General features: G+C 43.4%; 1 protein-coding gene across 5 annotated transcripts; it reads right to left on the bottom strand.

Moving 5' to 3' along the window:
* Positions 1 to 8,815: 8,815 nt before the first annotated feature.
* Positions 8,816 to 38,988, bottom strand: CSRNP1 (cysteine and serine rich nuclear protein 1). 5 transcript variants are annotated; one of them, XM_039355252.1, is made up of 6 exons: positions 38,938 to 38,988; positions 36,359 to 36,421; positions 19,727 to 19,931; positions 13,684 to 13,943; positions 12,213 to 12,509; positions 8,982 to 9,995 (listed from the first exon to the last, which is right to left on the bottom strand). In XM_039355252.1, exons 3-6 carry the CDS (start codon positions 19,902 to 19,904, stop codon positions 8,982 to 8,984), a joined length of 1,749 nt encoding a protein of 582 aa, XP_039211186.1. In that variant the 5' UTR covers positions 19,905 to 19,931; positions 36,359 to 36,421; positions 38,938 to 38,988. The 5 variants fall into 5 exon arrangements, with proteins under 5 accessions (XP_039211188.1, XP_039211189.1, XP_039211186.1 ...); XM_039355251.1 differs by lacking the exons at positions 36,359 to 36,421; positions 38,938 to 38,988 and adding an exon at positions 32,847 to 33,410; XM_039355253.1 differs by lacking the exons at positions 36,359 to 36,421; positions 38,938 to 38,988 and adding an exon at positions 32,500 to 32,636.
* Positions 38,989 to 64,282: the final 25,294 nt, after the last annotated feature.

Below are 64,282 nucleotides of genomic sequence, written 5' to 3'. Positions count from 1 at the left end.
AAGCTTGCAATAAACCTGTAATCATCTGAACTGCTTTCCTGACTTCTTATGCCTGACACATGGGTTATTGCCTTCTAAGGTACAGTGAACAATCTTGAGGAGATGGAGACAATTCAACCCTGAAAACTCATATTTAGTTTCTTGGGAAGCAAAACAGAGGGCAGGTTGATATAAAAAAAAACATAAAAGTAAATATAACCCAAAAAAGTAAACTAAATTAAAACAAAATAAAGTAAAATAAAACAATAAAATAAAATATAAAACATAATAAAATATCAAAATAACTCAGCATCTTAGCAATAGTAATCCAAAAAAAACCCCACCCAGAATTGCTTTGGATAGTGCAGGGGTAGGCCACCTTGGCTCTTTTATGACTCCTGGATTTCAACTCCCAGAATTCCTGAGCCAGCCATGCTGAGGGGAAAGGGAGAGGTTTCTAAGCTGAGCCATGCTGGCTCAGGAATTCTGGGAGTTGAAGTCCACCAGTCATAAAGCGGCCTAGGCCTAGGCCAGAGGTAGGCCACCTTGGCTCTTTTATGACTCGATGGACTTCAACTCCCAGAATTCCTGAGCCAGCCATGCTGAGGGGAAAGGGAGAGTTTCCAAGCTGAGCCATGCTGGCTCAGGAATTCTGGGAGTTGAAGTCCACCAGTCATAAAAAGGCCAAGGTGGCCTACCCCTGGGATAGTAAGATGGGCAGCATATAAATTTAATAAATAAAAGCTGAAGAATTTGTTTCAGAGCCAACCAGGCAGAGCTGGCAGACATGCCTGTTTCATTTCCTGGAATGACTTTGGGCACAGTGACCAATTGACCACCGCCCTTCCAGGGAGCAGAATCAGGTGGGATCTTTCCTTCTTCACCTTTTGCAGGCTGCCAGATCTGGTTCTGCTTGGCATTCAAAACAACATGTGGGCCGCTGCCTCCCTACGTCGGCTGTGTTCAGTCTGCCTTTGGGAAAATCAGGCTGGAATTTAATTTCAGAAGAAGGGGAGGGAGGCGTCTTTTCCTCCCGCCTTCAGGCTGGGAATAACCTTGAGGAACTCTTTACTTGGCGGGCCACCTACGGGGTTGCTATGTACCATCAATCTCACAAGACCTGAATGCTGCTGTTCTGTGAATTATCTGAAGGCGCCAGGAAGTTTTAGATTTTTTTTTTAAAAAAAGGAAGAACAAGAAGAAGAAAAAGAAAGCTTTGTTGACAGGGGTGCAGGTTGTTCCCAGGCTTGACCACCCAGAATATTTTTTCAGCCCCTGGGTTGCTTTCAAGAAGCATCATCCTTCTTGTCAGAACACTGAGGAAGCAGGAATTGTGTGCAATTCTGAACACTTCCCTCTTTGCCCAAAGCAAATCCATAATAAAACCATCAAATAACACAGCTGTGTCCTTTGAGAACTGAAAAATGATCTTCCAGGCCGAGACGACGTTGCCAAAGGTAATCGCTCTTTTCCCAGATAATTTTAGCATTTACTTTTATGCTTCTCCTAAGGCTGCATTTATTTAAAGGCGATGGCTAATAATTGTTGGCGGGGAGGAGGGGTCTAAAAAAGTGGCCTTGTACTTCATTGGATAAGCCTTTAGGCATAAATGAAGACAACCACATCTACACTGCAAAAACCTCTTGTTTTTCTATATCTTTTTACTGCCATCTTACTATCTCCTGGAACAAGCAAACTCAATGGGGAAGCTTAACAATTGTTACTAACTTAAGAATTGCAGTGATTCACTTAACAGTTGTGGCAAGGTTATAAAATGGGACAAAATTCACCTAATAAATGTTTCATTTAACAGCAGAAATTTTGGGCTCAATTGTGGTCGTAAGTCGAGGACTACCTGCAATAGCTTGTATCAGTAAAATGGAGGATTGGGGTTACTTTGATGGAAACTGAAGTCTTCAGCCACATGGTGTTCATAAGCAGGACTGTATTGCATAGAGGTAGTCCTCAACCTATGACAGTAATTGACTTACAACAGTCACAGTTGTTAAGTAGTGTCTATTATTAAGCGAGTCACAGGTGACCACATCTGATTTTACAATCTTTTTTTCATTAAGTGAATCCATTGTTTGCAAGGGGCATTTATGTGCTGGAAATCAGAAGTAACAGAGTTAGAAGGGAACTTGGAGGTCTTCTGGAGCAGGGCTTTTCAACCAGTGGTATGGGTACCACCTGTGGTACATTGGCACCTGGCAGGTGGTACGCGACCATCCTAGAAAAGTGGTAGCGGGGGAGGGGAATGAGCTGAACCTGTGGCAGCACCACACAAGCCTGAGCAAGAGACAGCTGGAGCTTCAGGGCTGTCAGGGCTCAGCGGGACTCCCAGGATCAGTGCTGCTTTCCAGCTGATCGGCGCTTCTTCGGGGCTGATCCTGGCGTTTCTGTCGAGCCCAGAAGAAGCCCTGATCAGCTGGAATGTTGCAGCATCTCCAGGGTCTTGTGATTTACATTCAGATGCTTGGCAACTGATTCATATTTATGACAAGTCACAGTGTCCCAGGGTCATGTGAAGTGACCAAAACCTACTGCAACCACCCAGCAGACGGGGGGGGGGAATAAAAACCACACACACCCCCCACACCCGCTGCCAATCCTCAACAGAAATGCTCACAACAATTAAAACCTCGGACAGGAGGAAGAGTGCTGCTGGGTGGACAGGCAGGTGTCTTGCTTGGCTGTGGCTTGGGGGGAACTTTTTTCAGTGCCATTGTAACGTCAAACAGTCACTAAGTGAACTATTGTAAGTCGAGGACTACCTGTACTTCATCACTTTTTTCCTTTTTTGGGAGGGGTCATCAAGTTTTTGACACCTTGCTAGGCGACTGGTGGTACTCGGATATTGCCGTATCCTAAAAGTGGTACAATGGGTGAAAAGGTTGAAAAGCCCTGTTCGTGTCGAATCTTCTGCTCAGGCAGAAACCCCTGTAACATTTCAAATGATTCTCCAATCTCTTCTTGAAAGTTGGAGTACCCACAACTTCTGGGAGGGAAGTTGTTACATTGATTAATTGTCCTCACCATCAGGGAATTCCTCCTTAGTTGTAGATTGCTTCTCTCCTTGTTTCCATCCATTGTTTCTTGTCCCGTCTTCAAATGCTTTGGAGAATAGCTTGATCCCCTTATTCTTTTTGGCAGCCCGAGATACTGGAACACTGCTATCATGTCCCCCCTCGTCCTTCTCTTCATTAAACTAGACATACCCAATTCCAGCAACCGTTCCTTATATGTTTTAGCTTCCAGTCCCCTGATCATCTTTGTTGCTCTTCTCTGCACTCTTTCTAGAGTCTCAACATCTTTTTTACATCGTGGTGACCAAAACTGGATGCAGTTAACTTGTAGTTAACCCAGAGCTGAGATGCCGGCATGGAAGCTGTCACCAAGAAGATGATTTCATGGATATGTGCTGTTTTCTTTGCAGCAAAACAGACAAGAAGATGATTTCATGGATATGTGCTGTTTTCTTTGCAGCAAAACAGGGGCCACTGCCTCCTTATGAGATTTATTTATTTACTTTCTAGCACAGTTTCCTGCAAGGTCAGATCCTATTTAGTTTCAGAGCCAGGCAAAGTCCAGTCTCTCTCTGCTGAGGCCACTAGAGCAGTAACAGTTTCATATTAACAAAACAGAGGCACTGCTAAAGGTGGAGGCAAAAATTCAATAATGAGAGTTAAAATCCTACCATGTTTCCCACTCAAGGGGAAATGGCAAATATGAGATCTAGGGACGTGCCTCTCAAACCATCAGAAAACATTTAATTTAGTTAGTGGCTGTGTTCATAGCATATTGAATCACAAGCTCACCTGGTGTACAAACCTAATTTTACAGGTGCTCCATCACTGGAGGTTTTTAAGAAAAGATTGGACAAACCTTTGTCTGAAATGGTCTAGTGCAGGGGTAGGCCACCTTGGCTCTTTTATGACTGGTGGACTTCAACTCCCAGAATTCCTGAGCCAACATGGCTCGGCTTAGAAACCTCTCCCTTTCCTCTCAGCGTGGCTGGCTCAGGAATTCTGGGAGTTGAAGTCGAGTCATAAAAGAGCCAAGATTGTCTACCTCTGGCCTAGGCCTAGGCCGCTTTATGACTGGTGGACTTCAACTCCCAGAATTCCTGAGCCAGCATGGCTCAGCTTGGAAACCTCTCCCTTTCCCCTCAGCATGGCTGGCTCAGGCATTCTGGGAGTTGGAAGTCCATGAGTCATAAAAGAGCCCTATCCCTGGTCTAGGATCTCCTGCTTGAGCAGGAGGTTGGACTAGAAGACCTCCAAGGTCCCTCCCAATTGTTATTCTGTTCATATGATGTGAATGTGCCCACTAAAACCTGTGTTTTTTTCATATCACAGCTTGCTTCATATCATAGCATTTTAAATCCCCCCTATCCCTTCCTCCCTCTCTTTCTTTTCTCTCTCTCATTCTTTCTTTCTTTTTGATAGAGATGGGGAATCCCCCTCCCCCCATGGCAAATTAGAAAAGAAATAGCAACCACTACATGCAAAGCTGAAAGGCATGATTTCTGATCAGCATGCATTTGATATCCCCCCCAACCCAGATACTCCTTTTCAATCTACCATTGAGAAGAACCACAATGCAAAAAAAGTGTATTTTCATTCTTTTTTTTTTAATTGAAAGGATAATAAAAAATTTCTTCATATTGCTTCAACAAAATGAGAGACAGAAACTTGCCGGGGTAATGCTTTTTTTTGTTTGGTTCGGTTTTATACAGCAAATGAAAAGGAAAAATAAAATTTGTACCTTTAAGCAACATGAATCCAACATATACACAGAAAAAAAAAGCCAAAAAACAAAGGCAAAGCGATTTAAACCAAATGATTTCCATCAATACATTGGCGAATCATATATTATGTCAATAAATACCCAGATTTAGCTTAGTTTTTTTTTTAAAGAACAATGGGTCTGAACCAAAAATCTTTTACATAATATGCAGAAAGGGCAAATATGTATTTATTTACAAATCAGTGCATACCAAGGTGAGGATTGATGCCAAAACCAAGTGAATAAATTAAAGCAAGTGGGTGGGAGAAACATGGAGGCAGGACAAAACGCCTGTGTCCATTACCACCCGACATTCATTGGAAAACGAAGCTGTTTTCTAGAAAAATATGCCGAGAAAATAGGAATGTTCTAAATCTGATTGCTTTAGTGCCAAAAAAAAGGTATACATAATCAGTACCCAGAGGGAAAAACTTATAAAGTAATAATTAATATAAATTGGCATGTAAAAAAGAATCCATCAATTAAATAAAAATAGGGAAAACTATAATATTCACAAAATATTTTTTTTTAAAAGCTGCCCAAAGCAGGATTATGCCACACTTCTTCTATAGACATTTTTTTTTCTCCTGCCACCCATATGTTAACGTTTCTTTGCATAGACCAGATGGGGGCCAGCTGTCTTCACAAAGACTTCCAACTAGAAAGAAATTTGGGACCCTTTGTAAATTATTGAAGGTCAAAGAGCAAGGTCGTTCAGTTCAGACAATGAAAACACCAACATGTTTTTTTTTTTCCTGTACCACCACCAAGTTCCCAGATCATAAATGGGCTCTTAAAGCCAAGCACCCTAAACCAGGTCACCCCTAAGGAAGCCAACTCAAATTATTTCCCTGTTCCCTTTTCCTGAAGAGCAACCCTCTCATTTTACAGGGAAGAGAGCAATGCACAAATGTGCAAAACTTTAGCCCCGGTGTGCACCCTAGCCAAACCTGAAAGGGCTTATTGCAGAAGATCTATAGGATATGATCCCCCAAAGTCAAGATGGCGGCCAGGACAGGCGATGCGAAGCTCCATCTGGTTCTTTTGTGGGCCCAAAATTTCAAGATGGTGCCCCCAACAGTGAAATTGAAGCTCTCTGGGTTTTATGGATGCCACCTTAACTTCTGGGGCCCTATCCACATCTCTGAAAGTTGTCCAGATAAAGAAACACTGATCTAGATGGTATTCCTCAGTGTTTCAGCAACAAGCAATGCAATACTTCACTTTCATTCTTAACAATGTCAATTGGGCTTATCATAAAAACTATCTCGTTCTCCTGGCTTGGCCAGTGCAAAAGAAAAAACAGAACAGTGTTTTCTCCACTTCCAACTAATTCTGAACATTAAACTCTGAGCTACTGTGGCTGATTGCTGAATAGGACTGTTTTCATGTTCTTTTAGAAGACTAAAACTATCATCCATCATCAAGTTGCAACAGAACTCCTGAGAACTCAAAATACAGCTCTGTGGCTATTACAATTTATCACCCCAACTCAAACAATGAGAACTACAGCTTCTTGGGAATTTGGTGGACATCTATCTCTTGTAAAAATGGAGTGTCTTTTCCCACAAGAGATATCCAAGATTCCTAAAATCATAACATGTTTCTCTTCTTCATTCTCCTCCCAAGGCTATAAATTGTTCTCTGTTATTTCACCACCTTCAATCCAGGTGGGCCTCCATAATGACAAATAAAGTATTTTTCTATAAAGGTTCCCATGGTCAAATCCTTAGGTAATTAAATAAATAAAAACAATAATTTATAACACAATGTAAACTCTTTTTTGTTAAATAATTCATAGGCTTTGTTCCTCTCTTAATAGTTTGATAATTTGTCCACCACAGAAGAATGGCTATCCTGTTTAACTACCAGTCTTATACAAGTACAAAACTGTAGAAATCAGGGTTTTTTTTTCTCCTTAAATAGGCTCTTCATAATACAATGCATGAACTCTGCAGGTGAAAGGCTGCTCAAAACAGTCACTTTCAGCTGTATTGCAACATTTAAAGCAGTGATTCTCAACCCCAACAACTTCAAATTGTGTAATTTCAATTCCCAGAATTGTGCAGCCAGCCATGCTGGCTGGAGAGTTCTAGAAGCTGAAGTCCACAAGGGTTAAGAAACACTAATTTAGAAGGCCCCCCATTCACGCCTTCCAAGGCTCAAATGCTTTGCTAAGCAATGGCTATGATTCCAAAACAATTGCACAGCAGTTACATCCATCACAAATATTCCAAAATTCTGCTACTCTCCAGTAAAAGACGCTCCTTTTACTGCTTTCTCCAAATATCAGAAGTAGCTACAACAAATAATATACATTTCCAAAATTAGTTCCAAAATTTCTAGATTGCATCTGCATTACAAAGCAAAACATCTTTGGAATCAATTCAATACACTCCGGAAAACAAGGTTAGGAATTGCCAGAAGAAAGATGGAAGGAAGGGAAAGAGACAAAAAGCTTGTGGACAACCTGTTAAACTTTCTTAGACCTTTCCCCTCATCCACCCACGCCAAATTCTTAATTTTTTTCCTTGAGGAATCCAAGATTGTGGGATAGGATTCCAAATCCATAGTGCAGTTTTAGTAAGGGAGGGAAAGAGGGAGGAAGGGATTAAGGTGGGAGGATGGGAGAGAGAGAGGGAAGGAAGGAATCCTCCATCCCTCCCCTTCTTTTCTTTCTTCTGTCCCTTCCTCCTTCCTTCCCTCCCTCCCTAATTCCTGCAGGAATTAAAGAGGGAGGGAGGGAAGGGAAGGAGGGATTAAGGAGCGAGGGAGGAAAGGGAAGGAAGGAAGGAGGGAGGAAAGGAAGAATCTTCTCTCCCTCTTTCCTTAATTCCTGCAAGGAGGGAGGGAAGGAGGGAGGGAGGGAAGGATTAAGGGAAAGGAAGGAAGGAATTAAGGCGGGAGGGAAAAAAGGAAGGATGAAGGGAAGGAGGGAATTATGGAGGGAAGGAAGGAATAATCGAGGGAGGGAAGAAAGAAGAGGGGACAAATTATGGAGGGAGGAAGGAAGGGAGGGAGGGGAAGAAGGGAGGAAGTGAGGGAGGGAGGAGGGAAGGAAGGAGGAAGGGAGGAATTATGGAGGAAGGGAGGGAAGGAGGGAAGGAAGGAGGGAGGGAGGGGAGGAAGGGAGGAATAATCGAGGGAGGGAGGGAACGAAGGAGGAAGGGAGGGAGGGGAGGAAGGGAGGAATTATGGAGGGAGGGAGGAAGGAGGGAAGGAAGGAAGGAGGGAGGGAGGGAAGGAATTATGGAGGGAGGAAGGAGGGAATTATAGAGGGAAGGAATGAATAATCGAGGGAGGAAAGAGGGAAGGGAGGAATTATGGAGAGAGAGGAAGGAGGGAAGGAAGAAATTAGCGAGGGAGGGAGGGAGGAGAAGATGCCCTTAAAATGTAATCATCTTGGTGTTTAATCCAAAAGAGGAGAAGGGGAGAGGAAGTAAGGAGATACCTAATGCAAATAAATCCCCAAGGGCCGGTCTGCCACGTATCTCTTTCCCTTTCAGCACCTTAACTGACCACAGCCTAACCAAGAAGCCTGTGACAAATAAATAATATATATTATGCAAAAAGAAGACGATTGTACATAATGTATGATATAAGCTATAACTAACTTAAATAAAAGTCCCAGGCTTTGTTGAAGCTTCGGCGACTTGTTTAAATCGGTGATCCTTTGCAATAAATAGGGGAGCAAAGAAATAACCCAAATAATATAATTAATTCCCCGGCTGTAAACGTTTTCCCATTTCAGCAATAGCAAATCATTTGCACAATAAATAAACTTCTGTAACTCACAAAAGCAGTTGCAGAAAAATTGTCCGCAAACATTTCGGCATGTTTGCAGAAGGTGCTGGGTGAGTGATCCATACACTTAAAAGGTATACAAGGGATATTCCTTACAAAGTCTCCCCATTCCCCCCCCCCATACAAAATGCAAGAAAATTGTTTGGATTTGCAAAATTCTCCTTCCACCCACCCCCCAAAAATGCCATTAAGAACTCAGAAGGTTTTCACAAATAGTAAAAAACAAAACAAAAAACTTTAGCACTTTTTTTTTCTCCACAAAGTGTCCAAAATAGAACAATATTGATTTATCTGATTAGAGAGATCTTCTTCCCAGCATCTTGCAGAAAGGAATGTTTATTCACCATAGGAAATGAGACACTGTCCGGCCTTTCCTTTTACCAAAAAATAAAAATAAAAAAAATAAAAATTTAAACCTTCATGGTCTCCACTAGAGATGATTTAATGGCATCTTCAAGAAGCTGGCTGTCTGAAAAAGGTGCAGGGATTTCTGGGACAGATTCAGACAACCCAATCAGGGACTCCAGAAAACAGCTGCTCTGATCTGCAGGTTGAGAGAAGCTGGGGAGATTTGGAAACTGCAGCTGCAAAACGGTAAAGTTGTCCACGTTCTCATACTCCTTCAAGGAGTTATAAAGAGGTCCCAGGTTGTAATCCGAAAAGGACTGGAAAAAATCCAAAGAATCGGAGGAGAAGCTCAGATCCATGTAGTTCTTGGAGTCCAGTTCTTCAGAGGAAGATGGAGAAAAGCTGGCGCCCTCTTCATCCTGCTCAATGGAGATCTCCTCAAGGAGATCGCTTGGTCCCTGGTTGGCATTCTCATCCAAGCATTCGGTGATGTTTGATAAATAGCCAAAACCACTGCTGGAGCCCATCTCTCCAGCAGGGTTGGTAGCACACTGGTATTCCACATCCACACTAAAGAAACCAGAAGGGTGGAAAGAACTCAGATTATCCTGGCAGTGGCCAACACCACTGCTGTCTTCTTCTGCATCCGAATCGTTGAAGTGGAGGATCCGGGCCAGGCCATTGTCATCGATATCCAATTGCGACTTCTCAGACGGGTGAGTTCCGTACGACTCTTCCAAATCCTCGCTTTGATTGGATGACACCGACGAGTCGGTTGTGTTGCTACTGCAGCTGTTCTCGCCCACAGTCTCCAAGGTGGTGCTGAACTTGAAGACGGGCATCAGCGAGACGGCCCTTTCCTCGTAGCAGGCCTTCTTGACCGGATAGACAAATGGGTGAAGATGGTCTCTGAAGGGTAGCTCAGACTCGCTGTTTTGCTGGTTCTCTTCCAACTCCAACCTCCTGAGGGTGTGGAGGAAGTGGGTCTGCACCCGAGCTTGGTTGAACTCAATTCTCCCCTCTGTGTTCCCACAACCATCTCTGGTGCAACCACAAGGAAAAGAGGTGTAATCCATCTGTTGGAAGAGAGATCAAAGATTTAGAATAGTTTAAGGAAGAGAAGGACAAGGATAGCAATGCTCCAATATCTCAGGGGCTGCTCCAGAGAAGAGGGAGTCAAGCTATTCTCCAAAGTGCCTGAAGGCAGGACAAGAAGCAACAGATGGAAACTAATCAAGGAGAGAAGCAACCTAGAACTAAGGAGAAACTTCCTGACAGTTAGAACAATTAACCAGTGGAACAACCTGCCTCCAGAAGCGTGAATGCTCCAACACAGGAGGTTTTTAAGAAGAGACTGGACAGCCATTTGTCTGAAATGGTATAGGGTTTTCTGCCTGAGCAGGGGGTTGGACTAGATGACTTCCAAGGTCCCTTCCAACTTTGTTTGTTCTGTTCTGTTCTACTCTACTCTACTCTACGATTATTCCTATTCCATTCTAGAAGAGACACTTTATATCAGATCTCACAATGTTTCCATTCTGTTTGATCTTAGGACATAAACATCTGGATGTTATTAACTGCATTATTTGCACTAAGCCTCTTAAGCCCTCTCCCCAAGGACTGTGTCATACACTGCATGAACACACAGTTGTAATAGCTAATCGGCTGAAGAGAGCATGAAGGAATCTGAGCTATGATCGGTTGCTGTGAGAATGAAGGGAGAGTTTCCTGGTTTCCAGCCTTTCCCCCCCCTCTGTGTGTGCCTTGTATGCTCTCTATAATTTACCCAGTGATGTTCCTGCTGTTTTCATTTACCTGACTATGCTCCCGTTTGCCTCTTATTTACTGTAAATATATTTATTTATATAAAACCACAAGTCCTTTGAGAGCAGGCAAGAGAACTTCATTTTTAATGGGTGCCAATGTGCTCACAGTAAAAAAAAAAAAGGATAATAAAGGTTATCTTAATCTTATCAGCTTCTTTGACTCCATTTGGACACCAGCTGCTGCAATTCCCTGACAGAACACAATAAATTGTTTAATTTGAAGTCACCCCAGTGTTGCTGAGATAAACTCTTCCAAGATTCCTGGCCCAAATTACTTTCAAGATCCTGCAAAGTGAGTCTAGTTCTAGCCATCCACATGAACATATATACTGTTGGGCATTCACATGTGCAATTTAATTAAACAGCAGTTTAATTAAAACTGTAAAGTAAAGGATTCCAGTGGCAAATCATTGGTCACTACAAGGTCTTTACTAAGAAACTTTTTTCTTATCCATTTTGAAAGAAATCTCTTAGTGAATGAGCACAGACTTTTTTTTTTCCAGTTCTGCTTTCACGAATCTTTTTTTCCCCCAAATTTTTATTGAAGTTTAAGATAAACTACAAATAAAAACAAAAGTCAAGAAAGAAAAAGTGCAATGATAAAAAAAGAAATCTAATCAAATTTCCTTCGGATGGACTGAAGTTCCAGACTTCAACAGATGTACAATTTTTAGGGTCTACCTGGCCAGCAATTCTGGGAGTTAAATCTAGCACAGTGTTTCTCAACCTTGACAATTTTAAGGCATGTGGACTTCAACTCCCAGAATTCCACAGCCAGCATTCTGGGAGTTGAAGTTCACATGCCTTAAAATTGTCAAGGTTGAGAAACACTGATTTTTTTCTAGCACATCTGTTGGGTTTGGGGAACTGAAGACAAATCTACTTGGAAGTAGCGAGGTTGCAGCTGTCTAGTTTAAATAAAAGAGTCCATTATCCACATCATTCTGCCTTAAATATCAGACCCCAATTCCACTCTATTCATTTTGTGTAGGTATATTTCTCTGTTCCATCATTTCTGCCTCAGTTCTTGGATTATTTAAAGCCGAGGGATCTCATTTCTAAGATCTGCCTAAGTTACCAAACTTCAAATGAAACCACAATGAAATGGTGAAACAATGCCAAAAAACTCACACAGCCAAGACATAAGCATGAGTGGTTTCATATTACTTATTGAAACAAACACCAGACTTATTAATAAGTTTGGAAAGAAACTAAATAGTCTTCCAAAACCATTTTTAGAAGTTAACACAATTACCGGTAAATAAAACTACTATTTAAATCAGCCAGAATATTAAATTTGAATGACACTATAGGAAACTAGTGGGAGGTTTCTTTTCATTACAATACTCTTTGGCTTATGACCACAACCGAGTCCCAAAATTTCCTTTGTTGACCAAGACTGTTGTTGAGTGACTCTTGTCCCATTTTACGACCATTCCTTCCATCCTTGTTAAGAGAATCACCTACCTGGCATTTAATTCCTGCCACACTGCAGCTACAGGTTTCGGGGTCACAAAACCCTTGGCAGTCACAACCGCAGTTTTCCCGAGAAAGACGAATCCTTTGCAACTGCCGCTTCTCCTCCCTGTCAATCTTCTTCACTCCCATGGCCTTGAGCAAGGCCCGCCTCTTCTTGGTGGTGTAAGGCTGGAGGAAGAAGCTGTTCTCCAGATCCACATTACTGATATCCACATCGTCCACTGAGATGTCCTCTATGGTCAGCCGCTTCGCTTCCTCAGACACCTTCGTACCGTTCATAGTGAGCTGGATAAGGGGGGAAGACAGAGAAGACCCTTAATCCCGCACGGTGATACTTTGGGAGTTCAGGACTTTCTAGGCAGAGATCCATCCCTTCTCCATCCCCATGTTTGGGGGTGGGGTCTTATCCAGGTGGGTCAAATACAAGGCAAATGCCTGGTGCCATGCTGAAAAATTACCCCAGGTATTTTCTTACCAATACAGATAATCCTCGACTTACGACCACAACTGAGCCCAACATTTCTGTTGCTAGTTAAGTACGTTTTGTCCCATTTTGCGACCTTTCTTGCCACCATTGTTAAGTGAGTCACTGCAGTTGTTAAATGAGTAACAAGGCTGTTAAGTGAATCTGGTTTCCCCCATTGACTTGTCAGAAGATCGCACAAGGGAATCACATGACCTTGGAACACAGCAACGGTCATAAGTATGAGCCGGTTGCTAAGCATCTGAATTTTGATCACGTGACCGTAGGGATGCTGCAACAGTTGAAAGTTGGACATGTCACTTTTTTCAGTGCTGTTTTCAGTCATTAAATGAACTGTTGTAAGTCAAGGACTACGTGTGTATGACCAGGATCCTGGCTTCCTCTGTTTTGTATGTTCCTCCTAGAAGCTTAACCAGACTGGGACTGGGGCAGAAGGATGGAAAGGAAGAGAACAGAGAACCATAATCTCTTCTGCCCACTCCAAAACTCAACATCAGCAGAAACAAAAACAAAACAAAAAAAAAAAATCCACCACCAAAAGAAATTCTCAAAGATCCTGCGAATGTCATTCTTCTCCATGGAAAGAAAATTACCGAGAAATGACAAATTAGGTTTCAAGGCCATATTAACCCCTGGCTATCTCATAAAGGGGGTGGGCTGTTGTTCCGAGATTTAAAAAAAATAAGAACTGTTATAAACAACGTACAACGATTTCTAAAAGTTTTTTTTTTAAGTAACTAAGAGGCAGCTCAGTGCAAAGTTCTTTCCCCAGGAATGCAAAACATTGTGGCGCACATTTTTCCAACTTCCCTCAAGGAGAATTCGTGTTCCCACGGATTGCTCCTGGTCGTAGGGCTAAGTGGCTTTTATCTGCCTTCTGGGGCCAAGGGGAAGGAGAGCCCCCCAAGCAATCTGAGTTCCTTAAAATTTTGACGACATGAAGAATTGAATGCTTGCAGAGGAGAAGATTCTTACTTTCAATTTAAGGGCTTCAAGTCTTTCTTCTTTCAGCCTGTCCTTCAGCTTCTCACGGCGGACGATCTGCTGCTGCTTGCAAAATTCCGACATGGTGAATTCCCGGGAGAAGCCATGCTTCCTAGCCATCCCCAAGGTGCAGCCCCCACAGCTAGGCACGCTGGTGAATCCTTGGCAACGCGGGAAGTAGAAGACAGTGACCCGGTCAAATTCGACATTGTTCCGCCTCAACCGCTTGCTTTTCTTCAGGATGGACGTGGCTGCAGGAAGAACGAGGGAAGGAAATGAGTGTTGATCGCCATTATTCTTTTGACAAACCTCTTGTTTTTCCACCCAACTTCCCTCCAAATTAATGTTTCTCTATTTCAGCCACTTTAAGATGCGTGGACTTCAACTCCCAGAAGTCTCCAGACAACAAGGTTGCACTTCTATTCCCAGAATTCCCCAGCCAGCTATTCTAGTTAGGGAGTTGAAACCTATATTGCTGAGATTGAGAAACATTGCTCTAAGTCAGTGAGGACTAGGAGCTTGGATTTTAATTCCTACTAAAAGACATCCATGATAGTAAGAGCACTTAAGACTTATATACCGTTTTATAGTGCTTTACAGTCCTCTCTAAACGGTTTACAGAGTAGTCAGCCTATTGCCCCTCAACAATCTGGGTCCTCATTTTACTGACTTTGAAAAGATGGAAGGCTGAGTCAACCATGAGCCCCATCAGGATCGAACTCTTGGCAGTGGGCAGAGTTAAATTGCAATACTGCATTCTAACCAATGCGTCACCACGATATATTACAGGTAGTCCTTGACTTATGACTGATCACTTAGCAACTGTTTGACTTTATGATAGCCCCCCCCCAAAGATACTTATGACCTGGATTCAAAGTTCCAATGTCCACTTCCTCCCCCAAGGCCACATGACTGCATTTTGGACACTCAGGCCTGGATTTGCAGTGATTTGCAGCATCCTGTGGTCACAGGCACCACTGTGGGCAAGCCAGCTGAAGCTCTCTTCAGCTGGCAGCACCCGGACTCACGTTTTCAGCCACCCTCCTTCTCTGATCCACGTGCCTTCCCTGACACGGCCATTCCTGCAGGAGGGCACTGCATGTGCCACCCGATACTTATGGGTACGGCTTTTATCCTGGCCAGAAGCCAGACCCAACCTCTCTCCTTCCGTCTCCATGTGCACATTCATAACTTGAGCTCAGAGGCTATTTAAGGTAGGGGAGAGTTTGCAAAGAAGCGTCACCCCCCCCTCCTTCCCCCACTGCATAGGCTAGACACGGGCATGGAGCCGCATGTTGAAATATTCGTGTTATTCAACTTCCCCAGTGAGCTCCTTCTCTGCCATTAGCAAGGAAATCTGAAGGATATCGATAGAAGCAAAAATCTCTGCTTTCTTCTTTTAAAAAAAGAGAAAGCCTGCCCCTCCCTCTTTCCCTGCAGACAGGCAGGAATGCGAGCCCACCTTGAAGCCAGCCATTTGCCTTGCCGTCCTCGGTAACCCTTGGCTCGTTCCCCAGGGTCTGCCCTGGAAGCAGCTGCCATACACTTCATCTCTGTACAGGTGATCCCTACAAAAAACTGGGCACTTGAGCTATTTATCTTAAAGTGGCAACCTGTGGAACAGGTTTTTGATGGGCTTTAGAAAAAGGGTTAATTAGGGCTTTCCTCCCTCCATCCAAGCACATTTATGTATTTGTTCTTTTTAAACTCAAGAAACAAAGAGAGGACAAGGGGGGGAAAAACACAGAGAGAAGCTGAGCAGGCTAGTAAGAAAAGACAGGATGAGAATGAATTAGGAAGAGACAAAGATGAACTATTAGTAGAAATCTTTGTGTCCCCCCCCCCTTCTGCTTCTCCTTCCAGAAGGAAGGAAAAACAGGGGAGTCAAGCTCTTCTCCAAAGCCCCTGAAGGCAGGACAAGAAGCGAGGGATGGGAACTAATCAAAGAGAGAAGCAACCTGGAACTAAGGAGAAAATGGGAGCCATTAACCAGTGGAATGGCTTGCGTCCAGAACTTGTGGATGCTCCAACACTGTTCAATTTTAATGAAGATGGCTTTAGTGTAGATCAGTGTTTCTCAACCTTGACAATTTTAAGGCATGTGGACTTCAACTCCCAGAATTCCACAGCCAGCATTGCCCTCTCTCAACAGAGGGGGAGGGATACAACACCATCTCTCTCCTGTTTACAACACAGAAGTTCCAAGAAGATTCCACACCCATTTGCACTATTCAGGTGACCCTGAGGGCACAGATAAACCTCCAGGTGGCCTCAGAAAGAGTACTAACAACCAGCTGACTGCAAGGAATATATATCCTTCCATTCCTCACCATCCAGTCAGAACCGAAGAAGCTTCTTGGATGAGAAGTGAAACGTCTTCAAGGAAAAACAAGGAAGTCCAGTTACCTCTTGAAAAAGCACCTTTGGGACAACCCTAACCTGATGTCTGAGAATCTCCATAGACATTCAGGCTCCTTTGTTACAGTTCTTCCTTCATGCAAAATCACCGTGCTATTTTGAACATTAAAGTGGTGGGACAAAGCCTCTCACTTTCCCTAATAGTTTATTTTGAGAGAAAAAAAAAAATCTGTGGTTTGCAACTATGGGCTCTGCAAAACCTGGCTAGCTCACGGTGGTTTAGTTTAACCTGGCAATTTGCAGAATTCAATTAAAGAGAGATACATGGGAGTCATACCAATCTGAGTGCATTCATAATACGTGTTCAGCTAGATCAGCGGTTCTCAACCTGTGGGTCGGGACCCCATTTGGGGTCGAACGACCATTTCACGAGGGTCGCCAAACAACGCAGTCTGCCATTTTTTCCCCCTTTTCCTTAGCTGTGCTACTCCCTTTTATTCTATTGGTTTTTGAAAGCCAATAGAATAGACTCTCTTGAATAGAGTCTAATTCTATTGGCTTTCAAAAGCCAATAGGAATTGTCCAGGCTGTCTCTGCCCTGCTGAGCCCGCCGAATGTCCCAGTCTGCAAACGGTGCTGCAAGTTGTCTGCAGCGAAGGCGAGTTGTCTGGAAGCTTCCACCCCTCCCTGCTGAGCAACTACTAAAAATGTAAGTAAAAGAGGGCCAGGGGTGGGAGGTGGGAGGCTGGCGGGCGCAGGGAGGGTTGCTGGCGCATGTGGGGTCCAGCGGGTGCCTTACCTCCCTTGGGCTGGGCCAGCTGGTGACCCAGCCGGTGGTCGGCCTGCGCCGTTGCTGCCCCTTTCCAGCTACGCCTCAGCCGGCGCAGGGGGCGGCACCACGCACGCGTGGTGCTCCCGGGCAGGGAAAGTCCTTGACTTACGACCGGTTGGGTAGTCCTCAACTTACGACCGGTTGGGTAGTCCTCGACTTACGACCGGTTGGGGGTCACGGCATTAAAAAGGTTGAGAACCACTGAGCTAGATCAATCTGGAATCCATTTACTTAAAATGGGCTCAAGTCTTCTAGATATTAAATAATGAGAATTTCCGTCTGGAGAGGAAAAAGAAGAGCTAAGAGGTGAACCGCAGCCAAAGAATCTGTGGGCAAGAATTACAAATACAGTCTCTATACTAGTGACCAGTTCCTTCTCAAAGCCAAACGGGTCAGCTGAAATCAATACAGGTAATTCTCAACTTACAACAGTTCATTTAGTGACCTTTTGGAGTTACAACAGCACTGAAAAAAGGGACTTACGATCATTTTTCACCCTTACGACCACTGCAGCTTCCCCAGAGTCAGGTGATCAAAATTCAGATGCTTGGCCTTTATGATGGTCGCAGAGTCCTGGGGTCACGTGATCCCCTTTTGCGACTTTCTGACAAGGAAAGTCAATGGGGAAGCCAGATTCACTTAACAACCATGTTATTAACTAGACCAGTGGTTCTTAACCTGGGCGATATCGCCCCCCCAGGAGGCAATTTCATTTTTCAGGGGGGCAATGGAACGAAAAGGGGCAACGTGGGGGCGAAGGAATGAAAAGGGGGCGATATGGGGGCAATGGAGCGAGAAGTTTTGGGGACACTTTTGAGACTTTTTCGTACAGTGAATCGCTGTATATCTGTCGTACAAAAACATCAGATCGCTCACTATTAGTGGATTGAATTGTGTTTTCAAATGTTCCTCCAGCTAGCTTCAGTACAGAACGCCGTACATATGTGAATATGCATCGCTTATCTTCATGCACATTAAGCAGCAGCCTCTACCCATACAGTGGCACACCATTGGCCAGAATATATGGGAAAAAGACTGGAAATAAATTATTTGCATCGATATGTCCTGATGACAATTTTAAAGAAAACAAAAAAAGCGTTTGCATGAATTGAAGAATTATTTCCTATGTTGTGATTGGTGGAGGGGAGCGATGACAACTTCCTCATTGGCTCAAGGGGGCGATTCGTTCAAAAAGGTGAAGAACCACTGAAGTAGACAACTGCAGTGATTCAAAAAAGGTCATAAAATGGGGAAAAAACTCACTTAACAAATGTCTCACTTAGCAACAGAAATTTTGGGCCCAATTGTGGTCTTAAGTAGAGGACTAACTGTATTTCTCATCCTGGGCCAAGAGAGGGAGTCTTTCCTTCCCCTCTTTCCATTCTTTCCCTCCCTCCCTGCCTCCCTCTTTTTTCCTCCCTCCCTCTCCTCTATTTTCTCCCAAAATCACATTTTTTTTAAATCCTAATTTTCCTCAATCAAGACAGAACGCATACCCCATTGCCAAGGATGAAGATGCAAAGGAAGGAAAAACGAAGCTAGTTATTTTTACTACCCTGCTTGAGTGTTTGTCATCCTCCCCTTAAAATTGTCTGTGTTGCCTTTTGCACAAGAATTCAAAAAAGAAAGCAGCTTTGTTGCTTCCACCGACACCCAGCGCACCAAGCAGATTTGCAAAACAGCCTGCTAAGTCTACTATCCCCAAAGGTTCTGAACAAGATTTATTACGAGCCATGCCCGGGTTGTAGGAGCATAGCAGATGGCATTCCTGCAAAGAAGTAGACACTATTTCTGCAGAACTTCAGTGAGAAAGAGGCACAGACTGATTGCTAATAAAAAAAGGGGTTGTGTGTGTGTGTGTGTGTGTGTGTGTGTGCTGTAAATCTTAGCCAAGTCCTGTCAGAGCAGATCAAAGTTCTGCGGGAGGCACCTAGTTAAATAAAGGCTTGCATCATAAACAGATTCTTAAAAGGTTAGCAAAAATGGTACATGTTTAAAGATTTTTTTTTTTTTTTGCTGCACAACACTTCCCTTTAGGAGCTTTTTCAAAAAAAAAATAATAATCATCATCAAACGGGTATAATCTCACCAGAAATGAAGACTTTTTTACTTTTGATTTTCAAAAAGTACATCCTCTTATTCAAACCATTTGCTCATACAAAGACATCCAAAGGTGGGCCCTAAAAGTACTGTTAACTCAATCAATCCCTCCCAATGCTGCTAAACACTCTCCATCTTAATATTTTTCTGACAGCTGTTTTCAACTCTTAAATCTAACACAAATACTGGTAGTCTTCGGCTTACAACCACAACTGAGTTCAAAATTTCTATTGTTCAGTGAGACAGATGTTAAATGAACTTTGCCCCATTCTTGCCTCCGTTGTTAAGTGAATCACTGCAGTTGTTAAGTTACTAACACAGTTAAGTGAATCTGGCTTCCCCCATTGATTTTGTTTGTCAGAAGGTTGCAAAAGCGGATCACAGGGACACTGCGACCGTCATAAATGGGAACCAACTGCAAAGCATCCGAATTTTGATCATATGGCCATGGGGATGCTGAAATGGTTGTAAGGGTGAAATATGTGCCACTGTAACTTTGAACTATCACTAAACAAACTGTTGTAAGTCAAGGACTATCTGTATGTCACGAAATATGACAAGAGATCCCTTAGCCGGACCCCCAAGCTACTTGAATGTTTTGCAAAATCAGTATTCAGAATCTCCTGAAGGGGCATGCCTGGCTTCAAAACTGGAAACTTCTGGTGGTGAAGAGAACTGCAGACCTTTGCAGGTTGAGTGAGCCTGGTTTATTCTCACAAATGCATTAGGAAACACAGTACTTACGGGTGAAATCCATGTTTAAGGCCAAGGTGGGCTGGAGGCCTACTTGGCTGTTTTCTTCGTCAGATTCCCAACCTGACAAAGCTGAAGAGGACGAGAAAGGAGAAGATGTAGATGAAGAGGAGATGTATGAAAGATCATCGTCCAATTCATCATGTTTCCGTTTTAGCACTCCTGTCATGATTAGGAAGAGATTTTTTTCTTATATCTGAGTGGAAAGAACAAAAAGAAGAGACAGTCATGAGTAACAAGTCCAAATCATTTTCAAAGATATGCTCCAAATGAAACATCACCAGACAGAAAAATTTTCAAGAGATTCTCAACAACTGGAAGACGAGATAGGAAGACAAAGGCGTCCTCAACCCAGCCATCCCTCAACTCTTCAAATGAGCTTAGACTACATCTCCACCCACCAAAAAACCCCATTGTTCTCCTTCAAGACATCCACAATTCCTTCACACAAGGAGCTCTGATGTCCAAACTCAACCAAACTCAATAGGACAGTTACGGGTCAAGATCAGCCAGTATATCTAAGAAGCCTACATGACACTCATGGGTTCTTCTGCAATGTTCAGTGGTTTCTTGGCATCCAGGTTGGCCTGGGAAGGGACTGCTCATAGAAAGGAGTGCTTGAAACCCCCTGGTTAGAAAGGTGAAACCAAATTGTGTTGAAGCTCACTCCTGAAGAAAAGTTCTTCATGACCCAATCCAGCATTTTGATAGCTCCAAGCACCCCTCCCCAAAAGAGACTTTACTTTCTCTAACTTTGTCTAGGATAATGCCGGCTGAGAAATTCTGAGTTGACATCCACAAGTCATAAAGGGGCCATGGTTCCCCACCTCTGGTTCAGCACCACTGTTTCTCAGCCCTTGCAGCTACGTATGCTAGCTGGGGAATTCTGGGAGTTGAAGTCTACACATCCTCAAGCTTGGTGGAGAAACATTGCTCTAGATCAGTGGTTCTCAACCTGTGGGTCGGGACCCCATTTGGGGTCGAACGACCATTTCACGGGGGTCGCCAAACAATGCAGTCCGCCATTTTTTCCCTCCTTTTCCTTAGCTGTGCTACTCCCTTTTATTCTATTGGTTTTGAAAGCCAATAGAATAGACTCTCTTGAATAGAGTCTAATTCTATTGGCTTTCAAAAGCCAATAGGAATTGTCCAGGCTGTCTCTGCCCTGCTGAGCCCGCCAAAAGCCCCATTCTGCAAACGGTGCTGCACCAGTTGAGTAGTCCTTGACTTACGACCGGTTGAGTAGTCCTCGACTTACGACCGGTTGGGGGTCGCGGCATTAAAAAGGTTGAGAACCACTGCTCTAGATTGAACCAAGTCTGGCAAACAGGAGGCAATGATATCCTTGTTTCGCTCACTAAACAAAAGCATCCATAAAGTGCTTCAACATCATTCTCCTGATCATTTCTGTAGCATGTGAGCATCTAAAATGGTATGTGAACAACCTACTACAATGCCTGAAATTGGCTAACTTATCAAACATAGGGAGATCAAAGAGTTTTGAATTACTTTGGAAGGGAAGAGGAAGGGAGGGGAGGGCTTAAGAATAATTCCCCATACACTATTTTATTGCAAGGCCAATACAATGTACATAGGTGAAGCAACCTTATTTCTTAAATTTAGTAATTTTTCTCTTTTCATGCACCCTGAAATACATCAATCCTACTGCCAGTTTTCATACTCACTTTTATTAAGTTAAAATGGAAAGTGCTAAGGTTGTTTCAGTCATGACTTGAACACACTGCTCTTCATGATATCATTATTTGATAGATTGTCTGTCATTGCTTCAGCCAATCACAGCCTTAGAAAATGACATTAGCCCCACTGGTCCAACCCTTTGCCAAAATGGGGGTGGAATATACAGGTAAAGGTTTTCTTCCAATAGTTCCTATCTTCCACAGAGGAAGCTGCTCACTGATTCTCCGCATGGCCCCTTGTTCTGTCTTATTACTAGGTTCCAGTATGGGCTAAGCAGCTCTCACCTGATCGTCTAAAATCAGTGTTTCTCAAACTTGGCAGCCTGAAGCATTCTGGGAGTTGAAGTCTACACATCTTCCAGTTGCCAAGTTCAAAAAACACAGGTCTAAATTTTAAAATACCACAGCAACAATCAAATAATTAATAATAATAATAATAATAAAAGTGTCGCCTATGCAAAGAAGCTGAAGAAACAGTGGACCACCTGGCAAACTGTTGCAAGAAGATTGCACAGACTGACTACAAGCAGCGGCAAGACAAAGTAGCAACAATGGTGCATTGGAAGATCTGCAAAAAATATCATTTGCCTGTAGCAAAAACTGGTGGGATCATAAAATAGAGAAAGTCATAGAAAATGGTAAAATTAAACTGCTCTGGGACTTCAGAATTCAAACAGACAAGCACCTGCAACATAACACCCCAGACTTAACAATTGTCGATAAGAAAGACAAAAAAGTCTGGATAGTGGACGTGGCAGTGCCTGGAGACAGCAGAATAGACGAGAAAGAACTGGAGAAGATAACAAAATACAAAGACCTACAAATAGAAAGACTGTGGCAAAAGCAAGCAAGGGTAGTACCAATAGTCATAGGCTCCTTGGGTGCAATCCCAAAACAACTGGAGCACCACTTGAACACCATTGGCATTGACAAATTCTCTATTAGTCAATTGCAAAAGGCGGCCTTACTAGGAATTGCTTCCATCCTGCGACGATATCTGTAATACCATCAAACATCCACATCTGCCTTTCCCAGGTCCTTGGGAAGGATTCAAAAGGTAGACAAAATGCCAAATCCAGTCTGAACATCTGGCTGACTGTGCGATGATCCATAATAGTAGTAGTAGTAGTAGTAGTAGTAGTAGTAGTAGTAGTAGAAGAAGAAGAAGAAGAAGAAGAAGAAGAAGAAGAAGAGGAGGAGGAGGAGGAGGAGGAGGAGTTGGAAGGGACCTTTGAGGTCTTCTAGTCCAACCCCCTGTTCAGGCAGGAAACCCTATCTGATACAGATAGACCAGGGGTAGGCCACCTTGGCTCTTTTATGACTTGTGGATTTCAACTCCCAGAATTCCTGAGCCAGCCATGCAGGAATTCTGGGAGTTGAAATCCACAAGTCATAAAAGAGCCAAGGTGGCCTACCCCTGCGATAGATCCAAAACTACAACTAAAAAAAAACATGCAGTGAGTTGTTTGTTTCCAGGAACAGGCAGGCCGTACACGCCTATATTTCAGAAGTGAAACAGCCAGAAAATCAACCTGCCTTGTGTTTTAATTCAGACTTGTGTAAAAGGTCAGTTTGTGCAACCCTGGCCCAAAATCTAGGGGCGTCAGCGTGGAATGCAATCACCCTGACATAAACACATAGAAATCTCATCTCGTCTTGCTAAGTTGCCAACAAAGACATTTTGTTCGGCTCTTCCAGTTCTTACTCATCTCGTTTGACCGAGAACAGCCTTTTTCTTTCTTTCTTTCTGACTTTTTTTTTTTATATACCCACCCCTAACCAGAAACACGATGAAGCAGATCAAACCCACAGGAATTCCTCTCTGGCACAGCCAGCTCTTCCTATGCTGGGAACACTTTCTGAAAAAGTATTCAGCCCAGATGCACATTCTTCTCTGATTTGAACATCTCGTTTTCAAAAGGAAGGTGCAGGTCAGAGATGGAAAGGAGAAGAGGGGGGGGGGGCGAGGAGGCTGTGTGTGGAAGGACAATGCAACCAGCTCCGAAGTTTGCAGAAATAAGAAGGCTTAAAGAGCCAATTCTGCTTCTAATCTGCTACAAAGGCAGGATTTTTCAGTGGGAAAAAGGAGATAATTCCCCCCACCATCACCATCACCAAAAATAAACTGGCAAGAAATTACATTCTGCAGGGGGGGAAAAAAACCTGTATTTGTGCAAATGCAAATGCACAATGCCAATTGCCTTGAGCTCTGATCCAATGAAGGAAAAAACTAAGCATTTTTTTAAAAACTGCATTGCTATTCTTCATTAGCATGACCACATACAGTGTAAGAGAGCTAGTGAAAAAGTTGAAAAGAAATCTTCCCTATGTGTGCTCCACTTTGGAGGCGATCCTGCAAAGCTGAAACTAGATGGCTCTTGATCAGCCCCGCCAGGATGAAACTTCTCCTTGTAATCCAGAAAAAATTCAAACATTCCTTTGAATTCAGGCCTTCTCGGCCAGCCAAAATCCCTATTGTGCAACAAATATTTCTTGTTTGGCCTGTCAGGGTTGGAATCTGCCTGATGTGCAAGATTTCAAGGTGGTGTTCTTACCACTTGCTCATCCAGTTCTTCTTACAATACCCCTGCAAAGTTGGCTGGGCAGAAGAACAGGGACAGGGTCAAAAATCATCTAAATGTCCTTGATTGAAGGCAGGTCTCTTTCCCCATTGCTAGTGTAACACTCCTATCTCAGTCCCAAGCTGGTGATGGATGGATCTGGCCCTCTAGCATGGAGCCAGTTTGATTTATTGGTTAAAGGCAACAGGCTAGAAAGCAGAAGACGGTAAGTTCTACTCCCGCCTTAGGATCAAAGCCAACTGGGTGACTTTGGGCCAAACACCAGGAGACGGTGAGTTCTAGTCCTAACCTGGCCATCAAAGCCATCTGGGTGATTTTGGGCCAATCACCAGGAGACTCTGAGTTCTACTCCCACCTTAGGCATGACAACTGCCTGGCTGACTTTGGACCAATCATCAGGAGTCGGTGAGTTCTAGTCCTGCCTTCAGCATGACAGCCAGCTGGGTGACTTTGGGCCAATCACCAAGAGACTCTGAGTTTTACTCCCACCTTAGGCATGACAACTGCCTGGCTGACTTTGGACCAATCACTAGGAGTCGGTGAGTTCTGGTCCCGCCTTGGACACGAAAGCCAGCTGATTGCCAGCCAGTTTCCCCCCCCCCCTCTCAGGCCAACTCACCTCACAGGATTGTTGTGGGAAAAATAGGAGGAAGGGACATTTGGCATGCTTGCCACCTTGAGTTAGTTATAAAAATAAAAAAGTCAGAATATAAATAAATAAATTGGTACTCCTTCGAACAACAGACAACCCCTTGCACTCCTGGGAATAGATCTAACAGTCGTCTTCCCTGCTACATTGGCGTCACACAAACACATGGGCTTCTAAAAATAATTATGGATTATCCAAGCCGAGCATCTATGGCTTCAGAATTCCAAATTTGCTTCACAGCTCAGAGATCCCAGCAGAGGCCCATGAAAACACATTGGCCCTGGGCATGTGCAGAGTGCTTTCTCCTCCCCAACACAAATGACGGTTTGAGAATGGAGGGGCACCTCTTAAGAGTCTGGAAAAAAATCAGAGAAGAGCAACTAAGAGGATCCAAGGCCTGGAGGCTAAAACATACAAAGAACGGCTGGGGGGCTTAGGTTTGGCTAGTCTAAAGAAAAGAAGGAACAGGGGAGACATGATAGCAGCGTCCCAGTATTGGGGGGCTGCCACAAGACAAAGGGGGCCAGCTTGTTCACCAAAGCACCAGAGGGCAGGACGAGAAACAATGGTTGGAAACTGATGAAGGAGAGAAACAACCTGGAATTAAGGAGAAACTTCCTGACAGTGAGGACAATCAACCAGTGGAACAGCTTGCCACCAGAAATCGTGGGTGCACCATCACTGGAGGTTTTTAAGAAGAGACTAGACATTCACCTGTCTGAGATGGTGTAGGTTCTCCTGCTTGATCAGGAGGCTGGACTAGAAGACCTCCAAGGTCCCTTCCAGCTGTGTTCTATCATGATCCCACTCCTTCCTCCAAATAATAATAATAATAAAAAAACCAGCCAGCGTCCAGCTTCCTGGATGTACGAGAACACACTGTGTACATGAGGGAAGTTAAGGACACTTAGCTTCGGAGATTCTTTGGTTTCCCGGTGCCAGCTTGGGCGCAGCCTTAGGAAGCCCAGCCAGCCTCTTTGGCGCTGCTGCGCATGCTGAGGTGCTTTCCAAAGCTGGTTTCAGCTACAGAAGGCATGCCAGCTGTGTGGGTGCTCAGCTTGGGAGCGATGATTTACTACTGAGACTGATTTACAACCCACTCTGAGAAAGCAACCAACCAGGCTGGTGGCACTAAACGCGCCACCCACATTTCTCCAGGCTTTGGGCTGTTAACAGCCATCCAGCGGGAACCTATTTACAGACTTCTGTGCCATAAATAACAGCCCCCTGTTTCCTGAAGAAACATCCTAAAAAAAAAAAAAAAAAAAGACAAAAAAAGCCCCAGCATCAAGATACTTTGCTGCAGTTGAGGAAACCTGAATTTTCACACAGAAAAGTGAACAGCTATGAATAGAATAGAATAGAATAGAATAGAATAGAACTGGAAAGGACCTTGGAGGTCATCTAGTCCAACCCCCTGCTCAAGCAGGAAACTCTACACCATTTCGGACAAATGGCTGTCCAGTCTCTTCTTAAAAACTTCCAGTGTTGGAGCATTCACCACTTCTGGAGGCAGGCTGTTCCACTGGTTAATTGTTCTAACTGTCAGGAAATTCCTCCTTAGTTCCAGGTTGCTTCTCTCCTTGATTAGTTTCCATCCATTGCTTCTTGTCCTGCCTTCAGGGGCTTTGGAGAATAGGTAGACCCCCCCCTCTTCTTTGTGGCAGCCCCTGAGATATTGGAAGACTGCTATCATGTCCCCCCTCGTCCTTCTCTTCATTAAACTAGACATACCCAATTCCAGCAACCTTTCCTTATATGTTTTAGCCTCCAGTCCCCTAATCATCTTTCTTGCTATTCTCTGCAACTTTTTCCAAGGTTAGGTTTGGAGAAGAAAGGCAAATGAAGATAGGAACAGACAAGACCAGCTTTGCAGAAAAAAAAAAATCGCCCAAGTAAGGAACATCTTATATTCTACTCTAGAAACTCACCCATCTACTCCCTGGAAATGCAGAGGTTTGCAAATTACAGCTAGTCCTTAACTTACAACAGTTTGTTTAGTGACTGTTCAAACTGTTGTAAGTTAAGGACTAGCTGTAATTTGCAAACCTCAAAGTTACAACAGCACTTAAAAAGTGGGTTATGACCATTTTTCACACTTATGACCATTGCAGCATCCCCATGGTGATGTGATAAGAATTCAAACGCTTGCCAACTGGTTCATATTTATGACGAGAGGATCGCAGTGTCCTGGGATCACATGATCACTTTTTGTGACCTTTTGACAAGCCAAGTCATTGGGGAAGTCAGATTCACTTAACAGTTAACTTAACAACTGCAGTGATTCACTTAGCACGTGTGGCAAGAAAGGTCATAAAATGGGGCAAAACTCACATAACAATTGTCTCAACTTAGCAACAGAAATTTTGGGCTCAGTTGTGGTCATAAATGAGGTCTACTTGTATTGGTTCCCAAGCTAAATTGTGCCAATCAAATCCTTATTCAGCAGCCTTGCTAAGAAGATGCACTTTCAATGGGTTGAAAAGAGACTTAATTTCGTCTCCCAAAGCACCCAAAACTAGCTACACCCCAAGACAATCTTTGCCAACAGAACAAACAAATCTGCAACATGTTACTGACTCTCTTCCAAAGTCTTTAGGGGAAAAAAAAACATTTTGGTTGCTTGGAGGCTCTCTGGATTCACCTTGGCCAGCAGGGGAATGCTATTTATAAGCCTCTCTTGTCACATTTATAGGCCAATGGTGTATGATCACATCAAAAAAAAAAAAAAAGAAAGAAAGAAAGAAAGAAAAAAGAGCAGTCTGGCTGTAAGAACAACTTAGGAATGTGAGGGTGTAGCCCAGAAATTTGTATAGCAACCTAATTTCTCACTGAATAGCTAAACAAACTATAATTTTGAAGTGTGTCTTGAAAATATTCTAAACTAATTTAGCTAATTTCAAATATTTGGATTGGAGAAGAAACCTATAATTATTAAATAACTTTTTCCTGCTTGCATCAGCAGCACCATTCATGAAGGGATGGATATAAGCCTGCCTGCCTTCCTTCCTTCCTTCCTTCCTTCCTTCCTTCCTTCCTTCCTTCCTTCCTTCCTTCCTTCCTTCCTTCCTTCCATCCATCCATCCATCTCCTTGGGGTTGCCACAATCAGTTTAAAAGCCTTCCTGACCTTATATCAGGTTTCTCAACCTCAACAACTTTAAGATGCGTGCAGTTCAACTCTCAGAATTCCTAAATCAGTTGGAAATTCTGCGAATTGAATGAAGTCCAGGCATGCTTGCTGGGGAATTCTGGGAGTTGACGTTCGTCCATCATAAAGTTGCCAGGGTTGAAAAATAGTGATCTAAGGTTTCATTAACTCACTACAGCTAAAAATAGATGAAGAGGCTTGCCATGGGACAAAGATGGAAAATAACACATATTCTCCTTCCCCCCCCCTCTCTCTGTGTCTCACACACACATGCACAAAAATTCCCATTTCAAAATGAAAGCAAGAAGTACAGTAATTCAAAGTGTAGAAAGGCCTTTTTTTCCAGCAAGTGAGAGGGTAGATAAGGTCACCCTCTAGATCCCAGGGCGAAAAGCAAATTGTTTACTGCAACTTTGTGTTCCTCTGGAAGGGCTCTATTCAAAGATGGAAGTTGCAGTCCAACACATCTGGAGGGCCTCATTCAAGGAAAATGCAAACATGCAGAATTATCAGCCCAGGTAAGTAAGGTAGCGTGTATATTTATTTCCTCAAACGCAAGACACAGCCAAAGGAGAATTTCTTAGTTTTTTAGGGATGACTTTCACACCACATATGTCTTTCTGGGAGAAGAATAGTTGGATTGTGGCGGGGTGTATGTTTGATAAATCACTCCATAAAGCATTAGATACAGGTAATCCTCAACTTACGACCATAATTGAGCTGTAAATTTATGCTGCTAAATGAGACAGTTGTTGAGTTTTGCCCCATTTTATGACCTTTCCTGCCACAGTCATTAAATGAATCACTGCAGTTGTTAAGTTAGTTACACAGTTGTTAATTGAATCTGGCTTCCCCATTGACTTTGCTCATCAGAAGGTCATCAAAGGGGATCATATGATCCCGGGATCCAGTTATAAATATGAACCACTTGCCAAGCATTTAAATTTTGATCATGTGACCCTGGGGATGCTGCAACGGTCTTAAGGGTGAAAAACAGTCAATGCCATTGTGACTTTGAACGGTCACTAAATGAATGGTTGTAAGCCAAGGCTTCTGTATTTATGAAATGGTGTTGGTTAGCTTGTGAACCAAGATTCAGGGTTACTGTAAAAGATGATCAATCTATCAGTACACACAATGGATCAGAATATTTCTCTCTGCGCCTCTTTTACATTTATAAATATCCCATTCGCTTTAATCAGGATGTGAACATGGTGGCGAAAACTATGAATGCTGTTCAGTGCTTAATCAAATGCTCTATTTCATTGCCAATGAATAATTAGAATACTTCCTGTGTTTGTCCCCCAGTGAATACACTCTGTATGTTGTACCTTTTAACTTTACATGTAGCTGCACACAACTCTCCAACGCACACCAGCTGGAGAAACTTTAAGGCAAAAGCTCTGACTGTGAGCTAGAATTAAACTTTTTTTAAAAAAGTACAATGACTTTGCTTCCAAAAACAGTGGGGAGGTGGGAAAAAAGCACCTGCACCCTAAAACATTTAACGCCAATCACAACACCCAGCTAAATTCAAAAGAAAAGAAAACCAGACTTTCCACCAGTCCATTTCATAAGAACTGAAGACTAACATTGATAACGCATAGAAGTTTTCAGTGTTCTACAAACACTCTGAAAATAGGTGAGGAACTATTAATACCACTTTACAATGCCTTGGTAAGGTCACAGTTGGAATACTGCATCTGGTTTTGGTCACCATGATATAAAAAAGATGTTGAGACTCTAGAAAGAGTACAAAGAAGAGTAACAAAGATGATCAGGGGACTGGAGACTAAAACATACAAGGAACGGTTGCTGGAATTGGGTATGTCTAGTTTAACGAAGGACGAGGGGGGACATGATAGCAGTGTTCCAGTATCTCAGGGTCTGCCCCAAAGAAGAGGGAGTCAAGCTATTCTCCAAAGCGCCTGAAGGCAGAAGAAGCAAGGGATGGAAACTAATCAAGGGGAGAAGCAACCTAGAACTAAGAAGAAACTTCCTGACAGTTAGAACAATTAATCAGTGGAACAACCTGCCTCTAGAAGCGGTGAATGCTCCAACACTGGAAGTTTTTAAGAAGAGACTGGACAGCCATTTGTTTGAAATGGTATAGAGTTTCCTGCCTGAGCAGGGGGTTAGACTAGATGATCTCCAAGGTCCCTTTCAACTGTGTTATTCTATAAGTCTGCTACTGTACTGGGCTGTTCCGACATCACACAGACACACCTGTGAGGACTGAGATAAGAAGGCCAAGCGATACTTTAGGGCATGGACAGATACGCACACACCTATCTGCGGAGTCCCTGGTGCTCTCTTAGCTTGGCTGTTTCCTTGCAGATGTTTCATTACCCAACTACTGGTCATTCTTGACTTACAACCATGTTGGTGCCTGCCCATCCTGGTTGTAAATCAGGTCATCCAACCTGATTTTGAGACCATTTTTTGCGAGGGTCATTCAGACAAGCAAAATTAAGGGGGGGGGGGGAAGAGTCAGATATGCTTAACGACTGTGTTTACAATTGGTTTGCTTTATGGTCAAAACCCCTTCAGAAGATGGCATCTGCTTTTCCTCATTGGCAAAATCTCTGCCTCAGTTTCCCAAATGAATTAAAAATAATAATAATAAAACTAAAATGGCTGTTGTGGAAGATTTGTGCCGAATTTTAATATCAGTCAGCTCTGATTTCAAAAGAATGACTTCAGCAACAGTACAAGAAATTTATTCTAGGGAAAAGTGTGTTGATTTTTAAACCTTTGTGTAATTAATGATCAGTCCTTATGCAATCCAACTATATGCTAATTATTGGATGTTTAAGCAATCTGACTCAATTGCATTATGATGTACCCTTAAGTAGGTAAACAAAAGTAACCAAAGAGTTTTAAAGGATGAAATCAGAACTGTATATTGCATATATAAAATATCCTGACTGCAGACAATATTTCATTTTGTAAGTTTCCACACAGCATCAAAAGCATTTTTCACCCCAATGAACAGAGAGAGAATCTTGCTATGAATTCTTTAAGTCTTAAAACTTTAGGGAGAGGCGGCACCCTTTCAGCTCAGAAAATCAAACATACAGGATAGTTTTGCAATGGTATTATAAGTTATTCTTCTTTACTACCAGTAGGTGGTGCTCTAGTTACAAAGGAGATTGTATTAGGAGCAACTGGAACAGAAACTGTTATTGGAGTTAAAGAATAAATCAGAAGAGAGAAAAAAAGAGGAGGAGGGAGTGAGGAAGGAAGGAAGGAAGGAAGGAAGGAAGGAAGGAAGGAAGGAAGGAAGGAAGGAAGGAAGGAAGGAAGGAAGGAAGGAAGGAAGGAAGGAAGGGACTTTCCCATGGTCAATTGCATTTGTATCCAACTATGTGGGTCTACAGATTTCACAGTTCTTACAATCAGGGAAAGCAACATGCACATAATTCATAGGCTGAAACATTTCCCAATCTCATGCCAGCCGATGTGTGCTCAAAACTAAGGCACAACAAGACTCCACTGAGAATTATTTTATTGGAGACTGGCTCCTGCAGATTTATTCTGAGTAAGTTAAAACTCACAGCCCTCCTTCAGGGGGTGAAGACTTGGTATATAACTAACACCACCAACAAATTGTGCTGCAAACTAAAATCTCTGTTCAGAGTTATGCCAAACTAAGAGCAAGCCATACTTTTGATGGCTTACAGTATATAACTTACTAACCCAATAAATTGCCAGCAGATTCTGGTCTGCTGTTGGACGTCAAAGGAAAAGAGCTAGCAATCCTTAGCTAAGGTTTAACCGGACATCTGGGGGTTTGTGTCTGGGTTCCTGTCAGTTTGTGACATCACCTCAGCTGAGTTCCAGCAGCCTCGCCATTCCGTCATGGCTAAATGATGCAAGTCTTACTAACTGGCAATCCCCACGTTTAGAAGAAGAGCTGACTTCTGCTGCTGCTCAGTTAGGGTGAGTCACTTCCCAGGAATCAAATACACAGTATTTCCCCGGAGTAGCTATGACAAACAGGAGAGGAGACCAACAGGAAGAGAGATCTCAGAAGAGGAAAAAACGCCCCACCTTCATTCATTCCTAATTCTACTCTTGGTGAAGGGCATCAGCCCCCTCTGTGGGTCCAGGAAATTCACACTAGTCTGTTAACATTGCTTGGGGAGGGGTCGTTGCTCGTCCCATCAGAAATAGCCCCGGTATTTAAAAAAAATCTCTTGAGGTGGATCAGCGCCGAGAGTGGAACGAAGCGAGCGAGGGACCCAAACGCCCAGTTCCAAGGAATTGGAACGCGTCCTATTCACACATACCCCCCCTCACCCTCCGGTCTAGCACGTTCCCGCCAGCGACTCTCCCCTCCACAAAGCCCTGCAGGTAAAAGTCAGCTGGGGATCAGATAAGCAGGGCGGGCAGTTCCCCCGGTCCCGTGAGCGCTTTGCTCTGCCTCGGCAACCGGGCGTCGATCTGGGAGAACAGGCTAAATGTGAAGTCGCTTAGGATCGCCGCCCGCAGGCCCAAGGATCGCGATCCGACCAGGAAAACCGTTCCCCGGCTCGCCACAGGGAGGCAGTCTTGTCTGGCTCAAACAGATCCTCCCTCGCTGCGGGTGCAAACCTCGACTGAAGACGAGCTTGGGAATCGGGACCCCAACCGCAGACCCCCCCCCCCCGAACAAGTGTCTGCCTGCAGAAAGTCACCCCTGACCTGGGATTCCCTTCCGACGGTGGGAACGCGCGTTCCCCTCCGCAGTGCCCCCTCCTGGTCGGGCATCCTCCGCCCTCTCCAGTGTACTTAGCCCTCGGCCCTGCCGATCCTGACGTGTCTTTTCTTCCGCGTCTCGGATCCCCGACGACGCGAGTTCCCCTCCAGACAAACCCGAACCAGAACCGGCCCCGTCCTGTAAGGCGCCCCGTCCCTCCTCCTCATCGCGAGCCAGGACCCTCCCCCGCTGCCCCCCCAAGCGCCCACTCCTTTGGGGAGGGGAGTCCCAGCGGTGGCGGAGTCACTACGCCTCCGGCTCCAGCGGCAGGCGCCCCGACAGAGACACTTACCGGCGCCGCTCGAGGCTCCAGGGACATCCGCCGGAGGAGTGCAGAGTGCAGAGACGGCTTCGGGGAAATCCGGCTGGCGGAGCGGCAGCTCAGGAGCGCATCGCCGCGGAGCAACAGCAGCGGTAGCGGCGGCGAGAAGCGCTGAGCTGCCTCCGACCGTGCTCGGCGCGGCTCTGATCTGGAGGGCGCCGCTGCTGCCGCCGCCGCTGTCGCCGCCGCTCCTCCTCCAGCTGCTTGCGCTGCCCTTTTTCGTCAGTGGAAAACTCCTGTGCGCTGACGCAGGAGGTGACCGGGGAGCTCAGCCAGAGACAGCCCGGCCCGCTTCCTGCCCGGCCTCCTTCTCCTCCCTAGCGGAGCCACGCTCGGCGGCAGGAGCAGCAGCCGGGGGGGGGGGAAGAGGAGGAGGAGGAAGAAGAGGGGATGAGCAAGAGCCTAGTGGCCTCCCTTCCCTTCCCGGAGAGAAAGGGAGAGCGCAGGGATTGGCTGGATCCGTGGCCGCAGGGATTCGCACGTCGGTGTGTGTGTGTGCGCGCGCGCGCGTGGGCCTCGCCCGCAGGAATTTCTCTGGGGTTGCCGGCGTCTCGCAGGCGTCCGAGGCTCGGACTCCCGGGGCGCCGCTTCAGACGTCCCTGCTTCCCGTCGTCTTCCCCCCTCCCCACTCCCTCTTTGGGATTTAGTGTAGTAGAGCAAAAAGGCTTCCGGGTTGCAGCCAGAGGGGCCGCCTGGTGGGTATCCCCGCCGCGGGGAGTGGGGGGGGGGCTATTGGCAAACGACCCCAGCGGGCTTGGGAGTTGGGAATGATAGGCGTGGAAGTCGTTATCCCAGAGGAAGGCGCCTGATCGTAGGATATCCGGTAGCTGGCTCAGTTATGCTTGTTGGAATTAACACACCCCCCACATACACACACATACACACACGCGCGCGCACGCTCTGCCCGTGTTCTATTCAGACGACTGTAAGAGAGCCCAACCCCATCCCTGCACCTCAGGAAAGAGAAAAGTGCTTGGTTAATTACCAGACCTGGAAAACAAATTAAATCTGTCCAGAGAGGTGCTGTGAAGAAGACTTTGGAGTCTTTGGGTCTTTATAATAGTTTTAAAAGGATTTTTAAAATGCATTTTTTTTTCTTTTAAGAATGGGAGTGAACAAGGCTCTCCTGCCACCCCTGTGCAATACAGGTGGTCCTCAACTTACAGCCACAATTGTAACCATGGCTAAGAGGGACAGTTGTGAAGTGAGTCTTGCCCCATTTTATGACTTTGTTTGCCACAATTGTTAAGCGGATCACTGCAGTTGTTAAATTGGTGGTACTGGCTTCCCCAGTGACTGCATGCCAGAAGGTCACAAAAGGGGATCACATGATCCCAGCACACTGCAACCATCATAAATACAGGCCAGGTGCCAAGCCTCCAAATTTTGATCAATGGTCATAAGTGTGAAAAACAGAAGTCACTTTTTCACTAAATGAACAGCTGTAAATTGAGGACTATCTGCATTAAAGATCCCTTCCCCATCACCAGCCATAAACCCAGAATATTCCAAAAGTGCAGATATTCCCCTAACGAACCCCAAGTGCAAGTTCTGACCCTTATAAAGGTTGGTGAGGGGTGATCAACTATGATTAGAAACCGGTTCACACATTCAAGTTCCCTTAGCCAGTTTTTGCCTGCCTGACGAGTCTTGAAGTGGCCTGGATGCATTGGAAACCAGGTCTGCAGTTTGCATATTTAACCTGAGTTTATACCCCGTGAGAATTTTAAAGTTGGAGAGGAGACAAACAGAACACAACTGAGTCCCCCCTTAAGATGCACAACATGACCTGGTCAAGAATATATATTTATCTGGGCTTTGGCTGCTGGGGGATTCTGGGAATTGAAATGTAGTCACACCAAAGTTGTCAGTTTGAACAACAATAATGTAATCTGTAGCTCAGTATGAAGGAGGCAAAAATTTGGAGAGAGGATGGATCTGATGGATGGATTTTTAGAGCATTTACTCAGCTCCCAACTAAATGGATGCAACCCTGGGCTCTGGATCCCAACAGTAAGAAAAATCAACTGCATGTTCCTAAAAAAGAGTCTTCGATATGCAAAATGGGAATTTTCCACCTCTTTCATTATCCCTTTTGCTCAAGAAGGGGAAATAACATCACAGATGCTTGTAACAGGATCATTACATCTCAAAACTTTGCTAGTAAGAAAAAAAGGTGGGATGTACCAGTTATGGAGAAAAGATATTTTAAAAAAATACCTAGAGCCCTTAAAGAAATAACAATATTAATATTAAAATAATAATAATAATGTTGGAAGGGATCTTGAAGGTCTTCTAGTCCAACCCCTTGCTCAGGCAGGAAACCCTATATCATTAAGGCTGAGGGAGGATGGAAAAGTAGCTGTAATCTCAGAAATTTATGTATTTGTGTGTGTTTTAGGAATATATGGTTAATTTTTCTTACTATTGGGGTATATTGTCCACAGTGGCTAAGTTGGGCTGTAAATTCATCCATCCACTTCTTTTTTTACAGACCCCACGCCAAAACCTTTACCTTCTTCATATATTACAGTAGCTTTAGACCAAGCAACATATTAGCGGAGTTGCTCAAACTGGCAACTTTGTGCAAATTTCAAGTAGCAGCAGAATTCTAGGAACTGAAGTCCCCACATCCTAAAATGGCCAATTTTGAGAGCTGCTAAACTAACATTAAATCTATGAGAATCCAACCCACATTTAGTTTATGATTCAATACAAAGGTAAAAATTGACTAATGCATTTCTTCCTCATCCCTTGGTTAAATCCTCCATGAAATAGAAGCATCCTCTACTTTTAAGCTTGTATTTAGGGTTTAATATGTAAAATCAGTCAATCGTGGCTTATGAAACAAATTAGGGTTTAGCTCTGCACATCGGTCCCCTTCTCTTTTAGCTACGGTACTTTTTGCAGATGTAGAAAGTTATAAAGATCAATGGTAAGCTGCTGTTACACCATACCTACACATAATTAAGCTATCATTTGTGGCTAGGGAAAGCTGAATCTGGTTAAAAGAAAAGCAGTGCAATTCTAGGCTTAGTTTCCCCGTGCAAATCTCCCTGCTTCCAGCAGATTTATTCTGTTAAATGTGGACAGGACAGCCCCTTAGACGAAACACAAGGATAGACTGATCAGAGGCCATTAGCCAACGTATGGAAGCCATTTCTCTTTTCTCAAAAGCCAGGTAGAATTTGGATGGCCACTTGCAAAATTGGATTTTAGTGCCTTTAATTGTTGGATAAGTGGTTAAGTCACCAGGCTAGAAACCAGAATACTGTGAGTTCTAGTCCCACCTTAGCCATGAAAGCTGGCTTGTGAGCTTGGGGCAGTCCCTCCCTCTCAGCCCAACCCACCTCACAGGGTTGTTGTTATTGTTGAGGGGAAGACAGGAGGAGGAAAGAATATTAGGTATGTTCACCACTAGGAGTTATTTGTAAAAATAAAGGCGGGATACCAATCAATCAATAAGTTTTAGCTGTACCTACCTTAATTTCTCTTCAAGAGATTATGCAGAGGTTTTGTGAGTTTTCTTCCAATTAGTCTGACCGCTAAAAAAAAAGAGAGATTTTTAGTGTATATTCTTAATTATCATGGTTTCCAAGGAGAAAAGAAAAAAAAAATCAATGCTTTTCAAGGACTGGGGTTTTCAAATCTTTTCAGCCTGCAGAACCAGCCTGCTGGTTAAGACAATTTCCCAGAAGCTCTGATCAAGAGACAAAGCTCTAATCATAGGAAACTGCCTGTATTTTGAAGGAAATCCATGCCCTCCCAAACATTAAGCTTTCATGGAACCCCATCAAGTTCTTACAGAGGTCCAGGCTTAGGTTGGTTTTTTTTTTTTTTTTTTTGAAACAGACATTTAGAAGGTGACAGAACGACGTTTTCCAGGTTTTCCCTGGAAAACATCAGCTGAGTTCATGCAACCCCCTTCAGCTTAAATGCATTAATTCTGCAAAGCCAGCTATCTTGCTTGATTAGCCATAATACAGGTATTGTAGTCCTCAACTTATGACTGCAATTGAGCCTGGCAATTACAGTTGTGATGGCCATAAACCAGGGCATCATGTGACTGGCCCAATTTTACAACCCTTTTTGCAGAGGTCATTCACCAAACCCAAGTAACCACCATGGTCATTAAGCAAACCCCATATTCACTACGGCCAAGTTTTGCTGGAAAAGGAAGTAAATGCCATTTTTTGCCAAAAAGGAATAAATTGCTGGAGGACGTGGCAAATGGTGGTAAATGTAGGACAGTTGCCCAGCAGCCCAAAAAATGCACTTACATGAATGGGGGGGGGGGGAAGCAGAACATTGGAACTGAGTCTTAAATGGGGGAGGGGTCCCCTGGAATTTTGAATGATTGCTAAATGATGGGTTGATTTTTACCTGTGCTAAAAATCAGGAGTCAGATAAACACATTTTATTAAAAAGCATTTTAATGCTGCTATTAAGGCAGACAGGCCGTTTACAGAACCAATTGCAGTCAGAAAGTAGCCAGCATGCTTAAGTTACATGCTGTTGTGTGAATATGGACAACTGGATTCCTTCAATGAACTATAGTTCAACCAATTAAGAATGAATGTATGTAATTACATACGGGTGGCTGTGAGTAATTACATACAGGCAGCTATTAAACTACCTTGTTTCCATCCAATGGGGGCTTATGATCAAGACCTTATGGTTCAAGACACAATATTGTTTGCAATGACTACAATACTGTCTGCGTGGAGATTTTCTGGCAGGCAGAACTTCAACAGATGTAGAAGTCAATAGAGTGAAGACTCAGCAGCAGCAAAAGGCAGCACAGAATTCATTTTTCATTCTACTTATCAAAATTTTAGAATAAACCCTAAGTTGGTTACAGCAACAGCACTGAGACTTATATACAACTTCATAGTGCTTTACAGCGCTTTAAGTGGTTTACAGAGTCAGCATACTAGGCTAAAATAATTTGGTTAGTTCTCTAGGGGCCCCAATTGGCTAGGTTTGAAGAGTCAGTCATTCATGGCTTAAACACAATGGCCGAGTTCAAACTTCAATCAGAATAGAGCTGGAAAGGGACCTTGGAGGTCTTCTAGTCCAACCCCCTGCTCAAGCGGGAGACCCTATACCAGGGGTCTTCAAACTTGGCCCTTTTATGATTTGTGGACTTCAACTCTCAGAATTCCTCAGCCAGCATGGCTGGCTGAGGCATTTTGGGAGTTGAAGCCCACAAGTCCTAAAAGTTTGAAGCCAAGGTTGAAGACCCCTGCTGTATACCATGCTAAACCATGGTTTGGATTAATTATGGTTTGTGTCCCAAGCCACAGTGACCATGCCAGAACCAAACATCCCACACCGATAGGCTAAATTTGACTCTATCAAAGGCAACTTTCTGGACCTGCAGAAACAGCAACACACTCAACTCCCAGGGTTTATACCCAAGTAACTTCCACAATCACCAGCGGTGTTAAACTATCATCCCCAATGCAAATTTTTAACTTCAATATAAGGTGGACACCAAAAATTTAAGCCATCCTGGATTGCTGATTTTCCTTCAAGAGAATGGCTGCCCTTCAAATTTTCACTATCCCTTCTTTACAAAACATCCCATTTTTTTAACCCTTTGCCCTCCCTTTGAAAATGGCTCCCCATTTGGATTTTTTATTTTAATCTTTTAAATAAGCGAACGAGCAAGAAAATGGTCTCCCCTCTCCCTTTGCTTCCGAACAGCTGACTAGGTTAAATTGTGGCTAGTTTGTGCCTCCATGTCCTGGCGAAAAACGCCAGTATAAAGCTGTTTCACTTAGCACTCCCATCTCTCTGGCTTTCGGACTAATGGAAATATTGCTTGAATCCAGTGGTGTGGATTTGCGCAATACAATCCAAAACGCAACCGTAGCCCTGGCTGGGTTTTCAAACCCGCCGCGTCCTAAAGCCGGATTAACATCACCCAATCCCATATTTTAATATGGGATGTCCAAACCACCCATCCATTTTATGGCTTCTCTGGAGACCCGCACTAACCCAACCCCCGAAGCTTCGTTAAAGCACAACTACCAAATCCCAATTCAAGCGAGCATACCGTATGAATCCAGAGTCAGACCTACTTTTTCCCACAGCGCATTGGGTCAACACTGCCCAAACATCCAAAGGCTGCGTCTCGGTTTTTAAAGCTACCGGGCGGGGCGAGGCGGGGAGGGGCGAGAAGTGTCCGGACCTGTTAGCTGCTCGCCTCCGCCCATGCGCTTTCCTGCGCCTGGTTCGACGGAGCGCGCCGCCTTCCCGAGACGCTGCAGGAACTGGGGCGCCGGCTGAGCGGGTCGGCCGGCCAACAATTGATTTCCCCCCTTCCTCCTCTTTCCCCCCCTCCCCCAGAAACCTTGGATTCTTTGGGAATAGCTTCTAGGGGGAGCGTAGCAAACACACTGGAGTCGCTGAGTCGCTCCGCGTGCCAAACCATCCCTTTGCGCGGCAGATTAGAAGGGTAGCCCGGCTGGAGCGCAGCTTGGCCGGGATTGGGGCTGGCACCGAGGTGGGTTTCGACCCACGCCGGCTGAGGCTGCTGGCAATTGTAGTCCAAGGCGGCGCTGGGAGGAAAACTGCTGGGTTAGAACCACGTTCGTAAGCGCTTATCGCTGCAGGGACAAACGCGCGTCAGAGCGCATCCCGGTTCATACTCAAGGAAGGGATCTTGGTTTCTAGGGATCCCCACTGGATCTCCCTCCGCCACGCATTCCTGCAAAGGGGGGGGGAGATAAGGAATTAGGGTGTGCTTGCACAACTCGTTGAACCACAACCCTAGCCATGCTAATTTTAATTGACCACATTGGGTAAAATCTCGACAACTTGCTGGCAATGGAGTCCACTGGATATTGGATTCACTAAGCCAGCTTTGACTGAGTGGTTAAACCAGAAATTCAAGACATCTTATTTCACAGGATCCTTTCCGCCCCCCCCCCCTCTCTTTAACAGCTTCTTGTGGGTCTCATTACAGCCACTGCTTTTAAAGACCTTTTCTGCACTCCTCTGGGATTAAGCATTTCTAACCCATTACAGATAGTCCTCAATTTACGACTACAATTGACCCAAAAATTTCTGTTGCTAAGCAAGACAGTTGTTAAGAGAGTTTTGTCCCATTTTACGACCTTTCTTGGTACAGTTAAGTGAATCACTGCAGTTGTGATTGCTAACACGGTTAAGTGAATCCAGCTTCCCTCATTGGCTTTGCTTGTCAAAAGGTCACAAAAGGGGATCATGTGACCCTGGGACACGGCAACTGTCATAAATACATGCCAGTTGCCCAGTGTCTGAATTTTGATCATGTGACCATGGGGTGGCTGTAATAGTAATAAGTGTGAAAAAAGTCATAATTTTTCAGCACTGTTGTAACTTTGAATGGTCACTAAGTGAACTGTTGTAAGTCGAGGACTATCTGTACAACAGAAGAGAATAAAAGAATATAACAGATACATAAACCCAGGATTTCAAAATGTCAATACAGTTAAGATGTTCTAAAATACACAGGGAGTCCTTTGCCTGTTTAGTGACTTTTGACCATTTTTCACACTTATGGCCCTTGCAGCATTGCCATGGTCACATGATCAAAATTCAGAAGTTTGGCAACTGGTTCATACTTATGACAGTTGCAGTGTCCCCGAGTCATGTGACCACTTTTTCTGACCAGCAAAATCAGTGGGGGAAGCCCAGATTCATTTAACCATCATGTTATTAATTTAACAGCTGCAGTGATTCACTTAACAACTGTGGCAAGAAAGGTCGTAAAATGGAACAAATCTTGAATCTCACTTAACAACTATTTCAACAACATAAATTTTGGGTTCAATTGTCAGCGGAGGACTACCTATACTTATTTGCACATTTTCTTCCAAGGGCTCAATAAAATAAAAATTAAAAAAGCTGCACTTTATGAGGTTAAACCTCATTCCAGAGTCACCTGTGGCTTCTCTTAGGAATACTGTATTATTTTGCTCTTGGATAACCATAAATTTTCTACCTAAGTATGTGAGCTGCAAATAATCAATAAATAAAGATACACTGAAAAGTTTGCATTTAAGATCTTGCTATCTCTGCTTTGTTACAACGCTTGGATTTTTTTGGCAAAAACACAGGAGAGTAAAGTTCAAATTCCTTTTCAGCTTTGTAGCTTGTTAAGGCTGGGATTAGAAAGACAGGTTGTCCTTGACTTACGACCACAACTGAGCCCAAAATTTCTGTTGCTAAGTGAGGCATTTGCTAATTGGGTTTTGCCCCATTTTCCTGCCATAGCTGTTAAGTGAATCACTGCAGTTAATAAGTTGGTAATTCAGTTGTTAAGTGAATCTGGCTTCCTGCATTGACTTCGCTTATCGAAAGATCGCAAAAGGGGATCACGTGACCCTGGGATGCTGCAACCGTCGTAAATATGTTGCCAAGTGTCTGAATTTTGATCATGTGACTGTAGGGATACTGCAATGGTCATAAGTATGAAAAATGGTCACAAGTCACTTTTTTCAGTGATGTTGTAACTTTGAACGGTCACTAAGTGAACTGTTGTAAGTTGAGGATTCCCTGCACGTATCTACAGCAGGCTTTGGCTACTTCACACAGTTCACTATTGTACATGTAGTCCGTGATCTACAACCACACAACTGGGACTGGAATTTCTGTTGCTAAGCAACGCATGTCTGACTTTATCATCTGTTTTTGCTGCAGCTGTTAAATGAATCGTGAAGTCGTTAAGCAAATCCAGCTTTCCCCATTGACTTCATTTGTTGGAAACCAACTGGGGAGGTTGTGAACGGCGATCACGTGAACCTGAGACTCTGCAACCGTTGCAAATACAAGTCAGTGCAGTACTGCAAGCCACTTTAGCTGACTGTGTTCAGCAGGTCAGCGGTTCAAATCTCACCAGCTCAAGGTTGACTCAGCCTTCCATCCTTCCGGGGTAGGTAAAATGAGGACCCGGATTGTTGGGGGCAATGTAAATATATATATATATGTATGTATTTATATATATATATATATATATATATATATATATATATATATATACACATTGCTTACTGGTGTACACCGCTTAGAGAGTGCTTGCACTTAAAAGCGGTATATAAGTCTCATAAATAAATAAATAATAAAGGTATGTTGTGACAGTTGAAAGTGTAGAACCTGTTGTAAGTTACTTTTTTTTTTACTACTGCTATAACTTCAAAAAGTTGCTAAACAAATGGTTATAGGCTGAGGACCAGCCATAATCCCTAAATCCGTGTTTACAAAATGGATAGCTCTGCTTGCATATCAAGATTGCTGGAATTGGGTATGTCTAGTCTAATGAAGAGAAGGATGAGGGGAGACATGATAGCAGTATTCCAATATCTCAGGGGCTGCCACAAAGAAGAGGGAGTCAAGTTATTCTCCAAAGCACCTGAAGGCAGGACAAGAAGCAACGGATGGAAACTAATCAAGGAGAGAAGCAACCAGGAACTAAGGAGATATTTCTTGAGAGTGAGAACAATTAGCCAGTGGAACAACCTGCCTCCAGAAGCGGCGAATGCTCCCACACTGGAAGTTTTTAAGAAAAGACAGGATAGCTATTTGTCTGAAATGGTATAGGGCAGGGATCCCCAATCTGTGTACCAATCCATTTTTGTTGGCCACTGGGTCATAGGAATAGCTGGCAAGTGCACACACATGCACAAACCCCTCCTCACTAATGCTAGTGCCGCTGCGTGGGTGCTAGCAGCCCCATTTGCACATGTGAGGGGGTGCTAGCACTGCTGGCAGCCTCATGCAGGCACTAGTGGCCTATTTGCACATGCACATGGGTGTTAGTTGCCTGTTTGCGCATGTGTGTGGGTGCCAGCATCGCCACCAGTGCCACTGCGAGTGCACGCGGCTTGCCATGCGCATGCCCATTTTGTATGCACACATGCATGTACCTTTCCCTGCTCCTCCCTTTTGCTCTGGGCCACCAACCTGGAAAGGTTGGGGAGCTCTGGTATAGGGTCTCCTGCCTGAGCAGGGGGTTGGACTAGAAGACCTCCAAGGTCCCTTCCAGCTCTGTTATTCTATTCTAACATGCCGAAAAAAATGAACCAACTGATGAAGTTAATTCGAAAACATGGTTGGTGCAACCTGCTAATGTGATGGCTCAGTTCTGGCAATGCAAAACACCCAATCCTTTCTTAGCCCTATTTGACATTTGCAAATGTTCAGGTAATCCTCGACTTAAGACCACAATTTCCATTTCAATTGCTAAGAGTGAAGTTCTTAAGTGAATTTTTGCCCCATTTTGCAACCTTTCTTGTCACAGTTTTTAAGTGAATCTCTGTAGTTGTTCAATTAATAACACGGTTGTTAAATGAAACTGGCTTCCCCATTGACTTTGCTTGTCAGAAGGTCACAAAAGGGGATCACATGACTCTGGGACACGGCAACCATCATAAATATGAATCAGTTGCCAAGAGTCCAAATTTTGATCACGTTATCATGGGGATAAGAGCCGAGGTGGTGCAGCAGTTAGAGTGCAGCACTGCAGGCCACTTTAGCTGACTGTGTTCAGCAGGTCAGTGGTTCAAATCTCATCGGCTCAAGGTTGACTCAGCCTTCCATCCTTCCAGGGTAGGTAAAATGAGGACCCAGATTGTTGGGGGCAATGTAAATATATATATATATGCATTGCTTACTGGTGTACACCGCTTAGAGAGTGCTTGCACTTAAAGCGGTATATAAGTCTCATAAATAAATAAAAAATAAAATAAATAAATAAATGGTTGTAAGTATGAAAAACAGTTACTTTTTCCAGTGCCATTGTAACCTTGAATAGTCACTAAATGAGCTGTTTTGGGGTTGAGAACTGCCAATACTTCCAAGTAGACATGTAGCGTGGTCTTCACTGAAATGTGTTGGTCCATCACAGCTTATCCCACTTCATGCACTTGTTGTGATCCACCAAGGAGCTTTTTGGAAGCTAGAACTATGGATATGGATATGGATACGGATATGGATATGCACCAAGGTGGCGCAGCGGTTAGAGTGCAGTACTGCAGGCCACTTTAGCTGACTGTGTTCAGCAGGTCAGCGGTTCAAATCTCATCGGCTCAAGGTTGACTCAGCCTTCCATCCTTCCGGGGTAGGTAAAATGAGGACCCAGATTGTTGGGGGCAATGTAAATGTATATATACATTGCTTACTGGTGTACACCGCTTAGAGAGTGCTTGCACTTAAAGCAGTATATAAGTCCCATAAATAAATAAATAAATATGACCAAAATTATTGTAGGTGTCTTTTAGAATCTGCATTTGATTGTAAGACTTAGCTAAACATTAAAAAAACGCAGCAGCATGCTTGCAAATTTTGGCTTTTAGCTTTAGTTTTAGAAACTCTGGCACCTCCAGTACAGTGTCGTACACTACATAACGCTTCAATTATTGTATTCATTTATTTTATTCTGCCTCGCTATTCTGCTCTTTTTATTTATATTGGGAGGGATTGCTGTTAGCTGCTCAGAGACACACCTGTAAAATAGAGACCATCTAAATCTCCTACATGTAAATGCAGAAATATCTAAATGTGAGGCCTACTCATTTAAAAGATCTAATTGCTGCCTCTGTCGTTTTTTTTTTTTTTTTTTTTTTTTTTTACCGTGAGCAATGCAATAGCTGGTTCAGTTGCCTTTGTGTGTAGTCTTTCAGCCATTCGGTTAGGACATGTATCTATGTATGGGGCACAGTATCCTCCCCCAGTGTGACTGTGGGGTCCCACAAACTGAGATCACATTGCAACTGGCTGTAAATTGAGGACATATACCGATCCAGTATCTGATATTTTTAATATTAACAATGCTGCATTTCTGGAGGCCACTGGGTCTCAATGTTAGGAAATTTCTTCTTAGGTTGGTTTTCTTCTTGATTAGTTTCCATCCACTGCTTCTTGATCTGCATTCAGGTGCTTTGGAGAATAGGTTGAGCCCCTTTGAGGCACTCCCTTATATTTGTGTTTGTATGTATAATATTTTTATTAGTGTCCTCTATCAGTGATTACATCACCTCTGTTGATGCCATTTGCTAAATAAATAAAATAAAAGTTAGTTCCCCCCCCCCCCCCCAATTTCAGTGAAAAAATATCCCTTAACTGGCTGGGCCTCAACTGAATGCATTATGAATCTCTGTCTCTTTTAACCTCAGGCGGAAAGTGTGATGCAAGAGCTGAGCATTTACAAAGCTAACAAACGTGCCCAACATGTTTTGGTGATGTTTACTTAGATAAGAGAGGGCAAAAAGATAGGCTTCCTTCATCTTGATCAGATATTGTCTACACTGAGATTTTGGAGAGGCAATGTGGTTGCTGGGTAGGTATACAAATAATGCTCAATTTACAACCATTCCCTCAGAGCAGGGGTCTTCAAACTTGGCTCTTTTATGACTTGTGGACTTCAACTCCCAAAATTCCTCAGCCAGGCATGCTGGCTGAGGAATTCTGGGAGTTGAAGTCCACAAGCCATAAAAGGGTCAGTTCCCTCACGCTGGCTGAGGAATTCTGGGAGTTGGTTCACAAGCCATAAAAGTGTCAGTTCCCTCATGCTGGCTGAGGAATTCTGGGAGTTGAAGTCCACAAGTTATAAAAGGGCTAAGTTTGAAGACCCCTGCCTTAGTAATTTCACAGTGACACTGGGGGGAGGAAGACTTATGATTGGTCCTTATACTTACGACCATTGCCGTATCCCCATGATCACATGGTCAAAATTTGGGCATCCCAGAGTCATGTGGTTATCATTTGCGACCTTCCTAATCAGTTTCCAGCAAGTCAGTGGGGAAAGCTGGATTCAATTAACAATCATGTGGTCATAAATCAGGGGAAATAATTGATCAAGAAATAGCCCAGGAAGTTTCCCAGGCACAAAACAAAGAATAATCTTTGACTGGCTAGGGAATTCTGGGAAATGAATTCCATGGCTCTTCAAGTTGCAAAATTGAGAAACACGACTTAAAGCAGGGGTGGGGAGCAATGATCCTTTTACGACTTTTGGACTTCAGTTCCCAGAATTCCTGAGCCAGCTATTTAATTTTCATCCATCCTACAATATATTCAGGATAGATAGATAGATAGATAGATAGACAGACAGACAGACAGACAGACAGATAGATAGATAGATAGATAGATAGATAGACAGACAGACAGATAGACAGACAGACAGACAGACCAATTTGATCAGAAAAGAAAAGAATATAAGTAATTTTGTTTCTACTTGGAGACCACTTCTGGATTTTGTGCATGAGGTGGGAAAAAATGAAACTTTGATTTGGGGTTTTTCTGATTAATAATAATAATAGTAATAAAGTTGGAGGGGACCTTGGAGGTCATCTAGTCCAACCCCCTGCTCAGGCAGGAAACCCTACACCATTTCGGACAAATGGCTGTCCAGTTTCTTCTTAAAAACTTCCAGTGTTGGAGCATTCACCATTTCTGGAGGCAGGTTGTTCCACTGGTTAATTGTTCTAACTGTCAGGAAGTTTCTCCTTAGTTCTAGGTTGCTTCTCTCCTTAATGAGTTTCCATCCATTGCTTCTTGTCCTGCCCTCAGGTGCTTTGGAGAACAGGTTGACCCCCTTTTCCTTATGGCAACCCTTTAGATCAGGGGTTCTCAACCTTGACAACTTTAAGACTTGTGGACTTCAATTCCCAGAATTCCTCAGCCAGCTTCCTCCACAAGTCTTAAAGTTGCCAAGGTTGAGAACCCCTGCTTTAGATATTGGAACACCACTATCGTGAATTAGTGCAGCTGCAGAATTTACTTCTGAACATATACAGAGACTTGAGCTTTAAGTTAGCTACATACCTCTTCCTTCCGTTATGTATTCAAGATGGACAGTGATTAATATTTATGTTACTTATATCTAAGGGTGTAGGTCTAGATATATGTTGTATATAGTATGTTTAAATGTGTATTATAGTGTGTACACTTTGAGAGCAAGCAACCAAATTTCATTTTTAATGTGTGCCATTGTGCCCACAGTAAAAAATGACAATAAAGGTTATCTGTCTGTCTATCTGTCTATCTATCTATCTATCTATCTATCTATCTATCTATCTATCTATCTATCTATCTATCTATCTATATCTGTCTGTCTGTTTGTCTATCTATCTATCTATCTATCTATCTATCTTTCTCTACTTTCTCTCTCTCCATCGTATTCAATTTGTAACATTTTATTGGATTATAAAATAAAATACAGAATACAAAACAAATAGGATACAGTAGGGAGGGAAAAATGGAAGAAAAAGGATACAGTGGGGAGGGAAAAATGGAAGAAAAGTGGGGGGGGAAGGGAAAAAGAAAAGAAAAGGCATTGACTTCCAACTTCCTCTGTTGCAGTAGAATAAAGCATTAACGTCGAACCTCAACTTTTTACTCTTCCATAATAGTATAAACTAGCCATTTTTATAACAAATCAATCTAATGAAATTCAGTGATGAAAAAAGTAAGGTTCTACATTTAGGCAAGAAAAACCAAATGCACAGGTACAGTATAGGTGGTACCTTGCTCAACAGTAGTAACTGTGGGAGGGACCTCAGAGTCCTAATGGACAATCATTTAAATATGAGCCAGCAGTGTGCTGCAGCTGCCAAAAAGGCCAACACAGTGCTGGGCTGCATTAACAGAGGAATAGAATCAAGATCACGTGAAGTATTAATACCACTTTACAATGCCTTGGTAAGGCCACACTTGGAATACTGCATCCAGTTTTGGTCACCACGATGTAAAAAAGATGTTGAGACTCTAGAAAGAGTGCAGAGAAGAGCAACAAAGATGATTAGGGGACTGGAGGCTAAAGCATATAAGGAATGGTTGCTGGAATTGGGTCCGTCTAGTACAGTAATGGTGAACCTATGGCATGGGTGCCAGAGGCGGCACTCAGAGCCTTCTCTGTGGGCACATGCACCGTGCCCCAGTCCTAGGCCTTCAGCTGGGTTTTATAAAACCGTTTCGCTTTAGGCCTCCGCCGCCATATGCAAAAAGAAAAAAGTTCAATCAGTCAATTTCAACTTCTCGTGGGAAAAAAAAAGATCTTGCAAAGTTGGAATTGATTGATTGAACTTTTTAGTCCCACCCAGTCTACTGTTACCACCACAGCCATGCCCACCCAATGGGCCACACCCACCTGGCACCTGAGGATGCATAAGTGGGTTTTGGGTTACAGCTTGGGCACTCGGTCTCTAAAAGGTTCGCCATCACTGGTCTAGTAGTTTAATGAAGAGAAGGACAAGGGGGGACATGATAGCAGTGTTCCAGTATCTCAAGGGCTGCCCCAAAGAAGAGGGAGTCAAGCTATTCTCCAAAGCGCCTGAAAGCAGGACGAGAAGCAATGGGTGGAAACTAATCAAGGAGAGAAGCAACCTAGAACTAAGGAGAAACTTCCTGACAGTTAGAACAATTAACCAGTGGAACAACCTGCCTCCAGAAGTGGTGAATGCTCCAACACTGGAAGTTTTTAAGAAGAGACTGGACAGCCATTTGTCCAAAATGGTATATAGGGTTTCCTGCTTGAGCAGGGGGTTGGACTGGAAGACCTCTAAGGTCCCTTCCACCTCTTATTTTATTCTGTTTTGTGCAGTTTAATCCTTGGCTCAAGTTAGTCGAGCCCTCTTTGCTGCAGACAACTAGCTTTGGAAATGAAAAGATCTGTTCTCTTTATAAAGTGGGGGTAAATAAAAGCCCATTTACAATGTAAACTTTGTATTGTGGAGGTTATCTGCATAGATAACAAGACCTATCTAATTCTCAAATTTGCAGTGACTCACATTGCCCTTAATTAAATGTACAGCAGTTTAATTAAATCAACAGATACTATTCTGCTACTTTAAAGGTTTTAAGGCATTAAGTCATAAACTGGACTTCCAAAGTGTCTGAAGGAAGAAAGATGTGAACAGTTTGAAGGGGTGAGTGGAGGTAAAGCAGAATTCTTTGTCGCATTTGGATGCATTAACAGAAATGCATATTTTTCCTTCCTTCCTTCCTTCCTTCCTTCCTTCCTTCCTTCCTTCCTTCCTTCCTTCCTTCCTTCCTTCCTTCCTTCCTCCCTCCCTTCCTCCCTCCCTCCACCATTCATTCTTGAAATAAGCATAATTGCATCAATACAGTGCTGGGGTTTCAGCACTTGGAACATGGACAATCACACTTGGGTTTTCAAAGTCGTGGCAGAGAGGACAGACTAAGCACTGGCCCTTGTAAAAGGGGCCACATCCTGGCTTGATTACTGCAACATGTCATACAGGGGGTTGCCTTTGAAAACTGGCCAGAAATTGAAGCAGATCCCACAGCTTGGCTGAGAACTGACCACAAGGCACTATGAGGATGTTTCTCAACCTTAGCAATTTAAAAGACAGGCAGATTTCAACTCCCAGAATTCCTCAGCCAGCATAAAGTTGCTAAGTTGTTAAACTGCACTAAGATTCTGGAAAGCCTGCAAATGAACAATTTGCACTGATGTTCTGAACATAACGTAAAATGTTAGCATTAATCTTTCGAGCCCTCAGTGGTTTAGTACCTGATTCTGTATAAGAGATCGCTTGTCCTGTTAATAAATCTTTTTCTGCATTGCACCCAACTTTAGGAAGACAAAGTTGCCTGCAGAGTATGATCAAAAAAGTCAAGAGGGCAACTGTGCCTATAATTCATGTTTTTATTTGCAATAGAAATTAAAAACAAGTGGAACTTCAATTACAGGTAGTCCTCAACTTACAACAATTCATTTAGTGACCATTACAACAGCAATGAAAAAAGTGACATGATCATTTTTCACAGTTCACAACTTTTGCAGCCTCCCCACAGTCACGTGATCAAAATTCAGATGCTTGGCAACTGGTTCATACTTACGACGGTTGCTGTGTCTCTGGGGTCATGTGATCACCTTGTGACAGCTTCCAGCAAGCAAAGTCGATGGATAAGCCAGATTCACTTAACTGGGTTACTAACTTAAGAATTGCAGTGATTTAGTTAACAACCGAGGCAAGAAATGTCGTAAAATGGGGCAAAACTCACTTAACAAATGTTTCACATAATAACAGGAATTTTGCGCTCAATTGCGTCGTAAGTCGAGAACTACTTGTACAGGCAAAGCCCCCATCTTTTCTATTTTCAAATTTGCAGCCAAAATGAAGTTGTCGTGGTTTTTGTTTTTGCTGAGTTGTGAGCTGCTAATTAGCTTCACTTTTCCTAGAGTTGGTTCTTTGCTTTTGGGGGAAAAAAATCTATATATGCAGTTCTTGCCTTACAACCATTTTTTAGTGACCGTTTGAAATTACAGCAGCATTGAAAAAAGTGGCTTACAGGGGACCTTTGCACTTAAAACTGTTGTCGCATTCTGAGGATCACGTGAACCAGCTTTGGGAAGTTGGCAACCAGCATCTATTAACAATGGTTGCAAAGTCCCAGGGTCAAGTGGTCAGTCTCTCTTTGCAACTTTCCTGCCTGGCTTCTGACAAGCAACATCAGTGGGGGAAGGCAGACTTGATTGACGACCATATGATTCCCTTAACAACTGCAGTGTTCCACTTAACAACCATGGTAAAAAAGATTGCATAATAGGGTGCAACTCACTTAACAATCTCCTTGCTAGCCACAGAAATTCTGGTTTCAAATGTCGTGAGTTGCGGGCTTCCTATATTTGAATTACAGAACTGAGCCCAACATTTATGTTGCTAAGTGAAAAAAATTCTTAAGTGAGTTTTGCGACTTCCTTTGCCACGTTTGTGAAGTGAATCACTGCACTTGTTAAATTAATAACATGGTTGTTAAGTGAATCTGGCTTCCCCCATTGACTTTGCTTCTCAGAAGTTCGCAAAAGGGGATCCCATGACCCGGGGACACTGCGACCGTCATAAATGTGAGTCATTTGCCAAGCATCCGGATTTTTATCACATTTTTTTTTTTTTTTTATTGAAAATTTTTACATTTTACAAAAACAAATCCCCTTCCCATACCCCCCCCTACCTCACCCCCCCCCTTCCCAACCTCCCAAACCCTCCCCTGGACTTCCCAGAGCTGAGTACAGGCTTAATTAAAAAAAAAAAAAGAAAACTTAAAACACTTTTAAAACCTAAACAAATTTAAATACAATCATCATTCTATATAAGCTCCCTCCAAAAACACAAATTTAAACATTACTTTCTTTGAATATCTATATCTATAATATAAAATCTAATTTCTCCCTCTTTCTTTATCCTAAAACGAAAAAATAAACATACAAATCTTTGTTATACCATTAAAGCTAAATACTCTTAAAGAACTTAAAGTAAGTACATATTTCCTTCAATCTTCATAATCTTCTCTCCTATCCAAAAAGAAAAAAAAAAAAAAACAAAAACTTAAAAAACCTATAAGTCCTAAACAAATCTAAGCACATTTAATTAAACAAATTATTTTGTCTTAAAAATATTAATAATAATATTTAAAAACTAAAAACACTTTTAAATCCTAAACAAATCTAAATACAATCATCACTCTATATAAACTCCCTCCAAAACCACAAATTTTTAAAATTTAAAATATTAGAATCCACTCACTAAAATAAGCAAATTATAATCCCTTCAAAACACAAATTTAAACAATATTATCATTAAAGGTTCAAAACTTAAAACAACAAAGTTAATAAACACATTAAACATTTCAATCTTCACCAATAACTAATTCCATCCGTAAAAAACTACATCCTTATCAATCTCAATTATATTAGTAATAATATATTGCCACGTTTGTGAAGTGAATCACTGCACTTGTTAAATTAATAACATGGTTGTTAAGTGAATCTGGCTTCCCCCATTGACTTTGCTTCTCAGAAGTTCGCAAAAGGGGATCCCATGACCCGGGGACACTGCGACCGTCATAAATGTGAGTCATTTGCCAAGCATCTGGATTTTTATCACATTTTTATCACATCTCCAACACTGGAAGTTTTTAAGAAGAGACTGGACAGTCATTTGTCCGAAATGGTATAGGGTTTCCTGCCTGAGCAGGGAGTTGGACTAGATGACCTCCAAGGTCCCTTCCAACTTTACTATTATTATTATTACTGTGGGGAATGCTACAATAGTCATACGTGTGAATAATAATAATAATAATAATAGACAAAATACAAAGACCTACAAATAGAAATAGAAAGACTGTGGCAAAAGCAAGCAAGGGTAGTACCAATAGTCATAGGCGTTTTGGGTGCAATCCCAAAACAACTGGAGCACCACTTGAACACAATTGGCATTGACAAATTCTCTATTAGTCAATTGCAAAAGGCGGCCTTACTAGGAACTGCCTCCATCCTGCGATGATATTTGTAATACCATCAAACATCCACATCTGCCTATCCCAGGTCCTGGGTAAGGACTCGATAGGTAGACAAAATGCCAAATCCAGTCTGAACATCTGGCTGACTGTGCGATGATCCATAATAATAATAATAGTTGGAAGGGAGGTCATCTAGTCCAACCCCCTGCTCAGGCAGGAAATGGTTGTAGGTCATTTTTTTCAGTGCTATTATGACTTTGAATGGCCACTAAATGAATTGTAAGTCATAAAGTGAGGTAGCTAGAGAAGATGGAGAAGAAAGGCAGGACTACTGAGATTTTAATGGGCGTCAACCCAGATTCTTTTGATGTTTTTTTAAAAAAATTCTTCACTATCCAGAGCTTTTTTTTAATGGCTAGCTAAGCAGCCAATTAATATATATGAATGAATGAATGAATGAATGAATGAATCAATCAATCAATCAATCAATCAATCAACAAATGAATCAACAAATGAACCAATGAATGAATATAAAAACAAGCCCATATTTTTTTGGGGGGGGGGTCCTGAAATGCTGGCATTGATGACCTTTCCAGGAATCTCTTGAGAAGAAACATCCTGGAATTTCTAAGAAACAGATCAGGGGGTGTCAAGGTGCCCCCTTTCCCATAAATACACCTTAGTACAACGCAAAAGCTTTCATGAGTTTTTCAGAGGCACAAAGTAGCCAGTTAAAATTTTTGCATAGTTTTCCTCCGATGGAAGAAAGTTGCAGCTCCTGATATCTTTGCTATTGGGGAACTTAACAGGATTCTTCTCCTGCAATGTTGGGGGGAGCTCAGCTCTGAGAAAAATGGAAATTTTTGCCCCCAATTTCTCCTTTGCAAACATAATTCCTATGTTGGCAATTAAGTTGCCAGTAAAAAAAACCAAGCCACAATATGGAATTGTTCCTTATTTGCACTTTTGAACTTTCTCCTAAAATATGCCCAAACTAGTAGGAATTGCCAGATCTATTTGTCCGAAAACATTTCTTGTAAAAACAAAAAACACATACCAAAACATTACAGGCCTTCAGGCTTCAATGCAAGGGGATCTTGGTAGGAAGGAATTGGTAGGTGCCTGTTTGAATTAAAACTAATATGAACAAACTATGGTGGTGCAGAATTTTTTTTAATCAAAAAGATGTAATTGAAATTTGTTCTTCCTCTGCTCTGTTTTATAGAGTTTATCCCCACTCCCATTAAAAAGAAATGCAACTCAGGATGGGAAGGAAGGAAGTTCAGCACATCCATTGTAACATTTCCCCCCCCCCCCCCGTCTTTGGATCCAGTTACTAGAAAAGTGGACCATGTGGTAATCTCCAAATATTTTGGATTTTTTCTCAGGCTTTACCAAGCAGGATTATGGGAATTCAGAGAGTTACCTTGCAGCGAGATGGATGACAAACAAATCTTATAGAGCAGGGGTGTCAAACTCAATTTCACTGAGGGCCGCATCAGCATTGCAGTTGCCCTTGGGGGGGCGGATGAGTGTGGCCAGGGTGGGTGTGGCCTACTGGGTGGGCGTGGATGGAGTAGGTGTGGCCTGTGGGTGGGCATGGCCAGCTCTATATCATTCACGTCAAGGGTGCCTGTGGGGGCCTCGGCAGGAGTGGGACAGATCTGAGGGTCTCTGGCAGAAGGCGGTGGGACCGGGGCAAGCGCCAAGGCATGGTCCATTTCTTCATTCCTCATAAAGGGTGATACCTCCCCAGCATGCACCAGGGGGCGGGGCCGACACAGCAGGGGCTGGTTTCTCACTGTTTCCAGACAGCCTTGTGGAGCTAAGACTGGATGCGTTTCAGCATTGATGGACACCACAAAAGTGTACATTGGCTCCCGGCTGGCCTGGGCCAGGGCCAAGGCAGCGGAGGCCGTTCCCTCACTGTTTCCAGGATGGCTTCACGGGCCACACGAAACCACATCGTGGGCCGCATCCGGTCCCCGGGCCTTGTGTTTGACATGTCTGTTATAGAGGCAGATGGAGGGAAAGAGAGAAAAAAAAGATGACAGAAGAGAGAGAGAGAGAGAGAGAGAGAGAGAGAGAGAGAGGTTTCAACAGAGATAAAAAAAAGTTCTATCATTCTTTTTGCAATTCAGGAACGCACAGCCGAAGATACGCAGTAATACAGAGCTTTAAAGAAGGAAGGATCCCCAGAGGTCACCTAGCCTAACCCTCTGCCCCATGCAGGAATCCAAACTGAAGTATCCCTCAGGCTATCTAGCACTTGTAGGTGCACATTCTCCAAGGCCATTATCTCTCTGGGTCATCGGTTGCCGGGTCCAAAGGCTATGAAGTGTCTTTGTTTCTCTTTCAGCCTATGCAGCTCTCAAGAAAGAAAAACAAAAGTGCCAGTACTCCTTTTAGTGAGTTTTTTTTTTGGGGGGGGGGTTGTTTTTGAAGAGAGTTGTTGTCCCCAGAGAGACATCTGGCAGAGGAAGTCTCTAAAATGTGCAGTGATGTCCTGGAGTTATTAATTTGCATGCAAGATAGCTGTAGTTGGAGTTAAAAATCCCAAAATGTCTGTGGGTTTATCCTGCACCCTCCTGTTTCTTGGGCTGCTGGTTTCCAAGATGGGAAAACCAGGTTGATATTGGATGGAGCAAGAAGAACCGAGGGTGGGGGGGGGGGGAGGAGGCAAGTGTGAGCATTTGTTCCCTTCCATAATTCTGGGGTCCCCATCCCAGTGAAGAATTTACCTGCAAAGGAGCACAACTCCCTTCTGCAGTGGTCAAAAAACAGGTTCTTGAGCAACAGGAATAAAAATGCCAAACTTCATGCCAAAAAGGGATCTTCTGATTGGCCTGGAGGGTTTTTTTTTTTCAAGCTAATGGGCCTTGAGTATCTTTTATTTCTTCCATCTGCCCCCATTTTTATTCCTTACAACCTCTTTAGTACCAAGCTTCAGGAAGAAGGGAAGGAAAGAATGAGAAGAAGCAGGAACTGCCACAGTGGAAGCAAAGAAGAAGAGGAAGAGAGATGAAGGGAAGGGTGAGAGGGAGGAGAAAGGGAGGGAGGAAGGAAGAAAGGAAGGAAGAAAGGAAGAAAAAATATAAAGAGGAAAGGAAGGGAGGAAGGAAGGAAGACAAGAAACAGGAAGGAAGGAAAAGGAGGGAGGAAGGAAGGGAACGAGGAAGGAAGCGAAAAAAGAGAGAAAGAAAAAGGGAAAGAAAGGAAGAAAAAGGAACAAGTGCTCTGGTCTTGACAGATATCAGGACCTTGTTTACACAATAGCTTATCACAAGATAATGAAGGCTATTTCAGCCTTGAGAATTGCATTGGGGGTGGGGATAGAAAGCTGCAGTTGTGGATGCAGATGCAAAGGAATTTGGGGGAATGGGAATTATTTGCAAGAACCCACAAAGGAGTGTGATTTCTAAACCTGCGAGTATCAATAATGGTTGTGGGGTATTAGTTATTGGTTCAGAAAGAAACAGCTTCCTAAACCAACAGCTAATACAGTGATTCTCAACCTTTCTAATGCCGTGACCCCATAATACAGTTCCCCATGTTGTGGTGACCCCCAAGTGGGTGTGGCCACCAATAAGAGGGAGTAGGACAACTAGGGAAAAGGGAAAAAAATGGCGGACAGCATGGTTTGGTGACCCCCGTGAAATGGTCATTCGACCCCAAATGGGGTCCCGACCCACAGGTTGAGAACCACTGAGCTAATACATCAAAAACACCATCAGATTCTGCTGTTAACCCACAGCTAAGTGTATCTGAGGTTGATATTTCAAGAACTTTGCAAACAAGGTGGGAATTTCAATCAGAATAGAGCTGGGATAGACCTTAGAGATCTTCTAGTCCAACCCCCTGCTCAAACAGGAAACCCTATACCCGTGGTGGCGAACTATGGCACACATGCCACAGGTGGCACAGAGCCCTCTCTGTGGGCACTTGTGCCGTCGCCTCAGGCTTTCAGCTGGGTTTTATAAAACCTTTTTGCTTTAGGCCTCCACCGCTGTGTGTGGAAAAAAAGAGGCTCAATTAATCAATCAATTTCAACTTCTCCAGGGAAAAAAAAAAGATCTCACAAAGTTGGAATTGATTGATTGAACTTTTTAGTCCCACCCAGTCTGCCGTTACCACCATAGCCAAGCCCACCCAATAGGCCACACCCACCCAATGAGCCACACCCACCCAATGAGCCACACCCTCCCAATGAGCCACACCCACTCAGCACCCAACGATACATAAGTGGGATTTGGGTTACAGTTTGGGCACTCGGTCTCTAAAAGGTTCGCCATCACTGCCCTATACTATTTGAAACAAGTGGCTGTCCAGTCTCTTCTTAAAAACTTCCAGAGTTGGAGCATTCACAGTTTCTGAAGGAAAGCCACTCCTCTGATTCATTGTTCTCACCGTCAGGAAATTTCTCCTTAGTTCTAGATTGCTTCTCTCTCCTTGATTAGTTTCCATCCATTTTTTCTTGTCCTGCTTTCTGGCGCTTTGGAAAATAAGTTGACCCCCTCTTCTTTGCTTTCTTTATTTTTTGCAGGGAAAAATAAATGGCAGCATTAAGAAAACCGCTAAAGGTTGGTGGCAAGGATGATTGAAATTTTGAGGTTGGACATTCTCAAAAAATGGTAAAATTTATTTAAAAGATGAAGGAAAGGATGTAACCTAGACCTGAGCATTGAATGGTCCCTGAGCAATACCTGTCCTTTTAACTGTCTCTGTCCAGCCTGTGTGAGATCAATTGGAAAATAAAATCAAAACAAGTATATGTGGTGCATGCAATACAACTGTATTCCTTTTGAGACAACTGCTGTTTTTTTTTCCAGTTTAAATGTGGGTGCGTGTGGTTGGGTTTTGGTTCAGCCCTCCATATTTTCTCATGTGGTCCCTTGGGAAAATTAATTGCCCACCCCTGATCTAACAGTACCCCAATTGTTTGTTTCTCAAAATAATTCTCTGCAGGTGCCACTTAGCAAGTCTAACTTTCTACAAGTCACATTTCCCCCACGCCCAACTGGGGTCCCTCTTGAGTGGAGCATTAAACTCCTGACAGCTGCCAGTCCTGAGCTGCAATACTCTGGATGACCCCTAGAAGGCAGCCCAAAGACGCAAGAAGCATTGCGTTCTACTGCCCCATAAGTATCATCCAGGGCAGTGGTTCTCAACCTGTGGGTCGGGACCCCATTTGGGGTCGAACGACCATTTCACGGGGATCGCCAAACAACGCAGTCCGCCATTTTTTGCCCCCTTTTCCTTAGCTGTGCTACTCCCTTTTATTCTATTGGCTTTTGAAAGCCAATAGAATAGACTCTCTTGAATAGAGTCTAATTCTATTGGCTTTCAAAAGCCAATAGGAATTGTCCAGGCTGTCTCTGCCCTGCTGAGCCCGCCAAAAGTCCCATTCTGCAAACGGTGCTGCACCAGTTGAGTAGTCCTCGACTTACGACCAGTTGAGTAGTCCTCGACCTACGACCGGTTGGGGGTCGCGGTATTAAAAAGGTTGAGAACCACTGATCCAGGGTAAAGCAAAAAAACACTTCCAATTCTTGTAATGATAACTTCCATGCCCTATAGCCCTCACTGTGAAGGGCACGGGAAATTGCTAGACCACATTTTGAGGGCAACGGGTTTCAGAATGAGGTTGGTAACATGACAGCACTGTAGGAGGATGACAGCATGACTGGGAAGTGACTCAGAAGCCAGCAGATGGGCATGTCTCTGGCCACATGACGGAAAACAACATGAGTTTAGCGCCCATATATAGACAAAGGTTTCCAAAACAGAGAATACAAAACATAAATAGTTTCTTTTTCAGCTAAACAGTCCATCTAACCTACAAAGGATTGGCACGGCAAGGGTGACAGTATACAGGCAGTCCTTGACTTACAACAGTTCATTTAGTGACCATTCAAAGTTACAATGGCATTGGAAAAAGTGACTTATGATTGTTTTTCACACTTATGACTGTTGCAGCATCCCCATGGTCACGTGATTAAAATCCAGATGCTTGGCAACTGACTCGTGTTTATGATAATTGCAGTGTCCTAGGATCATGTGATCCCCTTTTGTGACCTTCTGATAAGCAAAGTCAGTGGGGAAGCCAGATTCACTTAACAACCGTGTTACTAACTTTAAGAACTGCAGTGATTTACTTAACAACTGGGGCAAGAAAAGTGATAAAACGGAGCAAAATTCAGTTAACAAATGTCTCACTTAAGAACAGAAATTTTGGGCTCAGTTGTGGCCGTAAGTCGAGGACTACTTGTAATGTGTCCACACGTGGTAGATCAGTGGCTTTTAAATGAGAGGAAGCAGAGAAAGAAGGGAATTGAAGTGGGACTGGGTAGGCCACCTTGACTCTTTTATGACTGGTGGACTTCAACTCCCAGAATTCCTGAGCCAGCATGGCTCAGCTTGGAAACCTCTCCCTTTCCCCTCAGCATGGCTGGCTCAGGAATTCTGGGAGTTTAAGTCCACGAGTCATAAAAGAGCCAAGGTGGCCTATGCCTGGTCTAGGCCTAGACCACTTTATGACTCGTAGACTTCAACTCCCAGAATTCCTGAGCCAGCATGGCTCAGCTTGGAAACTCTCCCTTTCCCCTCAGCATGGCTGGCTCAGGAATTCTGGGAGTTGAAGTCCACGAGTCATAAAAGAGCCAAGATGGCCTAGGCCTGGTCTAGGCCTAGGCCACTTTATGACTTGTGGACTTCAACTCCCAGAATTCCTGAGCCAGCATGGCTCAGCTTGGAAACTCTCCCTTTCCCCTCAGCATGGCTGGCTCAGGAATTCTGGGAGTTGAAGTCCAGGAGTCATAAAAGAGCCAAGGTGGCCTATCTCTGGGACAGGCAGAGGTTGGATCTCAGCTCAGAGGGTATGTGGTGGGGCAGTTTTCTGCCAAACTAGCCAGGTTTATCTGGGCAGGCTGGAATGGCTGGTTAAGGAAATGGCCAACTAGAAAATCAGCATTTCCTCCTTGGCCAATGAGCAGGAGGGTGATAAGAAGACGGCAACCCTTTGAAGAAAAAGGCAGAGCTAGGCCCATGCTTGGAATTGCTGACTCAGAAGCTGGAGGTCTCTGGCGTGACTCAGCAAGAGATAAAGGCTAGCCAGGGAGCAACACAGCTGGGCTGGAACAGTGGCGTCAAATGTGAGCTGCTTACTGCCAATTTTGCAACCCATTGCACAGAACAAAAGGCTTGCCTGTCACACAAGGGAATGCAGAAAGAGGAGGCGCTACGTTTTGTGACTCAGAAACTCTGTTCAGCACACCAGCTGCACAGTACATAGTACAGTCCCTAATGGTTGATTTCGCTGGCAATCAAACGACAATCTTTTATCAGCCATTAATACCGCATCATGTCACAAACTGTAAAAGGCAAGAAACATGCGAGGAAGTGTGAGAAAAAGATGAAAGAGATCGTAAGAAGAATACAAAATTTAGACACAAGCTTTTAAAGCAATGTTTCTCAACCTTGGCAACTTTAAGATCAATGTCTATGGAGATTGTCAGTCATCCAGGTCGCAGTTGTCCCAAAGGTGCTTTTTCACAAGGAAAATGGACTTTCCTGTTTTTCTTTGAAGATGTTTCGCTTCTCATCCAGGAAGCTTCTTTAGTTCTGACTGGATGATTGGGAATGGAAGGATTTATATTCCTTGCAGAGAGCTAGTCATTTGCCTTCTTTTAGAGAATCATTGAGGCCACTTGGAAGTTTATCTGTGTCCTCGAGGTCACCTGAGTGGTGCAAATAGGTGTGGAGCCTTCTTGGGACTGCTAAAAGAACTGTGTTGCAGACTGGAAATAGAGGATGTTGTATCCTTCCCCCTCTGTTGAGAGAGAGCTGTTCAGTTTTGACCTAGGTGGCCTCTTTGACCCCTCTTTCAAACCAGCGGTCCTCTCTGTCCAAAATGTGGACTTTGCTGTCTTCAAAAGAGTGGCCTTTATCTTTTAAATGCAGATGGACTGCTGAATCTTGCCCTGATGGGTTTGTTCTCCTGTGTTGTGCCATGTGTTTATGAAGTGTTGTTTTATTTCCCCAATGTACAGATTTGCACAAGTTCACTATTTAAGAGGGATGGACTTCAATTCCTAGAATCCCCCAGCCAGTTATGCTGGGTTAGAAATAACCTGGTGGAGGGGGTTGCCTGCTTGCAGGTTGCTAATTTTTTAAAAGGTAGCAAAAGCCTAGAGCAGTGTTTTCTCAACCTTTGCAAGTTTAGGATGTATAGGCTTCAACTCCCAGAATTCTCTAGCCAAATGCTGGTTGGGGTATTCTGGGAGTTGAAGTCCACACTTCTTACAGTTGCTGAGGTTGAGAAACACCAACTTAAAGGACCATAACAATGGTGCATTGATGGCAAACCTTTTAGAGACCGAGTGCCCAAACTGCAACCCAAAATCCACTTATGCATCGTCGAGTGCTGGGTGGGTGTGGCCCATTGGATGGGTGTGGCCAATTGGGTGGGCGTTACTGTGGTGATAACGGCAGATTGGGTGGGACTAAAAAGTTCAATCAATCAATTCCAACTTTGCAAGATCTTTTTTTTTCCGCGAGAAGTTGAAATTGTCTGATTGAACCTTTTTTTTTTTTTTTTGCACAAGGCGGTGGAGGTCTAAAGCGAAAAGGTTTTATAATACCCAGCTGAAGGCCTAGGACTGGGGCGACGGTGCACGTGCCCACAGAGAGGGCTCTGAGTGCTGCCTCTAGCACTCGTGCCATAGTTCGCCACCACTGCAATGGTGCATCCTCAGAAGCTATTTTAGAAGCATCCATGGATTTTTCAACGTGAAAAATTCAGCCCTTTTAAAATTAGAGGCATGTCTTGTTACACAAAATGCAAGCCCTTTAGTAACCGCCAGGGTTATAAATGTTATAAATGTTATAAATTATAAATGCAACTGTCATAAATGTGAGTCAGTTGCCAAGCGCCTGAATTGTGATCATGTGACCATGGGGGAATGCGGCGACAGTCCTAAGTGTGAAAGTGCCATTGTAATTTCAGTCACTAAATGAATGGTTGTAAGTTAAGGACTACCTGTATTTTATAAGCAACTTTCCGGGGGGGCGAGTGTGTTTTGAAAAAACTTTGCAGGGATTTTATATTTTCCTCCCCCCCCCCCCCCGGGACTGGAGCCTTGGCTGGGCTCAACAGGTGTGATTCATCAGCACCTACTGTAGCTTATATTTTTCTCTGTCCAAAACAGCCTTTGGGCCCCATTATCCAAAATGGCAACTCCTTTTTCCTTTCCACCCCCAGGAAAATGAAGCCAGGAGCTCAGGGGGTCGTGATGGATGAGGGTCCCAGATACAGAACCGGTTGTTCTGCCTCTGGCAACACGGGCAGCTGGCATGCAGCCTGCCAAGGAAATCTTTCCAAGCTATGGATGCAGGTGCACACGGCTCTTACTTTTCGAAGCCTCCCACTCATCAGACTGGTTTTGCAGGAGAAGACAAGAGCCAGCCAGATAGAGAGAGAGAGAAAAAAAAGCCGCTTCCAGGCCTTTATCTGCAACTGAACCTCCTTGGTCAGGAGCAGTATATCTCCTTCCAAACAAGAAGGAAGTTAATCGGACAGCCAGCCTTAGTACCAATCTTTAGTTTACGATCACAATTGGCCCAAGTGAATTTTGCTCTTATTTTTCAATCTTTCTTTCCACAAGGGTTAAATCAGTGGTTCTCAACCTTCTTAATGCCGGACCCCCCAACCGGTCATAAGTCGAGGACTACTCAACCGGTTGTAAGTCGAGGACTACTCAACTGGTGCAGCACTGTTTGCAGAATGGGACTTTTGGCGGGCTCAGCAGGGCAGAGACAGCCTGGACAATTCCTATTGGCTTTTGAAAACCAATAGAATTAGACTCTATTCAAGAGAGTCTATTCTATTGGCTTTCAAAAGCCAATAGAATAAACGGGAGTAGCACAGCTAAGGAAAAGGGGGGAAAAATGGCGGACTGCGTTGTTTGGCGACCCCCGTGAAATGGTCGTTCGACCCCAAATGGGGTCCCGACCCACAGGTTGAGAACCACTGGTTTAAATGAATCACTGCAGTTATTAAGTTAGTAACAAGTGACTTATGATCATTTTTCACACTTAAGACCGTTGTAGCATCCCCATAGTCGTATGATCAGAATTCGGATGCTTGGCAAATGACTCATATTTATGACCTTCTGCGGTTTCCCGGGGTCACGTGATCCCCTTTTGCAACCTTCTGACAAGCAAAGTCAATGGGGAAGCCAGCATCACTTAACAACCATTGACTAACAACTGCAGTGATTCACTTAACAACCGTGGCAAGAAAGATCGTTAAATGGGGCAAAGCTCACTTAACAACTGTCTCACTTAGCAACAAATATTGGGTTCTGTTGTGGTCGTAAGTCAAGGACTACCTGTACTTGTCTGCTAGATTTATAACCCCCAATTTTTTTTCCCATGAACTCAAAGTGGATTAACCTGGAAAGGTTTCTTTCTGTTTTCTATGCTTTCATCAATTTTCTATATTTCTATGTGTTGTCCTCATAATAACCCCACGAGGTAGACTGGGTTGGGAAAGAACTTTGTGGAAAAGTTGTGAATCAGAGATATGTCCATAAGGAGATATCCACACCCTTTTTGCTACTTCTTGTACACAACTGTAATTGTTCCTCTGCTTTTGTTTATAATTGGAACCAAGCTGATGAAGCTTAGAAAAACACTATTTTCAACACATGCATGCAAATGCACAGACAGGACCCAATAAAAGGATAAAAGCAATGTAGGAATGTGTTTTACTTTTTTTAAACTGAAAGTGTTAATGGCAATTGTGCATTCCTTGCCCAGGTCTGAGCCTTTGGAATTTGGGGGGGGGAGGTTGTAACTCCCATCAGGAGTCTCTCTTATTTTGCAAATAATCTTATACTGTTTCCTGTCCTTGCATGTAAACTGTTCATAAAATGAATACATAAACACTTCCTGACCAGAACGCATGTTTAAATTTATTTTGCTCAATGTATATATACAGTTTAGTCCTTGACATATATCCACAAATGAGGCAGAATTTCTGTCACTAAGCAAATCAGTTAAGTGACCGATACTCGATTTTACAATTTTTTATTTTTTTTAACCATAATTCAGGGGTGCCTAACTGCCGGCCCCGGTGCCGGAGGCATCATAGCGAAACCACGCCCATCCCATTGCTGGCAATGGAAAAAAAGTCTTGATACGTCGCGACACATCATATGACGTTGCGAGTTTGACACCCCTGTCCTAGTTGATAAGTGAATCACTGCAGTTGTTAAGTGAATCACATGGTCATTAAACAAATCCACTGCTTTTTTTTCTTTTTTCGTAAGATTTTATTAATTTTTTCCATGCATGTAATAATAATTTTTCAAACTGAGTTTAAATACGCTAATATATATTAAATTCCTAATCCTTTATTCTTTCCTCTAACCATCGGTAAAGTAAATTCCAAGTTTGATAATATTCTCTTTCTTCTTTTTCTTTCAGTCTCATGGTCAATCTATCCATCTCTGCGCATTTCAATATTTTTTTGATTATTTCTCCATCTGGTGGTACTCCTTCATTTTTCTGATATTGCGCAAATATTATTCTTGCCGCTGTTATGACGTGTAAAATTAAATATAGGTTTTGTTTGTTAATCTTTTCTGGCATTATACCTAGTAAAAAACCCGAATCCACTTCCTTCATTGACTTTGCTTGTCAAAAGCCAGGTCTCACGTGACTTTGTAATCATCATAAATCCTTGCCTGTTGCCAAATGCCCAAATTTTGATCACGTGACCTGAAATTGTTGTAGGTGTGAGGACCTGTTTTCAGTGCTGTTGTATTTTCTAAATAAATGGTTGTATGTTTTTCCTCAAGGCAGCATCTCTGCAATTTTCTGATTTTGCTCCAGACAACAACTGTATAGGGAAGGCTGGCTGAGCAGGTGTGCCTACCTGTGGTGGGGGTATCACCACAGGTAGTCCTCAACTTACAACATGTGTTTAGTAACCATTCAAAGTTATAGCATTTTTTTACATTCATGACCGTTACAGCATCCCCACAGTCACGTGATTAAAACTCAGATGGTTGGCAATTGTTTCATATTTATGACGGTCGCAGAGTCCCTGGGTCATGGGATCCCCTTTTGTGACCTGGCAACTTTAATGG

This window comes from Crotalus tigris, unplaced genomic scaffold (genome assembly GCF_016545835.1).
Source record: "Crotalus tigris isolate CLP2741 ecotype Arizona unplaced genomic scaffold, ASM1654583v1 scf7180000018650.477379, whole genome shotgun sequence".
NCBI lineage: Eukaryota > Metazoa > Chordata > Lepidosauria > Squamata > Viperidae > Crotalus > Crotalus tigris.
Note: the sequence above shows the minus strand (reverse complement) of the source record. Positions and strands in the feature narration are given on the sequence as shown.

Excerpts from the sequence above, each read along its gene's own strand:
- CSRNP1 (XM_039355252.1), bottom strand. The coding sequence starts at position 19,904 with ATGACAGGAGTGCTAAAACGGAAACATGATGAATTGGACGATGATCTT. Across the intron at positions 13,944-19,726 it reads CTTAAACATGGATTTCACCC|CCACGTCCATCCTGAAGAAA; the intron begins GTAAGTACTGTG and ends TTCTTCCTGCAG. Across the intron at positions 12,510-13,683 it reads TTGAAGCCCTTAAATTGAAA|CTCACTATGAACGGTACGAA; the intron begins GTAAGAATCTTC and ends CCCCTTATCCAG.